The sequence below is a fragment of the Chionomys nivalis genome, chromosome 7 (assembly GCF_950005125.1).
Source record: "Chionomys nivalis chromosome 7, mChiNiv1.1, whole genome shotgun sequence".
Classification (NCBI taxonomy): Eukaryota; Metazoa; Chordata; class Mammalia; order Rodentia; family Cricetidae; genus Chionomys; species Chionomys nivalis.
Window position 1 is genome coordinate 75,807,715 of NC_080092.1, and position 60,948 is coordinate 75,868,662.

General features: G+C 50.7%; 3 protein-coding genes and 1 non-coding gene across 15 annotated transcripts; 2 read left to right on the forward strand and 2 right to left on the reverse strand.

Annotated features, from left to right (window-relative positions):
- The first annotated feature begins 22,599 nt into the window (after nt 1-22,599).
- Phospho1 (phosphoethanolamine/phosphocholine phosphatase 1) lies at nt 22,600-32,781 on the forward strand. Of its 3 annotated transcripts, none has more exons than XM_057774677.1 (3): nt 22,600-22,771; nt 29,074-29,185; nt 30,802-32,781. In XM_057774677.1, the coding sequence occupies exon 3, from the start codon at nt 30,809-30,811 to the stop codon at nt 31,676-31,678; it is 870 nt and encodes a 289-aa protein (XP_057630660.1). In that variant the 5' UTR covers nt 22,600-22,771; nt 29,074-29,185; nt 30,802-30,808; the 3' UTR covers nt 31,679-32,781. The 3 variants fall into 3 exon arrangements, with proteins under 3 accessions (XP_057630660.1, XP_057630659.1, XP_057630661.1); XM_057774676.1 differs by lacking the exon at nt 22,600-22,771 and adding an exon at nt 24,449-24,662; XM_057774678.1 differs by lacking the exon at nt 22,600-22,771 and adding an exon at nt 24,449-24,662 and having other exon boundaries at nt 30,920-32,781.
- Nucleotides 32,685-42,721, reverse strand: Abi3 (ABI family member 3). Of its 5 annotated transcripts, none has more exons than XM_057774674.1 (9): nt 42,661-42,721; nt 42,276-42,518; nt 37,265-37,432; nt 36,035-36,211; nt 34,640-34,725; nt 34,339-34,434; nt 34,005-34,156; nt 33,535-33,660; nt 32,685-33,245 (listed from the first exon to the last, which is right to left on the reverse strand). In XM_057774674.1, the coding sequence occupies exons 2-9, from the start codon at nt 42,390-42,392 to the stop codon at nt 33,082-33,084; spliced, it is 1,086 nt and encodes a 361-aa protein (XP_057630657.1). In that variant the 5' UTR covers nt 42,393-42,518; nt 42,661-42,721; the 3' UTR covers nt 32,685-33,081. The 5 variants fall into 5 exon arrangements, with proteins under 5 accessions (XP_057630657.1, XP_057630656.1, XP_057630654.1 ...); XM_057774673.1 differs by having other exon boundaries at nt 33,535-33,657; nt 34,005-34,159; XM_057774671.1 differs by having other exon boundaries at nt 34,005-34,159.
- Nucleotides 42,558-46,019, forward strand: Gngt2 (G protein subunit gamma transducin 2). 6 transcript variants are annotated; one of them, XM_057774681.1, is made up of 5 exons: nt 42,558-42,678; nt 44,093-44,174; nt 44,439-44,499; nt 45,308-45,397; nt 45,754-46,019. In XM_057774681.1, exons 3-5 carry the CDS (start codon nt 44,482-44,484, stop codon nt 45,877-45,879), a joined length of 234 nt encoding a protein of 77 aa, XP_057630664.1. In that variant the 5' UTR covers nt 42,558-42,678; nt 44,093-44,174; nt 44,439-44,481; the 3' UTR covers nt 45,880-46,019. The 6 variants fall into 6 exon arrangements, with proteins under 6 accessions (XP_057630664.1, XP_057630663.1, XP_057630666.1 ...); XM_057774680.1 differs by lacking the exon at nt 42,558-42,678 and adding an exon at nt 42,921-43,029; XM_057774682.1 differs by lacking the exon at nt 42,558-42,678 and adding an exon at nt 43,420-43,475.
- A 13,739-nt stretch (nt 46,020-59,758) lies between these two features.
- Trnaq-uug (transfer RNA glutamine (anticodon UUG)) lies at nt 59,759-59,830 on the reverse strand. The gene has a single exon. It is a non-coding gene; the product is annotated as a tRNA-Gln (tRNA).
- Nucleotides 59,831-60,948: the final 1,118 nt, after the last annotated feature.

Below are 60,948 nucleotides of genomic sequence, written 5' to 3' on the forward strand. Positions count from 1 at the left end.
TTTGATGTGGGCCACTGAATCAGAGGCTCCTTGTTGGTGTGGTTTGAAACCCTGCCACGGTGTGTTTGGATAACGGCTGAATGAGACCTCCATAAAGACTGGAAATGAAGCCGCGTCTAAATATAACCGGAGGACGCGTGCAATAGAGACAGGAGCAAGATGGCAATTCCAGGCAAGCAGGGTGGACTTATTTTGACAAAGAAAACAGAGCGGGCCCCACCCTGCTTTGCAAAAGCCGTCTGTGTTGAAGAATGGCTCCGGGAAGGACCCTGTCGGAGGCAGTGTCTGTGTCTTCAGCCTACACTACATACAATAGACACGCACTCAGAGAGAGAAATAACAAACCAGCCTATGGGCCAGAGTAAGAGCCATCAGAACGTAAATAAGGAAGTTCACCAGGTGGGAGATGTGGCTCAGTGGTGGAGAGCAGGTACTGCTCTTGCAGAGAGGACCTGAGTTCAGTTCCCAGCACCCACAGCAGGAGCCCCATAGTCACCCAGTGCCCCTGAGCTCCCCAGGCATTGGAGCATACCCATAACTTCTTCTTTTTTTTTTTCTGAGACAAGGTTTCTTTGTAGCTTTGGTGCCTGTCCCGGAACTCGCTCTTGTAGACCAGGCTGGTCTCGAACTCACAGAGATCCGCCTGCCTCTGCCTCCCGAGTGCTGGGATTAAAGGCGTGTGCCACCACCGCCCGGCTCCATAACTTCTTTTTAATCTTAAAACAAGAAAGAAGGGGCCGGGTGGAGGTGGCGCACGCCTTTAATCCCAGCACTCGGGAGGCAGAGGCAGGCGGATCTCTGTGAGTTCGAGGCCAGCCTGGTCTACAAGAGCGAGTTCCAGTCTCAAAAAAACCAAAAAAAAAAAAAAAAAAAAAAAAAAAAACAAGAAAGAAGGAATGAAAGGAAGTCACCTGCAACACAGTAGGGGGAAATCTCACTCATCACTCTCACCACCTTCCAGTTCTGGGCATTTCTAATTTAATTGGTTCAATGATGTTGTGTTTATGTGCAGGGATGGCGTGTGTGATACCTCATTCATGTGGAGGTCGGAGGACAACTTCCAGGAGTCGCTTCTCTCCTTCCATCGTATGGGAGCGCCTTTACATGCTAAGCCTCCTCACCAGACCCATTAGGCATTTTTTTAAGATAGAGGAAAAACACAGGCTGTAGTTCAGTTGGGAGGTAGGACTCTTGTAAACTTGTAAGTGATAGAGAGGTGTTTGGGCTTCGGCCTGTAAAGAGGTTAATGATCGGACTGAACAAAGCCTTGGGTTCAAACCCCAGCATTCCACAAATTGGGCATGGTGTCGCTTTTAATTCAAAAGTCAGCTTTGACTACATAGGAAGTTTGAAGTCAGCCCGGGCTATGGGAGACTCTGAAAAAAAAAAAAAAAAGCAGGAGCACAGTCAGTCAGTCACCTGCCTCGTAAACGTAGCACAGATGAATGATCTTTAAGACCGAGTCCTTTTAGAGACACTAAATCTGCATTAGGGAACATCACAGGAGCCTCCCAAGCCGGGACAGTACAGCAATTCTGAGGACAGGAAGAAGGGCCCTAGAAGAGTGGGGTCACCTCAGGTTCCTAGGCATTCCTGCCTCCAGATGCCACAGACGGTGCCGTTGTATGTCCGGAGCTGCCTGGCTGCAAATGCCAAGAAGGTGCCCAGGAAGATGGGTTTTATTAGAAACCTTTCAGTTTTCAGACATTTTTTTTTTTCTAATTTAGTCTTGGTAAAAGTCTGGATGTCCTTAGCCTCAGGGCAATTCTGATTTAATATGAGGTGGGCTGTGGAGTGCTGGAGAAAGGAGACAGCACAGCGAGACGAAAGCGAGGACTCCGGTTCAGCGTGTCGTTAACTACAATAGGGACTCTCTGGGCCTCAGTTTCCCCATCAGCAAGACAGGAGAATGACAGGCCAGCCTCCACGAACCCGCTGGAAACGCCCCAGTTCGGTGGATAGGGTTGTCACAGCCCTTTCACCCGCTGGGTTTTGGGATTCCCTTCGTTGCCAACTCTCAGTTGATCACGTGTCGGGAGTCTTAATGCAGGTCCAACAGCAAGTTCTCACAATCATACGCAGACCTCTGCGGTAGAGGACCCAGGGACTCAGGGGTCCTGGTCCCCGCCCCGGCCGGTCCCAAGCGGCAGGCGTCCTGGCAGCCGCGGTGGACCCCTGAGAGCGCTGGGCAGGGACGTGGCGCCTTCCGAGGCGTGGCCGGGGCTGGGCGGAGACGCTGTCCGAGGAACGAGGGTCCCCGCCACCGAGCTAGGGTCCTTCTGGGACAAGCCGAGCTCGGCTGTCGCCGGCTCACAGCGACCGCAGCGGGAACGCCCTGGGCGCCGCGGCGCTTGCAGAGAGGCCGGGGCCATGGCAACCCCAGCGCGCACCGCCCGGCCCCCGCGCCACCCCCGCGTCTGCCGCTGTCTCGGTGGAGTCCCAAGTCGAGGCGGCTGATTGTTCAGCGCCGAGACTGACTGGCTCTGCTCAACTTCCAGACGCCTCCGTGGTCCTGGGGGAGGAGAGGAGGAATCTGTGCTTTATTCTTTGGGTGCTCCAAAATTGCGCTGACCTGCAATGGTAGCAGGGGCAGCCCATTTCACAGACGGCAAAGTCGAGGGCTCGCAGCAGCTGGGCCCCGGGGAGGCTCTCCATCCTCAGACGGGTAGATTCCAATCGCTCCACCTGACTGCAGCCTCTGGGGAGGGGAGGCCAGGCTTCAAAGGTCTCTGACCCCTGTTGGAGTAGACTGAAGAGGCAGGGGAGCCCCTTCTGAGTTCCTGTCCTGCCTTAGGAAAGACTCCACGGCTCCTGCCCTGGCTTCTCCCCATCTCCTCAGAGCGCAGGGCTTCTCAGCATCCCTGGGCTCGTGGTGGTGCTGGTGGTGGTGGTGGGCGTCCATAACTTATAGTTAAGACCTGAATCTCAGTTTCCCCTTTTCACTCTGCCAGAAGTGAAAGCTAGGCACCAAATTTTCTGTGTTCTCCTTAATAAATTCAGTTAAGAACCATTTGAGAGCCGGGCGGTGGTGGCGCACGCCTTTAATCCCAGCACTCGGGAGGCAGAGGCCGGCGGATCTCTGTGAGTTCGAGACCAGCCTGGTCTACAAAGGGAGTTCCAGGACAGGCTCCAAAGCTACAGAGGAACCCTGTCTCGAAAAACCAAAAAAAAAAAAAAAAAAAAAAAAAAAGAGAGAGAGAGAGAGAGAGAAAGCAAGTGAGTCTTGGCGGCACACACCTTTAATCCCAGCATTTGGGAAGCAGAGGCAGGTGGATCTCTGTGAGTGAGTTTGAGGCCAGCTTGGCCTACATAGTTAGTCCCAGGTTAGCCGGGGCTACAAAGTGAGATCATACTCCACTCCCACTCCCACCGCCCAGAAAAAGAGTGGGTTTATCAGCCACATAAAAAACCCTGTGAGTCACAGGGGTGGGGACTTCTGTGAGTAACTTGTGTGTGTCTGGTGTCTGGGGGGGGCGGGGGGTGGGATGGATAGTAGAATCCTGCTTCCTGAAGCTGGTGGGCAGCAGACTCTCTCAGTTCCTCCTTCATTGCCTGGCCGCAGCCGGTTGAAATCCTGGTTCTTTCTTGTTCCTAATTTGTTAGAACAATGACCAGAAACAATGGCTTGGGTCTGTTAGATAACACAGTGTAAGGAAGAGCATGGCCAATTGGGTGACAGCCCCGGATTCTTCTCCTTGAGTAGTGGGGTAACTCTGCGTGGCTCAGGGCGAATCTTAGGCGCACGCTCACCGGCTCTCCTGTATTCCAACTTCTGTCTGTGTGCAGAGGTTAAAAATAAATAAGTAAATAAAGCGCTCGTCTGGGAGCCGAGCATTTGGACAGGGACAAAGCTGTATGTGTTTCAAATAAGGTCAGTGCCGGAGTGCACACCTATAATCCCTGCACTCTAGCGTTTGGGGCAGGAGGATTGCTATGAGTTTGAGGTCAGCCTGAGTTACATAATAAGCTTCAGGTCAGACTAGGCTAGATAGTAAGACCAACCAATTAACAAATTTTAACAACTGAGACAGAGGTGCTGGGCACAGTGATGCAGGCCTTAATCCCAGCACTTAGGAGGCAAGGATGCTGGATCTCTGTGTTTGAGGCCAACCTGGTCTACACAGCAAGCTCCAGGACAGCCAGAGCTACACAACGAGACTCTGAATCAAGAAATAAAAGTGAAATGTAAAATAAAATTAAAACTGAGGCCTAGCCGGGCGGTGGTGGCACACGCCTTTAATCCCAGCACTTGGGAGGCAGAGGCAGGCGGACCTCTGTGAGTTCGAGACCAGCCTGGTCTACAGAGTTAGTTCCAGGACAGGCTCCAAAACCACAGAGAAACCCTGTCTCGAAAAAACAAAACCAAAAAAATAAATAAAATAAAAAAAAATAAATAAAACTGAGGCCTGGAATGGAGCTTCACTGACAGAGCATTTGCTAACTTGTGTGAGGCTCTGGGTTCGATCTGTGTAAACCAGACATAAAGTTGTATACCCACAAATCCCAGAACTTGAGTAGTGGAGGTCCAAGGATCAAGAGTTTTTTTTTTTTTTTTTTTTTTTTGGTTTTTCGAGACAGGGTTTCTCTGTGGTTTTGGAGCCTGTCCTGGAACTAGCTCTTGTAGACCAGGCTGGTCTCGAACTCACAGAGATCCGCCTGCCTCTGCCTCCCAAGTGCTGGGATTAAAGGCGTGTGCCACCACCGCCCGGCCAAGAGTTCTCTATTACACAGCTAATCTGAGGCCAGTCAGGACTACTTGATACCCTATTTAAACAAACAAGAAGCTGTGCCTGCTAGCCGGGCGGTGGTGGCGCACGCCTTTAATCCCAGCACTCGGGAGGCAGAGGCAGGCGGATCTCTGTGAGTTCGAGACCAGCCTGGTCTACAAGAGCTAGTTCCAGGACAGGCTCCAAAGCTACAGAGAAACCTTGTCTCGAAAAAAAAACAACGAAGAAGAAGGAGAAGGAGGCGGAGGAGGAGGAGGGGAGGAGGAGGAGGAGAAGCTGTACCTGCTAAATAGCACGTGCCAGTGTGCACAAGGAGGTCAGAGGGCAATTTTCAGGAGTTAGTTCTCTCCTTCTACCGTACAAGTTCCTGGAATTGAACTTGGGTCACTGGGCTGGGTGACAAGTGCCCTTACCTGCTGAGCCATCCAGTCAGTCCAAAACTATCTATTTTAAAGTGTCAAATGTATTATTGACATAAATTTACACTTTTAAGAGTTTGCTTCTTTTCTGTGTTTATGCCTGTGTACCATGTTTGTGCATTACCTGAGGAGGCCAGAGGAGGGCGCCAGATCCCCTGGAGTCACAGGCATATGTGAACGGCCCAGTGTGGGTGCTGGGAACCAAACCAGGGTCCTGTGGAAGATGGCAGGGTTCTTAACTGTTCGTCTAGCTCCTCAGCCCTAAATTCCTATCTTTATTATTGGCAAAAATTGAGATACAAGAGAGAAAACCCTGACGGTTGAAAGGATAAATACACTGAAGTTAACCCCCTCACTTCAGCCTCTTGGTTGTGCCTCCCCACACCACCCTGTTCCTCTTGGTTCTAAAATGTCCTTGCTGAACTAAATGCTCTATTTTAGAGTTTTGGTTGTCTTTTTTTTTTTTTTAAACAGTATTCTGCTTTCCTTTTTCTTTAAGATTTATTTATTTATTATGTATAGAGTGTTCTGTCTGTCTGTATGCTTGCTGGCCAGAAGAGGGCACCAGACCTCATTACAGATGGTTGTGAGCCACCATGTGGTTGCTAGGAATTGAACTCAGGACCTTTGAAAGAGCAGGCAATGCTCTTAACCACTGAGCCATCTCTCCAGCCCCCAGTCAGTGCTCTTAACCTCTGAGCCATCTCTCCAGCCCTTGGTTGTTTTTTTGTTTTGTTTTGTTTTAAGTTTAAAAATTACATTTATGAGGGGCTGGAGAGATGGCTCAGGGGTTGAGAGCACTGGCTGCTCTTCCAGAGGTCCTGGGTTCAATTCCCAGCACCCACATGGTGTCTCACGACATCTACAACAGGATCTGATGCCTTCTTCCAGCACGCAGGTGCACATGCAGAGCACTCATTCATAAAATTAAATAAAGTTTTAAAAAATTACATTTATGAGTGGTGGTGGCACACACTTTTAATCCCAGGTCTCTGGAGGCAGAGGCAGGCAGATTTCTGTGAGTTCCAGGCCAGTCTGGTCTACAGAGAGAGTTCCAGGACAGGCTCCAAAGTTACAGAGAAACCCTGTCTTGGGGGGAGGGGAAAAATGCTTATTGGGCTGAAGAGAAATCTTTTTTTTAAATTGCATTTATGCCGGGTAGTGGTGGCACATGCCTTTAATCCCAGCACTTGGGAGGTGGAGGCAGGTGGATCTTTGAGTTTGAGGCCAGCCTGATCTATGGAGTGAGTTCCAGGACAGCCAGGGCTACAAAGAGAAACCCTGTCTCAAAAACACAAAACAAAAATTATTTCGTGTATGTGTGTGTGCGCGCGCGCGTGTACGCATATGCCACAGCATGCTTGTGTAGGTCATTTGTGTGTGTGTGTGTATGCACATATGCCACAGCATGCTTTGACAACTTCTGGAAATCTGTTCTCTTTCTTCCTGTGGGTCCTAGGGATTGCAGGTTTGATAAGTACCTTTATCTCTTGGGCCATCTCACTGGCCCTGTTTTTAGAGATTTCTTTTTTTCTTTCCTTTTTTTTTTTCTTCAGTTTTTGTTTTGATTTGTTTTTGAGACAGGGTTTCTCTGTGTAGCTCTGACTGTCCTGGAATTCACTCTGTAGAGCAGGCTGGCCTTAAACTCACAGAAATCCACCTGGCTCTGGTTCCCAAGTACTGGGATTAAAGGCATATACCACCACTGCCCTGCTAGAGATTTTTTGTTTTGTTTTGCTTTTGTTTTTTGAGACAGAGTTTCTCTGTAGCTATGGAGCCTGTCCTGGAATTTACTCTGTACACCAGGCCGGCCTTGAACTCACAGAGATCCACCTGCCTCTGCCTCCCGAGTGCTGGGATTAAAGGCATGCACCATCACTGCCCGGCTAGAGATTTCTTAAGCAATATTTTAAAGATTTGGTTCACAGAACTCCAGAGTCAAAAGCACCCATATCACAAACACTAGAGCGGAGACTTCTCTGAAGAATTAGAGAAATTCCTGGAGGTCCCTATTTGTACTTGAGGAGACTGAAGCCAACATAACCATGTGTGTTCTAGAACACAGTTGCTGACACAGGATTTCACCAGTTGTGCAGATCCCGCGTGTGTGAATGTGTTCCTGTGTCCTTATAATAAACCCTTCTTGCAAACCGATTTGACTTTGACGTGGTAACACACAACACATGTGTAAAATAAAGCACAGCGGAGTCTATTCCGTTGCAGTGAGCTGGGTGGATAAGGGTCCCCACTGCACCTCCCTTCCCCCACTCTTCACCGGGAAGAAGTGCCTGCAGGTCTCCCTGCCGGCCAGAAGAGGGCACCAGGAGAGAGACTGGGGGAGATGAGCAGAGTGGGCAGGGACGGTGTGACCCAGCCCCTCTAGCGTGAAGGCCAAAGGTCCTCTCAGACTGGAGTCTAAACCCTTACCCCAGTGAGGTTTGAGGGGCAAACTGGAAGAGTTCACAATGATCTCAGGCCAAAACTTTCCATCCGTCACCCATCAAATCTGTTTTCCTCTAAGTGACAACTCTCTCCTTCCAGTGGTCCCACGGCTGCCCGCACACTGTGGCTGGGTCCCCGTGGCTCCCTGCACGCTGTGGCGCTATCCCCGTGGCTCTTGGAACACCTAGGAAGGTTCCTGCCTTAGTCCTGGCAGTTTCTTTGGCAGGAAGCCACTTCCTTACAGGTGGCCTCCCACTTCTCCCCTAACTGAGCTCAACATCCAGTCGGCGTGGGCTCTTCTACTTCCCAATAGATAAGTGTCTCTCCCAGTGACCTGGGTGTCTGTGATCACACGGTATCTACGCACTTTGCTACTGCTAGTCCCTCCCATTGGACCGGAGCTCCCTGGCGTCTGACAGAACCAGACACAGCTGGTTCACGCCCTGCGAAAGAGCCTGAGTGACTTCCCTTAACAGCCCTCCAGTAACTTCCCGAGCACTCGCTATCTAGCGACTTGGTCGCCGGACCGGCGGCGATTCTGGTGTATTTTACTGGCCTCGGGCAATTACAACAGCACAACAAAATCCCAACAGGACGGTTTCAGGTGCCAGGTTGAAACAGCTCCTCACCTCACCTTGGGGCTGAGAGGGAGCCTGGGGGAAGGGAGGTCCTGCCGCAGAAAGGGAGTATGCCACAGGGCTCCTACGGAACAGGTAGAGGGGTGCTCCCTGCCCTCTGCTGACACCACCTCACTGTAGAAACCAAGCTGAGGATTAGAGAGAACCCAGCGGCTGTCGCTGTCGAAATCCAGTGTCTGTAAAGCCTGGTGTCCCCTCCCACTTCCAGGCTCCGTGCCCTTAACCTGCCCTTGGCTTCCCAGATGAATCAGCAAGTTCCAGCCCCTAGGGTTTCTTGTAGCACACCCCTAGGGGAAGCTGAGCGACTCATCTATGACATTAAGAAATAGGTGTGGGAGGCCTGGATGCGCTAAAGCCACCATCAGCCTGGATAAAGGGGCACCCGGGGCCCAGTCTGCGTCTGGGAGGCCTCCAGCCTAGGAAACAACCAAAGCAGGGAATGTGGGGCTCCCCAGCTGGGCTCCCCAGCTGGGCTCCCCAGGCTCAGCTGGAAGCCGGCAGCTTGGCTACACGCAATTGTAGAAAGTCGGTTTGAAAGCAGAAAAACCTAGAAGAGAATGAAAATAAGTGTGTACCCTGCTTTAAAAGGACCCCTTAGATGAAAACCAAGTATCTCCCAGAAACAATGGAAGGCTCAAGATGCTTTAGTGGTTAAAGGTGCTTGCTGCCAAACCGAGACAACCTGAGTTCAGTCCATGGGACCCACAAACTCCTGCACAGATACTGTGCACCATAGTCCATTCACACACACACACACACACTAAATATATTAACAAAATAATGAAAATGTTCCAAAGGATACACAAAGGCAAAAATTCCTCATTTTGAAGAAGATGCTGCTCGGGGGATGTAAGTGAGCTCCCCTGGTGAGGTTGGCATCACTATCCCTTTTAACATTCAACTTCCACGGACAGAGAGATGGCTGTACAGTTAAGAGCACTGACTGCTCTCCCAGAGGACCTGGGTTCGATTCCCAGCACCCATATAGCAGCTCACAACCATCTGTAACTCTAGTTCTGGGGGGGACATGATCCTCTTCTGATCGCCACAGGCATCAGGGGCACTGTGGTATGCAGTACAGACACATGCAGACAACACAAACAACACGTAAACCACTTAGCTTCCATGTAAATCGCATTGTGGAGATCTCTGGTGCATACACCACTTCCAAAGACTCCAGCTCTTTGGCTAAGGGTGTGACTCGGTTGGCACAGGGCTCACCCAGCAGGCATGAAGTCTTTGGATCAAGCCCCAGTACCGCACCAACACTCTGAGTACAGGCAGAAGGACTGAGAGTTTGAGGTTATCTTTGGCTATGTCATAAATGTGAGGCTAGCCTGAGCTATATGAGACCCTGTCTCAAACAAACAAGTTCACATGTGCATGACACCGTACTCCCAGAGGATCCTATGCAGACCCACAATTTCCCCAGTTTACAGTGAGGAAACAAGCTTGGACCGGATGAGACACGAGGCTTAGATTCCTGTTCAGACTTGGAGCCCTCCAGAACTTGCTACGTGGTGTGGCCACAGCTCTGGAGGGCCAATGGGTTAGTCATTGTTCTATTGCTGTGAAGAGACACCATGACCACAGCAACTCTTACAAAAGAAAGCATTTAATCGGGGGCTTGCTCGCTGGTTCAGAGGGTTAGTCCGTTATCATCGTGGCGGGAAGCGTGGCTACTCACACGGCAGTGGAGCAGTGGAACTACATCCTGACTCACCCACAGGCAGCAGGCAGGAAGACTCTGGGGCTGGCATGGGTTTATGAAACCACAAAGCCCACCCCCAGTGGCACACTTCCTTCACCAAGGCCACACCTCCTAATCCTTCTAATCCTCTCAAACCCTTCTCCCTGGTGACCAAGCATTCCACTAGATGAGCCCAAGGGGCCGTTCTCATTCCATCCACCACAGCCCCTGTGAGGGCGTGACCATGACCCTCTGGGATAGCTGAAAAACGGACTGGCAATGGCAAACTGCTGTCGTACCTGGGTTCAGGTCTGAGTTAGCAGCCCTAGGTCACCTGATTCATTTTGTGACTTCTAGAGCCTTGGTTTCTAGGTCTGTAAGCGAGGATAAGAATGCTTACATCAGCCGGGCGGTGGTGGCGCACGCCTTTAATCCCAGCACTTGGGAGGCAGAGACAGGCGGATCTCTGTGAGTTCGAGACCAGCCTGGTCTACAAGAGCTAGTTCCAGGACAGGCTCCAAAACCACAGCGAAACCCTGTCTCGAAAAACCAAAAAAAAAAAAAAAAAAAAGAATGCTTACATCAATCAGGATAATACTTCAGTTCACCGTGCAGGTGAACGAAAGCAATGCGTGTTACTGATTAGAATGACCTGGCACGCGGCTGCTATTAGTCTGTCATTCCTGTTATTTTTAGAGGATCTCACACTCATATGAAATATCCACAGGGACCTTTAAGGCAGAGTCTCCTCCTCTCCAGGGGTAGGCAAGATGTCATCCTGCGCTCATCCTAAACCGTCCATCTCCTGCCTCTCATCCCCCTCGTAGAAGCTCACATCCGGCAGGTCTCGCTACCCAGATGAGTCTCCCTGCGATGGCCTGGCTGGATAGAGTGGACAGTACACTTCAGATACCCCACAAGTCCATCATGTGGTCGCTGGACTAAGCCTCCAGCAGTGCCTGGAGCCTAGACAAGCTAGGCAAGCTGCCAGGGCTTCCTTGGTAGGAGGCCCCGCCACTCCCCGCGGGGCCCCTCTATTCTGGGAGCTGTAATTTACACACACTTCCCCACCCTATTTGCTATCTGTGGCAGCAGTCACAGCTCCCAAGGGCTCTGCCCATCCCCAGCTAACTGGCCTTTCATAAACAGCTCCTAAGTTGCCCTGTTATCTTGGACGCTTGGGTTCTGGGAGGAGGCCGAGCACCCTGGGAGGATCCCAGGGAGCGGACAGCAGTGAGAGGGAGCCCTTACCCACAAGAAACAGGGATAGTATCCTCAAAGTCTAACCCTGAAGTCTGCTGGGCTGGGTGGGGTGCAGAGCAACGGAGAGCCTGTTATTACCTACCCCCCCCCCAGCACACACGCACGCCCTAGGAACGGGGTCATTCATCCTGGCCATGTTCTAGAGATGCGATTTACTTAACCATGGAGTCACGAAAAGTGTGTGGTGTGTTCTCTGCCACCTCACGACCTTTCTCAAGCTCTTCCTCTCCTCAGCCCTCCTCCCACTTATTCTTTGGGTCACAGCTTCGAAGCTACTTCTCACGGAAGCCTTCCCAGGCATCACAGCGCATACACCCATCCATCCAGACCTGGGATGGGCATCCCTTCTAGGTGCCCCCCAGGCACAGTGGCCTTGTCTGGGCCCTGGTTGTCTAAGTGCCTCACAGAATGGTCCCTCCTTTGTGCTTAGTTTTGTTTCCATGGCACTTGGTACATCATAGGTGTTCGAAGAAATACCTTGAAAGAATATATATATATTCATTTATAAATATATTATTTATATATAATATAAGAATATATATGTATATGTGTATATATATGTGTATATATATGTGTATGTATGTATGTATGTATATATATATATATATATATATATATATATATATATATATGAATAAATGAATGGTTCCTCTGGCCACTCTGGGATGTGTGGGTCTCTTGGGAGGTTCTTAGGGATGGGAGCTTAGAGTGGTACTTGGTCACTTTGTACCTTCCGTTTTCTAGGAAAGCCTGAGCTTCAGTGTTTATATTCCGTTCTGGTTTTTTTCATGACATAAGGTCTCACTTTGTTCAGGCTAGCCTCCAATTTGCTTTACCATGAAAAGACGACATGAAACTTCTGGTCCTCCTGCATCCGCTTGAGTGCTGGGATTACAGGTGTGCAACACGATCCTCGGTTTATGTGGTGCTGATCATGACCCCAGGGCCCCGAACGTATGACTTACCAACGGGGCTACATCTCTAGGGTCCACCTCCAGCCTCCTCCATCTTCAGTGTTCTGCCCCTTTGTCCTTGAAGTGTTAACTGCAGGTTTGTCACACGCTTTGTCCATCTGCACCTGCCAAACAGAGCTACCCTGGCCGTGGGCTTGCTCAAGGGAACCCCGGGGTTTCTGGAGAGATGCTATAGAGAGGTAGGCATCCTCGGGGTGAGGCAGTCACCAGGTTATGGTTGGGCTGTTGTGCCTGTTATCCCTGTAGATTATTGGAGGGCTCTGACCTCTTAGATTTCCTAGCCCACACCGCATTTGCTTCATGTCCTACTGCAGCTGCTCCTGAATGGGTTCCAGACCTGCTGGGAAGACACGGTCCTGCAGCAGCTTGCATCTCTGGAGACCGTGAGGCCCACTCCTAGGGACAAAGTCAAGGAGCCGAAGAGTAGCCCCTCAGCCTTTTAGGGGGACATCACAAGAGCAACGAGACCTCCACACCCCACCTACTCCCACTTCTGGAGGTGACCAGAGCTAAGCCCAGCCAGGACAATAAACTTGGTGGCAAAATATATAAGGTCAGAAGAGTCATGTGACTCAGCCATGTCTGCACCTCGGGACCCAAGCACTTGCTGTTTCTAACACCAGCATGCTCTTCTCCTGACCCCTCCAGTCTTCCCTCCCTCCCCTCTTTCCCCCTTTTTTCTTGTTCTTTCCATCTGACAGGGTCTTTTATGTTGCCCCAAAACAGCTAGGCTTAGGGATCCCCAGCCTCAGTTTCTGAGGTGTCAGAAACAGCAAGCCAGGGCTTGGTTCCTTCTCCTGGGGCTTCTCTCAGGGCTGCTTCAACCCAGCAGCTGCTTGCCCTAGAGCCTTGTAACTCAGCCTTGGAGGTGAAGGCCCTTCACTTCATGGTAGAATGGACATCAGGAGGTGAGCATGTCAGGGTCAGGCCCCTTGGAGACTGGCACCATTGTCGCCGACATATCCCTGACACGTAGAGGGTTCCCAGGAAACAGCTGTAGAGAGAGAATGAAAAATGGGAGCTGTCACTGTAACTAACTCATATCTGTAACCCCAGGATTCAGAAGGCTGAGGCAGGAGAATGAGGAGGTCAAAGTCTGGGCAGCACAAAGAATTTGACGTCAGCTGGGGCTACTTAAGACTTTGTCTAATAAATAAATAAATAAATGAAATTTGAAAAAGTATAGACAGGCATTTTAGCATCATTGTGTGTAGTTTAGTCTTTAGTTCTCTTGGGGACTTAGGAGCCTTGACCATTAACTTATCCCAGAAGGACCTTAAACCACCGCCACCCCCAGCCAGCAAACTGTGATTGTGGGCACATTCCTAAACACACTGGTCTATTGTGCAGATGAAAATACATACAGATGTAATCAAGCCCACAGTGCAGGCTCCACCCACCTCTAGACGGAGCCCTGATACACAGTTGTGTTTTCATTCCCTGGGGATGCCCCACGCAGCTCCCTGATAGCAGAGTGTTTGCAAGGCTCTGACATGGAGTGACATTTAATTGGGGTTTGTTTACTGTTTCAGAGGGTGAGCCCATCTATGACAATTGTGGTGGAGAGCTTGGCAGCAGGCAGGCAGGCATGGTGCTGGACCAGTGGTTGAGAGCTTATATCTCGATCCACAAGTTCAGGGCAGACAAAGGAGAGAGGAGAGAGAGAGAGAGAGGAGAGAGAGAGAGAGAGAGAGAGAGAGAGAGAGAGAGAGAGAGAGAGAGAGAGAGAGAGAGAGAAACTGGTGGACTGGGCCTGGCATGGGGTTTTGAAACCTTTAAGTCCACCCCCACTTTCTCCAACAAGGCCACACCTCCTAATACTTACCAAACAGTTCCGCCAACTGTGACCAAGCGTTCAAATAGATGAGCCTATAGGGGCATTCACATTAAAACCAGCACACCCTCTGAACTTCACCTAGCTTGGAGAAAGAAGCAGGCAGGGCTTTTGTCCCTCCCAAGACTGTATCTCTGTGAAACAGTCCTGGCTGGCCTGGAACCTACTCTGTAGACCAGGCTGGCCTTGAACTCACAGAGTTCTACCTCTGCCACCCCCCCCCCCGTGCTGAAATTAAAGGTGTGCGCCACCACCATCAGGCTCCACCACACGTTCTTAACCACTGAACAATCTCCTCAGCCCCTGTATGACTTTTTCCCTTTGAAACATGGTCTCCTATGGCCAAGGCTGTTATTGAACTCCCGATTTTCCTGCTTCCAGCTCCAGTGTAAGAGGAATAATTATGTCACCACCACCACACCTGGCTTCAGCACTAAGGTTTTTGTTGGTGGTGGTTTGGTTTTGTTTTGTTTTGTTTTGTTTGTTTGTTTGTTTGTTTGAGACAGGGTTTCTCTGTAGCTTTGGAGTCTGTCCTGGAACTCACTTTTGTAGATCAGGCTAACTTCGAACTCACAGAGATCCGCCTGCCTCTGCCTCCTGAATGCTGGGGTTAAAGGCGTGCGCCACCACCACCCCGGCAACACTAAATATTTTGAAGTTATCTCTAACACCCTCAGCTCATTTCTAAGCCTTAGATTCAATGACAGTGCAGAGCTGTGATCTCCTTGAAAACAATGGCTGAAACCTGTGTCTCTTGAATGAATGAAATAATGAATGATGGGGCTGGAGAGGTGACTCAGTGGTTAAGAGCACTGGTTGCTCTTCCAGAGGATCCAGGTTCAATTCCCAGTACCCGTATGGCAGCTCACAACTGTCTGCAACTCCAGTTCCAGGGGATTTGACACCCTCACTGACATATATGTAGGCAAACCACCAATGCACATGGAATAAAAATAAATAAATCATTAAATCAAAGTACGATGTGAATATATGATCATGATGAAGTGTTTAAGAAAAAGAATGAATGAGCAAATGAATGGGTGAGAGCAAAGAAGAAAGTCATTACAAAGCCAGAATCTTTGCTGATTGGCATATCCCTTTTCTTGGGTAGCTTCTTCCAGAATATCAGCAGATTCCCTGACACCTTCATCCCCACTCTGTCTGTCTGCCTTCCTTACTGCCTGACCTTGGACTCAATACTTCACCTCTCAGCCTCATTTTCCCCATCGAGAAAACAAGGTATTCGGTAGCAACAAAGCCTCCTAAAATACAAAATACTCTTACTTTGTCTGGAATTAGGCCTGAAGGTTCCAAGCCACCAGTAAGGCTGGTTCCTAGTTACCATCGACATCTATTCTGCCTAGCCTTGGGGAGGGATGATTCCTGGAAGAGCCCCTGGCTCAGGGGAAGGTGTGACGATGGCTCAGCCAGCCCTTCCCTTGGTGAGCACAACCAGTCAGATGACTGGCTGCAACCTGACTGAGGCCAAAATATTTGCTTCCGTCTCATTTACCCTACACAGGTGCACTAGACGAATCTTTCAATTGTTCATCCAGTCCGCTTGTGTAGGGTAAATAGTTTTTTGGCAACTGTTTTTCGGTTTGGTTTGGTTTTTGGTTTCTCGAGACAGGGTTTCTCTGTAGCTTTGGAGCTTGTCCTGGAACTAGCTCTTGTAGACCAGGCTGGCCTTGAACTCACAGAGATCTGCCTGTCTCTGCCTCCTGAGTGCTGGGATTAAACACGTGCACCACCACCACCCAGTCCAAGCAATAGCTTAATTTTCTTTTTATTGATTTTGTTATTTTGACAATTTCTTATGTGTTTATTATTTATTTTACTTTATTGTTGTTTTGAAACAATGTCTCACTGTGTAGCCTTGGCTGGCCTGGAACTCACTTTGTAGATCAAGCTGGGTTTGAACTCACAGAAACCCACCTATCTCTATCCCCCCAAGTGCTGGAACTTAAGGCTTGTACCACCTTACCTGACCCTGTTTGAATTGCTTAATTGTGTCTACTTTCGGGTGCACAGTGCTTGTGCACGCACCAATGTGCACATGTGGAGGTCAGAGAACTTGTGGGAGGCAGTTCCCTCCTTCAGCTGTGGCTTCAGGGGTCTAATGCAGGAGGCCAGACTTGCTCAGTGGGCACTTTTACCACTGAGTCACCTTACCGGCCCAACATTTATTGAGCGGCTATTATAGATCAAAGCCTCTGTTAGGCCTGTCAGATACCCCGAGAGTAGGACCGTGAAGGGCCTTGCATGCTGCGGGGTTGACCGTCTAGGGGCAGTTTGGTATCGCTCACCAGGAAAACACAGGGGCTGTAGGGATACATACGAGGTGCTGATCTTGGAAGTGAGTGGGATGAGAGCTTCCTCATAGATGTTACAAGAGCTAAAGCCTGAACCCAGTGAGGGGTCCTAACCTCAGACAGAGGCTATAGCACATGCAAAGGCCTGGCAGCCACCACCACCCAGCCAAAGGACAAAAAAAAAAAAAAAAAAAAAAAAAACTTTAATTAAAAAAATAAAATAAAGCTGGTCAGTGGTGGTGCACAGGAGGCAGAGGCAAGCAGATCTCTGTGAGTTCAAGGCCAGCCTGGTCTACAAGAACGAGTTCCAGGCCAGGCTCCAAAGCTACAGAGAAAGCCTGTCTCGAAAAACCAAATAAATAAATAAATAAGAATCAAAGTTTCCCCTGCGTATCTCTAGCCCTTGCCTGTAGTCAGCACAGGAGAGGCAACCCTTGAACAATAACGTCCACTTTGAATAGTGGAGAATGTATGAACAAGCAGAGTCCCTTTGCGCAACCTCTCCAGAGAAATGTGGCACTGTTGGTGTTAGTTACCCTTCCGCACCAGTTCTCTCAGTTCTTACAGCCTGCCTGTCAAGTGAGCAGGGTAGCAGCAGACCCGGTTCACAGTGGTGCTTCCATTTCCATCTGAAGCCCAGAACGGGGAAAGACAGTGAAGGTTGCACAGCCTGGGAGGAGTGCCCCTGCCTGGATCTGCCTTCCCTGGATGATCTGCCTGCCTCCCACCCCTCCAATCCTTTTCTCCCACCACTGCAGCTCCCTGAGGACAGATCCATGAGCCTGAAGATGGGATAAGGGGCTGAAGAAGCTGGGACAGAGAAGGCAGACAGGGAGGGAGACACACAAACGGGCATAGGCAGAAGGTTCTCCTAGGGTGAGTCTGGGCTGCCCAGTGGGAAAAAGCAGCAAAGTCGAGTTCAAAAGGAACAGAAGCGAACAGTCAGGGTGGAACTTCTCAGAGGACCCACTGATGGATGGATCGTCTGTTTCTCCTAGAGGGCCCCTGGGGTGCCAGTTGTTGGACCTGCTGAAACACAGATGACAGAAGTCCCCTGGGAGGCAACAGCAGCTCAGCTAGCTATTCTATTCTGAGACCTGTTTTTCCCCCAATACAAGGGGTTGACCATAGGTCCTCACACATGCTAAGTACTTTACCTTTGAGCTATTCCCCAGCCCATCCTTCCTCCCACTGTTTGACACAGTCTCATAATAACCCAGGCTAACCTCAGACTCACTAAGTAGCTGACAATGACCTTGAACTTCTATCTATCTATCTATCTATCTCTATCTATCTATCTATCTATCTATCTATCTATCTATCTATCTATCTATCCATCTATTATCTATCATCTTACAACATTATAAGCTAGGCATGTCTTTTTTTTTTTTTTCCCCGAGACAGGGTTTCTCTGTAGCTTTGGTGCTCGTCTCGGAACTAGCTCTTGTAGACCAGGCTGGCCTCGAACTCCCAGAGATCCGCCTGCCTCTGCCTCCCGAGTGCTGGGATTAAAGGCGTGCGCCACCACCGCCCGGCTTAGGCATGTCTTTATATATTATTCTTGCACAGGAATGTTGAGACAGGGTTTTTTTTGTGAATCCTTAGCTGTCCTGGAACTCACTCTGTAACCAGACTGGCCTCAAATTCAGATCTATGTGCCTCTGACTCCCTAGTGCCAGACACAAAGACATTAACCACCACCAGCCTGTCTTTAACCTGGGCACTCAGCAAACTGAGGCAAGGGGATCTCTGTGAGTTCAAGGCAATCTTGATCTATGTAGTGAGGCCTTGTCTCAAACAAAAGAAAAAAGATAGTTTTGCAAAATGACCTTGACTTCTAACCCTTCACTGCAGTGATATTTCATTTGTATTTTAATAAATAAAGCTCGTCTGAGGGTCAGAGAGTAAAACAGCCACACTGATCAGCCATACAGACCAGGCAGTGGTGACACACACACCTTTAATCCCAAATCACAAGCCGGGCGGTGGTGGCGCACGCCTTTAATCCCAGCACTTGGGAGGCAGAGGCAGGCGGATCTCTGTGAGTTCGAGACCAGCCTGGTCTACAAGAGCTAGTTCCAGCCGGGCGGTGGTGGCGCACGCCTTTAATCCCAGCACTCGGGAGGCAGAGGCAGGCGGATCTCTGTGAGTTCGAGACCAGCCTGGTCTACAAGAGCTAGTTCCAGGACAGGCTCCAAAACCACAGAGAAACCCTGTCTCGAAAAACCAAAAAAAAAAAAGAGCTAGTTCCAGGAAAGGCTCCAAAACCACCTAGAAACCTTGTCTCGAAAAAAACAAACAAACAAACAAAAAAAAAATCACACTAGTTTGCCATAGAAATGGGATGGTATTAGTACACACCTTTAATCCCAGCACTAGAGAGGAATATACAGCTCTCAGGCTCAGTCTCATTCTGAGCATTCACCTGTGCAGGATCACCATTTTCAGACTGAGATAAAGGTAAAAGAGCCAGTGGCTGGCTGCTTTAATTTTCTGGTTAAACCCCAATATCTGTCCCTGGGTTTTTTATTAATTGTGCCTCAGCTGTTTTCTGTAGTGTGGTGGTTATCACATTCGCCTCACGCATGAAAGGTCCCCGGTTTTAAATCAGGCAGAAACAGTGATGCTAATTCCTAGTCTGGTGGCGGTGCTGCTGCCTTTAATCCCAACACTTAGGAGGCAGAGACAGGCAGATCTGTGAGTCAGAGGCCAGCCTGGTCTACAAAGTGAGTTCCAAGACGGACAGGGGTGTTACGCAGAGAAATCGTCTTAAAAGACATTCCAGCCACATCCAGAGGGCTGGGATTAGACACAAGCTACCACATCCAGCTTCCTAGAAATTTCAAATTTATTTATTGCTAATTTACCCAGACTAGTCTTAAGTTTACTGTTCAGCCAAGCTGGGCCTTGAACTTGCCACCATCCTGCCTCAGCCTTACAGGTTTGTGCCACTACGCTTAGCTTTCCCTGACGCTCCTTTGGAAGGCCTGTTTTTTTGTCCCGTCTCCTTCAGACTGCAGGACAGGGTTGCATCCTATTGAAAACCTCTTCCCGAGCACCCTACACAGTAAATATGTGTTTATTTTTATTATGAGCATGGATGTTTTGTCTACATGTGTGTCTGTGTGCCATGGAAAGCCTGGTGCCTGCGAAGACCAGAACTGGTGTGACAGATGATTATGTGGATGCTGGGAATCAAACCCAGGCCTTCTGAAAGAACATGCAAGGCTCTTAAGAGTTTTCGTTTTTAAAAAAATTAGACCACAAACAAACGAGCATAACTTGGCTATGATGCACAGATAGCAGAAGAATACACACTGTTCCCAGCTTCTGAAGTGTCTGGCTCTGAAGATCAGAGCCCTGACCTGTGCTACGCTGTTGTCCCGTTCATCTGTGGATCAGTGGCGTGGGACAGCCTCTTTGGATCCATAGATGGGCCATTCAAAATCAGACAGGTTCACCAAGTTAGTGAGAAGCACACAGTGTAGAAGCCTGCACAAGCCATGATCAGAGGATGAAAATTCAGCGTTGTCTCCGTGGGGGTAGAGGTAGAGGGTAGACTCACGGAATGCCCCAAGTGCCCTGGGGCAGCAGACAGGCTTCTACGTGTTTGAGTGAGCCCAGGGACTCAGGCCAGAATATTGCAGAAATGCTCCTTGCCATGCCCTCTTGGGGCTGTGGACCTAGGTGACTAGGCAGGCCGGTGCCTGTGCCCAGGAGGGTGCCCCACCCACCCCTGCTCTGCTCCTACCCATATGCCCTCTGGACTTGACTGGGATCTGAGGGTTCCAGGGAACTATATAGTCTCCAGGCAGCTAGAGGAGGTCTCCATTAAATAACAGCTAATCCTTAAAACCTGTAAGATCTCGATAATCCTCCCTAGTTGGAAAAAGAAGGGCCAGCCGGGCGGTAGTGGCGCATGCCTTTAATCCCAGCACTTGGGAGGCAGAGGCAGGCGGATCTCTGTGAGTTCGAGACCAGCCTGGTCTACAAGAGCTAGTTCCAGGACAGGCTCCAAAACCACAGAGAAACCCTGTCTCGAAAAAGCAAAAAAAAAAAAAAAAGAAGGGCCAAAGAGATTCACATACCTGACATCACACAAATTCGAAAGCAGACGTCCTCATTCTGCCAGGCTGCTTCTAGAAGCCAGAATTTAAGGATGTACAACCGCACAGTGTTCAACCTAATAACGAATAGGAGCCAGGCATGGTGGCACATGCCTTTAATCCCAGCACTCCAGAGATAAAAACAGGGTTATCTCTAGGAGTTCCAGGCCAGCCTGGTCTACATAGTGCATTCCAGGACAGCCAGGCCTCTGTAGAGACATTTTGTCTCAAAACAAAAACAAAACTAATTGGGCATGGTGGCGCACGCCTTTAACCCCAGCACTTGGGAGGCAGAGGCAGGTGGATCTCTGTGAGTTCAAAGCCAGCCTGATCTACAGAGAGTTACAGGACAGTCCGATACACAGAGAGTTTGAGACCAGCCTGGTCTACAGAGAGTTCCAAGACAGCCAGCCAGGGCTATATAAAAAAAGGTCTGCCGAAAAAAAAAAAAAAAAAAAAAAAAGCAAACAAACAACCAAACTAGCAGGTCCAGTGTGCTTAGAAAAGGAAGTGTTTTATTCAAGAACATGAGCCTCCTGCCAGACTTAGTGCTGTTGTTCCCGCACGAGACCTAAGTCAGTCTCAACTGAACAGTGAGCTGAAGTCTGGCTTAGCCTACAAGAGACCCTGGTCTCTACACATACAGAGAGGGAGAGGGAGGGAAAGAGAGAAAGACAAAAAGAATGTAGGGCTGGGTTCCAGCCCAGCCAGGGTTACATAGTAAGACCCTGCCTCAGAAAAACAACAAAAAGAAAAAACACAATGAGCCTCCCTTCATCTCCCTATCTCTAGGGCTGGTATGTTTTTTCTTGTGCCAGAAGCGAGCACTTCCTTCTGACTAAGAATGCAGCTGGTGATGGGGCTGGAGAAATGGCTCAGCAGTTAAGAGCACTGGGTGCTCCTCCAGAGGACCAGAGTTCAATTTCAGGAACCCACACACAGCTCACAACTGTCTATAACTCCAGTACGGGAGGATACATGTAGACAAAACACCAATGTACATAAAATAAAAACAAATCAAAAATTGAGAGCAGGGCTAGGCATGAGGCTCAGCTGGAAGAGGGGTTGGTTATTTAACATACACAAAGCCCTGGCCTCCACCCCCACCACTACATAGCCCAGTGTGGCAGATCACAGAGCCACCCTAGCACTCAGGTGGGGGAGGCAGGGAGAGGGAGGTCATACTCAGCTACATAGTATGTTTAAGGCTAGCCTAAGGCCGGGCGATGGTGGCGCACGCCTTTAATCCCAGCACTCGGGAGGCAGAGTGCGGGGGGGGGGGGGGGGGGGGGGAGTGGTGGTGGTGGCTTGGCTTCCAGCTGGACTTGGTAAGGACTGGGAATTCCAGGCCACCTTGACTACATAGTGAGAATCACCTGAATGAAAACATACATAAATGTGTAAAAAAAACCATCAGGTTTCAAGTCTTGTCTTTGGCCACTTCCTAGCTCTGTGACTTGGGGCAAGTGACATATTTTGCCATGTGTGAATTGGGAGCAGCTAGTGGCACGGAGGGACTGCTGTGGGAAGGAAGAGCAGAGAATTTCGGAAAGAGCCACATTGTCCCGACTTGACTATGGGGGCTAGGAAGGGAGGCTTTCGGTCCTGGTCACAACTGCTTTACTGTTGAAATGCCTGAATGGGACACACTTGGTCACACCTCCCACCTAAGCCCACTATCACCTGCCCCCAGGTCCCTGAGGGTCCCATCCATCTTTTTCCTCTTTGGGTTCACCGGCAATGCAGAATTACATGAGCACATAGTGCCCTCAGGCGAGGCACTTTCTTAATGTCCCCAGGTTTCTGCCTCTGTAAAACTGGAAACACTAACACCAACACCCAGCCGGTTCCTGGAAAGATTAGTGGTCCTCTTCTCCCAGGTGGGCCCTGGGAGCTAAACTGTTACCTTTGCCCCTCCTGCGAGGTCACCTGAAGAACAGGTTGTGACCTTGGAGTCCCACTGGAACCTTGGGCCAGTGACTCAACCTCTGCTTGAGGACCTGTTTGGAGACTCTAGCCACCCGAGTCAAGGGTCACCAGAGACTTGAGCAAGCTCTGTCACCTCAGATGACTCTCCACCCCACAAGCTCGCTGCCAGGTCAGGTGACTCAAGTCCCACAGTGAAACCGATACAGAGCGAGAACTTAAAAGAGAGGAAGGGTGACTGACACCAGGAGAGAGGAACAGTATGAGGTCATGGCTAAGGCAGCTTGGGACCCTAGCACTATCATCTCTCAACAGCATGGCCCTGGGCAAGCTCAGTTACTCCATCACGCCTTGATTTCCTCATAGGCCTGACTGGCACCATCTTGGATTGGATTGTGGCTCAACACGTTCAGATCTTTCCAGCACCTACCTACTGATCTGTGAGTACCCGTGGGACTGGTATAGTACCACATGCCTTTAAGTCCCAACACTCACGAAGTGGGGGAAGGAGAACAGGAGTTGAAGGTCACTCTGGACTCTATAGCAAAGTTCCAGACTAGCCTGGGCTCCAAGAAAGTGTCAAAGGGCAGGGGTACTGCCGTGCAGAGAACGCATGCTGAACGCTGTGTGAGCCGGTCTTGGGCAGAGTGTGAGGCTGAAACTGCTCTGCAAGGTGTGGTGATACAGGCCTTTAATCCAGCAAAGAAGTAGAGGCAGGAGGATTGGGAGTTCGGGGCCAGGCCTAGAATAAGTAGGTGAGGTCAGCACAAGTTATAAGAGATCCTGACTCAAAATAAAAAAGCCAAAAACCGGGTGGGGTGGCACACCCTTGGAAGGCAGAAGCAGGTGGATCTCTGTGAGTTCAAGACCAGCCTGGTCTACAGATTAGTTCCAGGATAGCCAAAACTACAGATAAACCCTGTCTCAAATCCAGCCAACCATACAAAAAACAAACAAACAAAAAAAAAAGCCAAACAAAGACTGGCAAGGTAAGGTGGAAGGAATACAGTGGTACCTGCTAGTTGTCCTCTGACTTCAGCAAGCATCAGGGATAGAGAAGGTGAGGGGGTGCTGGCGGTTTAGGGAGCAGGGACAATGGAGAAGTCATCATCGGGGTTTGGAGGTAGGGGGTGGTAGATCAGGTTGGCAACTTTTCTGCCTATCTGCTGTTGTACCGGTGGACGCAAGGAGCGCTGGTGTTCGGGTATCCAGCCTATCCTGCAGAGTTCACCGAAATTTGTTGACTGGCTTTGCTGCAGGAGCAGGGGGAATTAGGAAGGGCTGCCTAGACCCAGGTCTGGGTGCATCTACTTCTCACCCACAGAGCCTGTTTTATGGCTTAAGTGAGGTGTTCTTGTGTTTGAATTCTTGGACTAATCGTTTCTCGTGGGTCAATTGCTGGGGTTCACATAGCACGGGCTCGGGAAATTCAGGTTTCACCTCTTCTCTCTGGATCGCTGTCACTTGAGGGTAGGGAAGGATGGGAAAGCTCCCCAGAGGGCAATAGCGGGATGGGGACGGGAACGCACTCTCAGGGCTTAGGAGTAAGCGGGACGCGCGCGCGCGCGGGGGGGGGTATCTGCACCGCTATGCAGTGTTGGCTCTCCAACTCCGTGTTTACGCGGGGCTGGGTGGTAGAACCCCTCCGCCGGCAAGCACGAGTACCCGGTAATCTGGGGACAGGGTACCGAGGACTCGGCGGGATGCCGTGGTTCCTCCCGGAAGGGCAAAGGACACCGAGCTCGGCGCACGTGGACGGCGTGGTGCTCTGCGGTTCCGGCCACCAAGCTTGTCCCGCGGAGCTCCGCGACCGGGCAGACCGGCGGCCGGTGGAGGGAGGGAGGGACTGCGTGCAGATTCCCCACGCCGAGCCCGGCAGGAGGCGGGCAGTGTGACAGCGACTCACGCACGTGCCACGCGCACGCAGAGGGTGCCCCGCACCCACTCTCCTCGGACGGGACGCGCCACGCTCCACCCGTCCAGCCCACCCAGTCCCACCGCCGCTCGCGCGGCCACGGGGGACAGCCGGGAGGCGTGGCCTGCTGGGAGCCCGCCCCTTTGATGTGCGCCGGCGCCGCGGTGATTGGCTGGGCGCTTGTGACGTGCGGGGACTGCGGTGGGCCCGGGTGTTGCGGCTGCCGCAGCGCCCGGCGCGGCTCGAGCTCCGGCTCCCCGGCATTTAAAGGGGACGCGGCGGCGGCCCCGGGAATGGGGGGCAGGTGGAAGGGACGGAACAGAAGCAGATCATCCACGGTCCCTCGGGACAGGAGGGACGCGTGAGCCGGAGCTCGGAAATCCGGGGGTAGATAAGACCGCGTCCCCCCAATTCCCGTAAGCACCCCTTGCTCCATCTTGCCCCCAAATCCCTTAACTAGCCCCCTTCCCACTACTTTCACTCCGAACTCATCCGGGACGGACAGTGCAGTCGCCGCTGTCCCGCTTGAGTCCTGGGCTTCGGGAGGACCGCGATCTCAATGTTGGGGTGGGGGCCGTGTAGAGTTTGAGGATGTTTCATGCGCTTGGTGGTGGGGCAATCCCTGGGGCAGAGAACTGAGCCCCCTTCTCTTCCAGGTTCATGGTGCCCAGTGTCCCTTCATCTCCGGGGACTATCATTGCTCCCCGCCACCCACAAGTCCTCCTTTCTCCCCGAGCTGCGCACCCCCCGCCCGCATTAGAGCGAAGTGCCCGCCAGCTGGGGGTGTGCCAGAGTGCCTGCTTTCCAGTCACCTCTAAAAATATCTCTCCTGCTACCCCACCGGCAGCTGCCATCTCCCTGCCCCTACCCAGTGAAGATCAAACTCTACTTGTCTACCCAGGCAGGGGACCCCAGAGGCGATACCTAGTCCCAGATTCCTCACTGGCACCAGGGCATAGATCAGTACTCCCTAGCTAGTTAGGACAGGGACCATTACAGAGTCTCTGGAGCAAACGGGGAGGTTCAGATAGTTTCTCCACGAGGCAGTAGAGACCCCTGAGTTCTAGTCCTGTTTTTGATGCTGTGTAATGCCCATAATGTTAGCCGAACTTCTCTGGGCCTCTTTTTATCCCCCTGTAAAGGGTTAATGAACAAGAAAGAGGTTTGTGAAGTTGGGAGTATTGGGGGCAGAAATCCCAGCTTAGTTGTCGGATCTGATTCCTAGTGATAGATCTTTATTCTTCAAGCAGAGGGGGGTTGTTAACGTGATATTTCTGAAATCCTCACCCCCATTCTCAGCCTGCATGTTTCTTGTGGAAAACTCCCCAAACTTTCCTATGGGCTCTATCCTCTCCCCAGTTAGGAGAATTTTAAGCTTAGAGATTAAGCCAACACACAAACACACACACACACCTGTCCCACCTTCCCCCAGATTTAATTTAAGAGTATTTGTGTCAGCAGAGGGAGGGTGCAGGCTGGGAGCCCGTGATCTGTGGAATCAGGGCCACAAACGTTGATCTTAGATGGGACTAGAAAAGAACTACCTTCCGCCCCAGAAAATCTGCCTCCTCTCCCTGCCCTAGCATGCTGAAGAAACTTGGATTCTGTCCCCTTTCTCCACAAGGGACCCTGATGGCCACACTGGTTTTGAGTTTTGTTTGTTTGTTTTTAGGTTTTGTTTTTGTTTTTTTGAAATAGGGTTTCTCCTTGGAGTCCTGGCTGTCCTGGAACTCGCTGTGTAGACCAGGCTGGCCTCGAGCTCAGAGATCCTCCTGTCTTTGCCTCCTGAGTGCTGGGATTAAAGGTGAACAGCACCACTGTCTGGCACCTATCAGGATTTTTTTTTTTTTTTTTTTTTTGGTTTTTCGAGGCAGGGTTTCTCTGTAGCTTTGGTGCCTGTCCCGGAACTAGCTCTTGTAGACCAGGCTGGCCTCGAACTCCCAGAGATCCTCCTGCCTCTGCCTCCCGAGTGCTGGGATTAAAGGCGTGCACCACCACCGCCTGGCAGGATTTTTTTTTTTTTTTGAGACAAAGTTTCTCTGTAGCTTTGGAGCCTGTCCTACAACTCGCTCTGTAGACCATGCTAGCTTTGAACTCACAGAGATCTGCCTGCTTCTGCCTCCTGAGTGCTGGGATTAAAGACGTGTGCCACCACCGCCCGGCTCGCCACACAGGATTTTATCATCATACAAACCTGTCAGAAGTGAGTGACTTTTGGGTGTGGTTGTTTTGAAACAGCAACTTTTTGTGCAGTTCAGGCTGGTCTTTAACTCAGATTCTCCTGCATCACCAGGCCAGGCAACTGCCCGTGGCCTTTTCAAACATCATGAAGCCAAATAATAACTAGATATATGTACTTCCCCTGCCATAGGGCAGGGATGGGCTGTCACTGTGAGGCTGCCTTAGTTTCTGGGGAGAAACCCAGGATGCCTGGCTGTCTGCGCTGCAGATAGAAAAAGAAACAAGATTACCAGGAGAGGCAGTGCTGGATTCTAATCCCAGCTCTTGGGAAGCAGAGGCAGGCAGATCTGAATTTGAGGCCAGTCTGGTCTACATAGAAAGTTGCAGACCTGCCAAGGGTTAGGTAGTGAGATCCTGTCCCAAAAACAAAATTGAAGATTTCCATAAATGCTCACTAGTATTAGGTAAAAACATAACTGTGTCTTCTATTATGAGACATGAGAGGTTTGGAGCATATGATTACTATAGTGTTTTAAGAGGAAGACGGGCAAGTAATTGACCATCCCCCCTCCCCCAAGAGATGAAAATTTATCTTAGCAGGGCAGGGTGTTTATTACATGCCTACAGTCCCTGTACTCAGGAGCCTGAGTTCAAGTCCATATTGGACGACCCTGTCTCAAAATTAAAAAACAAAAACAAAACACTGGATTAAGGGCATGCTGTAAAGATCAATGGTCAATCCTGACTGTGGAAAGGAGGGAGGGAAAGGAGAAATGGAATGAGAAAGAAGAAAGCTGGTCTATGTGGCTGCTGGCACGCGGTTTGTATCTTTCTTTGTATCTGCCCCTTGCTCCTCTCCATGCCTGATGCTGTCCCTCTCTTTGAGACTTCTTTTTACAATGGGTGTGGCGCCCCTGACCTTTCTCCTCTACTTCTTGTCCTGGGACAAAGGTTGTATCAGCCAGGATTCCTCTGTGACAGGCACCGTGACAGTTCCCCTAATATCCTTTGCATGCCATTCCCTTATCCCATCCCCTTCTTCCACTATCTCAGCAGGATTTGAATTTGAATTCCCCAGGACACTGCCCCCCCCCCTTTTTTTTTCTTTTTCGAGACAGGGTTTGTCTGTGGTTTTGGAGCCTGTCCTGGAACTAGCTCTTGTAGACCAGGCTGGTCTCGAACTCACAGAGATCCGCCTGCCTCTGCCTCCCAAGTGCTGGGATTAAAGGCGTGCGCCACCACCGCCCGGCTACACTGCCACTTTTGCTAGTGATCTTTAGCCCCCTTCCAATTACCAGCTATAGGTGGGGGTTGGGGGCACTGAAAGTTACTTCCCATCTCTGCTGAAAATCTTTGCTGTGAGAAAGCGAGGGTAGTCAGTGGCTCATCTCTATAAAGACGGTTCCAGAACCTGTGTCTCCCTGGTCCTTCCCTAGTTTATTCTGGAGGCATTTGCCTCTCTGCTGCACTTGGATGGTCAGGGAGCGTCACCTTGACAGTCGGGGTTAACCGTGCTACCCGTTGTAGCCACTAGAGGGCAGCAACCAGCCAGATCTTTGCTATTTTTTCTCTGGTATTCTTTTTTTTTTTTTTTTTTTTTTTTTTTTTTGTGGTTTTTCGAGACAGGGTTTCTCTGTGGTTTTGGAGCCTGTCCTGGAACTAGCTCTTGTAGATCAGGCTGGTCTTGAACTCACAGAGATCCGCCTGCCTCTGCCTCCCGAGTGCTGGGATTAAAGGCGTGCGCCACCACCGCCCGGCTTCTCTGGTATTCTTTCCAATTCCAAGCTATATCTAAGTTTAAGGGGCTGACCTCTCTCTAGTCTCTCAGTCTGGGGGTGGAGAGGTAGGGGAGTAGGGAGGCACCGGAAGCCATAGATGGTTTCTTGTGTAGCTGCACTGATGAAGGCCCCAATCAAAAGATCAGACCCGGCCACCTAAACTCTGCTAGAGAGTTCAGCCTGTCCGGTTGCTGAGACTCCTGAGCAAGGTGGTCCCAGAAGTAAGTCTCATATCTCATGTAGAGCCTAAGGCCCTCAGCCTCTAGAAAGTGGTGAAAGCATTTGTGAGGCAAGGGCCACATTGCTTAAACAATACAGCCTCTAGGAAGTGAGTTAATCCCTGTTCTCTGCCTTCGTGGGTCCCGTGAACCGTGAGTGTAATTGGGAATAAAGGTGATTGGTAAACTATGGCATGCCCTGCTCGTGTGTGGGCAAAGGTCATACTGGAGAAAGAAGGCCTGGACCAGCCTCTGAGTCTGGTTTTGAAAAGTCTCAGCTACTTTTTGAGCAAGTCCCTTAGCCTGTCTGGATCTGCAGGAATGCTCTTGCCACCTCTCTGACGAGTGAGTCTGGGAACTGGCCAGGGGTGTTAAAAGCAAGGAGCATGGCCTGAGTGTGCTTTTAAGATCTTGCTCTTGCTGAGAACGTGGGAATGACTCGTGTGCTTGATGGAACAGAGTCAGGGTCTCTCTACATATCCCTGGCTGTCCTGGAACCACGGTGTAGATCAGGCTGACCTCTCACTCAAGAGATGCGCCTGCTTCTGCCTCCCCTCCCAAATGCTGAGACGGAAGATAAGACAACCCGCTCCAAAAGGGCAGCTGCGGACTTTGGTGGGGTTTACTGGGGTTTCTGTTTGTTTTCCCAGGAGTTCTGGATGACGGCTTGAGATCAACCAAGGTTCTAGACGGGGAGCCCAGGGTAATTTACTGACAATGAGCGGGTGTTTTCCAGCTGTTGGCCTGCGATGCCTGTCTAGGGTAAGTGGGGTCCTTCAGGATGAGGCCTCAAGCCCCAACTTTTCCACCCTGAGATAGGAGGAGCCCCTTCCAGTCCCTTTTAGATGTGCTCTCTCTCCACTGGTGAATCCTGGACACTTCCCTGGTGTGGGACCTGGTGCCACTGACACCCCCCACAGGTTGATGGTAAACTCCAAGCAACTACTGGGGGGGGGGAATAAATTGGAAGGGACAGTTCCCGTAGGGAGTCAGGGAGCGTGTTCCAGTCCCAGCTCTGAAATGACTTAAACCGTGGTTGTCTTACAAAGTCATGGGAAGGAATAGTGGGGGAGGGCTTGGTCTGTAGCTGTTCTCTCCGCACTGGGAGGATCATGAGTTCAAGTTCATCCTCAGCTACACAGCAAGTTTGAAGTCAGCCTGAGCTACGTGAGGCCCTTTCTTTAAAAAGAAAGAAGTGGCTGCCAGTGTGTGACAGCAAACCAGGTTCCATGCGGGCGAGTTGGGACAGGAAGCCCAGGCAGAGAGGCAGGCAGGATGGTGGATACCCGTCACTCTACTGGTCACTTTGCCGGTCACTCTACCGGTCAGGGCTGTGTAGATGGGGGCTCCTGCTGTGTCTGTGTGGTGTGCTTGCCTTTCTTTGTGCCCCAATACTCCCGTTGTACCCCCATCCTCTCTCATGCTGTTCCCCCTTTGCCCAAAGTCTCGCTTCCTAGAACTCTTACTCCAGCGGTCTACCCTCCCCTGCCTGACTTTCTCCCAAATAATCCCCTCCAGCTAGCTGCCAGTCCTTTCCTCCCTCTGCCTTTTTAGCTCTCTTTCCTTTCCCCTACCTGTCTCCCAGGTATGCCGTGGCCTGGCGAGGGGGGCTTCCACCTCCCTAAGCCCCATTGCTTCTCCTGCTGCCTGCTTGCTTCGGACTCTGGCAGAAACCCCACCCGCTGATACGTTCTTCCCAGGGAATTGGCAAGTGATTAGTGATGAGCCCTCCAACTCCTTGGAGGAGCTATGTCTCATCCCTAGCCCCCTGCCCAGTGCCATCTGGCTGGAAGCTCCCAAAGAGCCTCCCTGGGTCTTGTGTGGTCTGCATACTTACCTGGTAATTTCAAGGGTTAAAATCTAGTTCTCTGGCCAGGACCTAGGAAGGTCCAGAACCTGGCCTCCCAAGCACTTATAGCTGACATCCAGGCCCTGGGGAAGACTTGACAGTCATTGCCCACCTGCCTTCGTGATGCCAATGGCTTTTCCTGGAGCCTAGCTGCTCCATTAGACCTCGATGCCACAAAGGGAAGGGAGGCTGCTCCCCCAGGCACGTGAATGATTCTCTCTGCTTCTACTCTGCTGAGTTAGAGCAGCGATTGCCTGCACCCACCACACAGGCCACCAGAAATCTCCAACCTAGTTAAGGAATGACTCCTCCCTCCTCCTAAGCCGATTTGCTAAGCCCCAGGGACCCCATGAGAGCAACAGAAATGGAAACCAAGCAAGTCTTTGGCTTCACGACTAGTATGTTTCCCCCAACCCCGCGTCAGCCCCCCTCCCCCTCGCACGATTAAGTGAGAGACAGGCAAGGGACGGCGGGTGTGGGCCACGCATTGGTTCCGTCTCCAACTTAACCAGCCTTGGGTCCTCCTCAGGTCTTGGATGTGCCAGCGACCCTGGCTGTGGCCCGCTAACCAGGCTCTTCCCGGCCGGCTCCCGCCGCGCCGCCTCTCGTTTGCCCCCTCCTCCTGCTCCTCTTCCCCCTGCTCCCAGGACGGCAGGATGGCTGCGCCCGGCGCGCCTCGCTTCCTCCTGACCTTCGACTTCGATGAGACCATCGTGGATGAAAACAGCGACGACTCGATCGTGCGCGCTGCGCCAGGTCAGCAGCTACCTGAGAGCCTGCGTGCCACCTACCGCGAAGGCTACTACAATGAGTACATGCAACGTGTCTTCAAGTACCTGGGTGAGCAGGGTGTGCGGCCCCGGGACCTGCGCGCTGTCTACGAGAGCATCCCCCTGTCGCCTGGCATGGGTGATTTGCTGCAGTTCGTAGCCAAACAGGGCTCCTGCTTCGAGGTTATTCTCATTTCGGATGCCAACACCTTCGGCGTGGAGAGTGCCCTGCGTGCCGCTGGCCACCACAGCTTATTCCGCCGCATCCTCAGCAACCCTTCCGGGCCGGACGCACGGGGACTGCTGACGCTGCGGCCCTTCCACACGCACAGCTGCTCCCGCTGCCCCGCCAACATGTGCAAGCACAAGGTGCTCAGTGAATACCTGCGTGAGCGGGCCCGCGATGGCGTGCACTTCGAGCGCCTCTTCTACGTGGGTGACGGTGCAAATGACTTCTGCCCCATGGGGCTGCTGGCGGGTGGGGACGTGGCCTTCCCGCGCCGCGGCTACCCCATGCACCGCCTCATCCAAGAGGCACAGAAGGCCGAGCCCAGCTCCTTCCGAGCTCACGTGGTGCCCTGGGAAACAGCCGCCGATGTGCGGCAACATCTACAACAGGTGCTGAAGATGTGTTGAAAACCATCGCCTGCAAGAGGTCCCCGGGGAGAACCGGCAGAGCGGGGACAGGACTGGGAATTGGTTAAGACCACCTGGTTTTACTTCTTCCCCCTCGCTTTCCTATGCTCCTCTGGGCAGTTTGGGCTGGGTGCGGAGGTTAAGAGCCGTCCCTATCTATGCAGTTTTCCTAGCTCAGCTGCCTCCCCTCCAGGGACTGGTGAGCACCCCTTGGAAGGCAGGCAGTGTCCCTCGAACTGAGAAGAAGGGGCTCCTGGCAGTTGGGAGAAGGAGCATCTCCCACTACTTTAGCTGCTGCTTCGGCTGCGTAACCTCCCCTACTCAGTCTTCTCTCTGAAGGACTCAGGATCCCCCAATTCGCATGCCAGCACCGGGTTCCTCGCTGACCCGTGATGCTCTAGGAAGACAGCTCCTAGGCATCCTTGATCTTGCTTCAGCCACCGCAATCCTACACTACCGCTGCGCTGGCTGCGCCTGGCTTCCTTCTCCCCCCTATTCCCCTCGCCCCGCCCATGCCAGTTACCCCCAAAGGAAGAAAAAGCCAGAGGAAGCAGCCGCCTCCTGCTGGTGGAAAGAGGTAGAACCAACCAATGACCTCGGAGAGTATGACAGATCCTCTCACTCCGTCCTCAACTACCGCAGCAAGAGACTAGGGACTTCACCAAAGTTGTCCTCCGCATCCCCCCTCCGCCCTTATGGAACAGAAAGCCATGTTTTTAAGCAGAGTCAGGGAAACCCAAGCCTCTCCCCTTCTGGTGTTTCAGACCTATAAAGGAGGTGAAGGGGGTCCAAGTGACTCATCTCTTGCGAACGAGGGGCGAGAGTGGTGCCCTTTGCTCTCAGCCGCATTTAAGTGGGGGAGGCTTGAGGAGCCCAGACTGAACGCAGGCAAGAGGGGAAAGAGGCCGCGAATGGTTGCCTGGGACGTCGGGGTCTAGTGGAAACAGTAAAAGGGGCTGAGATGGAGGAGAGCGGTCCTTCTGGGTCCTTCCGTAGGACGCTACTGTGTTCTAGAGCTTGCTCCCTTTCCATCACGGCCCCCTGGCCCTCCAGCCCCGCGGGGCAAGTATCAGGAGGTCAGCAGTTTTATTCAGAGCTGGCAATTTGCTCTTCATGAGCTAGGGGGTATCCTCTGGGCAAGATGCCTGAAATCCGTGGCTTTTAGTTTCTTGGTTTTTTGGTAGGTTCCCCCTCCCCCATCTGCTGCAGTCTCCTGGGTACCACCTCTCTCTAGCCCCCCTACACACACATACACACACACACACACACACACACTGCTGTGTGGATCAGGGACTGAACTCAGTTCACAGCCCAAGAGGTAGACAGGTCCTTAGTCAGCCTTGACTGTGGCGCTGGCTTCTTGGGGCTCAGGAGGTCCACTGAGGCAGGGACAGATCTGGCTGTCAGGAGCTGGGCTCCACATAGTTCCCAGGGAAGAATCCAGTGCCCTCTGAGCTGACCCCCTCACACCAGCCATCCGAGTAGCGGCGTGTGACACAGATGACGGTGCCTTCAGAGAAGGAGAGCTCATTGTCCTTCTGTCGGGTGTATGGGTATAGCGACACCACTGCAGGGGCAGGAAAGGAAATCTTGTGAGATGCGCCCTCTGTTCCCCCCATCACAGGGGGAGCTTCTGGGCCTTCACAGTCCCCCTCCCCCAACTCAGGCCAGGTGCTCTTTTCCTAGCAGGCTTCAGACCCAGGTTCATCAGAAATGAAGGGGATAAGAGACAAAAATAGGGTCACACCTTGGCAGGGAGAGCGAATGCCTCTGGGATGAAGAGTGGAGGTCAGAGCCACAGAGGCCAGAAACCTGGCAATAGTTTCTGGTGCTTCTCAGTCCCAAGAGGACAGTACCTTTTTCCAGGTAGGCAGCAGGGACCCAGCTGGGTTCTTCTGGTCCAAAACCCGGTGGCGGAGGAGGCAGTAGTCCCAGGTCATCCCCTTCTAGAGCTGGAGGTGGGGGCAGGGGCAACTCTGCTGCTGGGAAGAAGAAAAGATCCGTGTGTGTGTGTGTGTGTGTGTGTGTGTGTGTGTGTGTAGATCCTTAGGATCTGAGTGTCATCACTCACAATGCCTCCAGCCCGTTGGTGAGGCTTGGAAGTACTCAGCACAGTAGGCAGACACTGCTGGGCAACCCTTAGGCAGGTTGGTTAAACCGGTAAAGGTCCTGTCAAAGTTAACTTTGAATGAGACGCTTCAAACACAGGGCTAGTGTAAAATAAGCTCAGATCACTGGTTCCCCTGAAGTTCCTGAGGAGCACAGGGCTGGCTTTCAAAAGAATCTCAAGGTGGGGATGGAGGAGGTGTAAGTGGGCACTTCTTACCTGCAGGGGCCTGGGAGACCTCCAGCGGGGGAGGCGGCAAGAAGACCTCAGCAGAGACTGGGGGAGGCGGGGTTGTAGGTGCTGGAGGTGGAGGCGGGGTTACAGATGCTACCTGTCCCTTGGACTGGGGGATCCCACTGGCACCTTCGGCGCTGCTAAAGACCAGAGCACGGCACAGATGACGGAAGCCTTCCCACTCAGAGTCCCAAAATCTGGCCTCAAATTATTTTCCTTATCTAGTGGTCCTTAGTTTTCTCAGCCCCAGAGGTGTGGCAGGAGGCCCCTTCTAAAAATCCACCTACGGTCTACCCACCCATTAGACTCAAGGGCTTACCCCGCCGAGGTCAAGGAAGAGACAGAGGAGGCAGCCGAGAGCTTGCCGTCGGGCACGACTGGGAGCTGCACGGGCTCGGGGATCCGGGGTGGTCTCCTGGGGTGAAGTAGGGTGGCATGAGGTGTGGGGGGGGGGGAACTCTGCTGAGCAGAAGTGAGGTTGAGAAAGGGTCGTGGAAGGGAAAGCTGGGCGCCAGGTTCAGGATCACCAAGGCGCCAGGTGCTGCGGGCAAGGGGTAGGGGAGCAGTTGAGAACCACAAGGGGCTGAGCAGGCCTGGTAGGAGTGGCCTTGAGGTCTCACCCCAGCGTGGCGGAGGCAGGTGTAGCAGGCGCCTTGATGCTCTTGCGAGACAGGGTCCCGGTACGAGACAGCTGCGTGCTCAAGTCCTAGAGGGGGGTAGGGTTGACGTCTGAGGCAAGGGGAACAATCCTCACCCTCATCCCTAAGAAGAATTGGGGGAGGGCGAACGAGAACTGGGAGGACTAGCCAGACTCAGCAAGTTCCTACTTCCACTTCCCAGCCCTCCTCCCGCCCAACCCCACCCCCCACCCCAGACACGGGTGTCATTGCCTCAGCCACAGGACCTTTAAGTCTGCAGCAGGTCCCACAAAGCCGCCCCACAGAAAGAAACCCGAAGCACAGACTCTCGTCTGAGCGCCACTTCCTCTGCATCGCCACAGTGACTGAATGGACCCTTGCACCCCTACACTGTCTCAGACCCGCAAGGATCTGTGTCGCTTGGTGGTCCTTAACTGATATGACGTCTGCTCCAGCAAAAGCAGAGGAGACGCCTGGTGCGGGGAGACACATCACGCAGAACCGTCCCACTCAACTCTTCCATAAACATAAGGAACTGACTCTCCCAAATTCAAGGCAGAGGGAGGGCGGAACCCAAGACACTTAGGAGAGTCGACGATAGGAGGCAACTCCCAACGCAAGAGAAACCTCTAACTTTGGGACTTCCCCCAGGATGAGCATCTGGGGCCCATGTTCTCTCACCCTGCCCCACTAGAGACAAGATAAAGGGAACTTGAGGCATAAAGGATAGGGTTGAGGCTGGGCATATAGTTCAGGGGTGGAGCTTATGCTGGGCTTATAGAAGACCTGGGTTCCATCCACAGTACCATCGAAAGAAAAAAAGAAAAAGAAGGATGTTGGACAGCAGAAAGAATTCACGGGAACTGAAGGAACGTATTCTTTATTCTTCCTTCCGGGGGCTGCCATCATATCAAGAGGTTAAGACCCAGGAAAGTTTCTAATCTAATCTGATAGGTGGCAGTGGTGACAATGAGATATGTCCCCTCTGCCAAGCCGGCTTTCTGTTGCTGCCTCCTCCCCCTACACCAGCATTCTGGGGTGACTTCTTAGAGTCGTGACCTCAAACCCCCAGACAGAGGAAGTTACTGTTCTCATGTGGCTGAGAAGTGGTTCTCATGCATGTCCTGACACCCTCCCTTCCCCCTCTTCCCCTTCTCACACACACCCAGTACCCTCTGGTGGGGGGCAGGGACAGCTCGTGATCTTTGCAAGCTAAGTGAGTACAGGGCGGAGGGCAGCTAGGGACCTTGGGAGGGTGAGGCTGGAGAAAGGAAGGGGTTGTGAGATAACACAGGTGCCAAGAGCTCAGAAAGAAGCCAGGAGGGAGTCCCATGGCAGGAAAGGGTGGGCAGTGGGGAAGAGCAAAGTTCCCCTTACCTTGACGCCATGGCCAATGTCATCCAAGCAGCTGAAGTTGAGGGGTTTTCTGTAGTAGGGGGTGAGGGGCGGCAGGCTCTCAGGAGGGATGACCTTCTGGCTAGGGGGCAGCCGCATGACAGTGGCTAAGGTGCCAATCTCCCTTCTGGCCACCTTTTCCATATGCATGTTCACCATCTGCATGACAGGGTTGGGAGGCGACAATGAGGGACAGCCTGTCCGCACCACTCCCTTTGAGAGAAGGAGACACCTTGCACGCAGGAGGCAGAGGCAGATAGAACTCTGTGAGTTCAAGATCAGCTCGGTCTATATGATGAGTTTTAGGCCGGCCGGGACTACATAGCTGAGACCCTGTCTCAAAATAAAGAAGGGAGGAGGAAAGAATGGGGACCAGGGGAAGTAGGGAAATCTAGAGAAAGCCAGTTTTGTCCCTGTGGCCATACAGCAATTGGTAAAGTGTGGCAGAGGAGCGACTTCCTGGTAGAAGAGAATGAGGGTTATTATTAGCTGTGCAGGAAACAGAAGAAAAGGGAAAAACAACATCCCTGGGGATGCTGGGAAGGGATTGAAGGACAGGGCAGCCTTTGGAGCAGGAGGGCATAGCGGAGGTGGCAGAGACCTGTAACTAAATCAGCTCTCCCCTTTAGGGGACAAATGTGCGAATTAGCTTCCTCTCGGAATGTCCCCTCAGGTCTTGAGGGGTGGGACCTTGGGTCTTCAGGAGGAAGAGGAAGACACACCCCATACACTTGCCCCTTGGGGACCTGTGGTCAGACCAAAAACATAACTTGGCTAATACATGTGCCTTGTGGGGTCAAGAATCCAGGAAGGAAGGCTGAGAGTATTTATGAGCCAAAGGCAGGGACTCCCTGGGACTGAAGATGGGCTTGCCTAGCCTGAGTGTAGGACACTTATTAATCACTGCCTATGTTTCAATGAAAACAGGATGATGGCCTTTAGCCTCTCCTGCTCCCTGCAGGTATTGTGAGCAGCAGATAAAGCTTTTAGATATCAAGGGCAATGCAGAGAGAGAGGGAGAGAGAGAAAGAGAGAGAGACCCCACTAAGAGACAGCCAAGACGGAGGTCTCCAAAGTTCAGACACTGCCAACACATTCTATAGTCAAGTTGTGTGTGGCTCTGGAAAAAAGCACGAGACTTTTGTTGTAGAGAATATTTGAGTGGGACTGAAGAGCTGGGGCTGAAAGGGGGATCCCTTCCCAGACCCTTACCTGGCTCAGTGTGCTGATCTTGGCCTCTACCTGCCGCAGGGAAGCACCCTGAAGGTCCAGCATTCGCAGAGTGTGCCCAGCCAGGTTACCCACTTGGTAGGCCACACTGGCCAGGGCCTGGGTGGTGAAAGCCATGGTCTCTTCTAGTGCCTTCCGTTTGTCTGTGGCCTGAAATACACACAGCCTTGGCCTGAGGCCAGCACATTCCACTGCTTCCGAGGCAAGGTCTGGTGGGACCAGAAGAGAGTCTAAGGTGAGAGCTCAGCTTGGAGAATAGCTGTGGTTCTCAGACGCTTGAGGTAGCTTCCGGAAGGATGATGTTGCGGTAAGGGACATCAGGAAAAGAAGTCTGGAGCCTGAGAGAACTGCCTGTAGGGATGTGGGAGGAGTCCTCTCCTCCAAGAGTTGAGGTGAGGCCTGAGTTGAGAGGCCCGGGACCTTACTGCCTACCTCAGCAAGTGCTTCTTTGCAGGCTGGATGGTGAGGAGCAGAGAGGAGACATCACACCCTTACCCTAAACCTGAAAACCAGTCTCCTTGGAGTGAGGCTAGGAGTCTAGCAGCCCCTAACTGACCCTGAACTTTTCAGCCCCAATCCGCAGGCAGATGTGTGGGAACTTAGTCAAGGACTCCAGAACCAAATGACTGCATTCTCTCCTTCCCTCCGACAGCTTTCTAATATGCTTCTTTTCTTTTCTTTCTTTCTTTCTTTCTTTCTTTCTTTCTTTCTTTCTTTCTTTCTTTCTTTCTTTTTTTTGTGACAGGGTTTCATGTAGTTAGTATAGGCCTCAAACTCTCTGTGCAACCAAGATTGGCTTTAAACTCCTGATTCTCCTGTCTCTGTCTCCAAAATGCTAGAATTATTGCTCCTACCTCAGGGGCCTTTGTTTGTTTGCTTGTTTTGTACTTTTTTGTTGTTGTTGTTGTTTGAGACAGGGTTTCTCTGTAGCTTTGGAGCCTGTCCTGGAACTAGCTTTTGTAGACCAGGCTGGTCTCGAACTCACAGAGATCCGCCTGCCTCTGCCTCCCGAGTGCTGGGATTAAAGGCGTGCGCCACCACCGCCCAGCGATGCTTGTACTTCTCAGTGTTCTTTTCACTAGATGATTCCAGCTTCTCCACTCTTCTCGCCACCCTAAACTTGTACCCCGCTCATCTTTCTTATCATACTTGCCCCGTTCTTTTTTTTCCTCCCTTCACCACGCCCCCAGGCAGATAGCACCCTGAAAACCAAAGAGCTGGCTCATTCCATCCTGCGGTCTCTGCTGACACAGCCCCCAGCACACAGGAGATAGTAAATGAACACGCTACACGTTTGTTGACTGGCAGGTGGAAGGGGAAGCCAATGCTAGCTGAGCGGTTTCTTATTATACGCCAGACACTGGCTGGTGTCCACTACCAGCCGGTGGGAAAGAGGTGGCCAGAGAGTGGCTAAAGACAAGACCTTTTTTTGGTTACAGACCAGACTTGGTGGGCTGGGTAAACCTTCTTGGATCTCTTGGTTCCCCAAACAGCTTCCTCCTTCCCCATTGATCATGAGCTTGCTGTCGTAAAGCCTGTCCCTCTCAGGGGTGGGGGCGGGCAGAGATGAGGTAAATTAGAAGAAGCAGTGTACCGACAGGGACAGGCAAGGAGGTACACCCTATGGCCTCCTGGCTTGGAACTTTGTGTATGCCACAGACCCTGTCACCGGAACTACCAGAGCTGTGTCCTCAGTGAGCTCTGGAGTCTTCTCCTGTAGCCTGAACTAGAACCTTCTGGAAAACCCATGCCATGGTCCTCCTCCCCACTTTTCTGTTCTGACAGCAGGAAACCGATGTTCATTTGTGTGCCAATTTGCATGTCATCTGCATATGCAATAACATTTACATTTCATCAGCATATGTCACCCAAAGCCTTGAACAGGCAAAGAAGCTAGAAAGGATTACAGGCTTTGTTCTAGACCTTTGTTTAAAGGGTGAGAAGAAAGGGCTCCTCTGCTCCTGGACAGTTCCCTCCCCAGCACAGCACAAGGACTTAGCGACCCAAACAAGAAGTGTCTGTCTGGGTCCAGCTCTGGGTACCTCCAGCCCAGATGTTTCTAACCTCTCTAGCTTTGATCTTGGCCCACAGTTAGGTCTGGAGGAGCAAGGATCTGGGATCCTTCATCTAAACTGAGCGTTTGTTATGCAAACGACCCTGTTAAACACTCAGTCAACCCTGACTGAGAACCCTACACTCATCTGCCTGCTGCTATTCCCCACGGGCTTCTGACATCTGGTTAGTGGGGGAAGGACGGGATGGAGACCTTATTAAAGACATCACCCAAAGCTTTCTTCTGTAGACAGGCAGGGATGGTCATTGATTGTGTGGTCTGGGAGCCAACGCTCTGCACAAAGGAATCCAGGGATTCCAACCCAGGTCAGGGTTTCTGATACGCTGAGTGTGTTTGCAAAGGCTGTCACTCCATAGAGTGGGTTCCAGCACTACTGAAATGGTAATAGCAGCAATAATCGCTGCATTCATCCCACCCTTCTTACAGGGTGATGGGCTCTCGGCAAATGCTTCAGGACCTCGTTCCAGGTGATACTTGTAACCCACCCTGGAGAAGCAACTCCACCCACCCCCAAATGGTGGCACAGGCCTGTAATCCCAGTCTTCTGGGGCTGCAGCAGACGTCATGAATTCAAGGCCAGCCTGAGCTATGGAGTGACAACAGCAAGACAGGAAGGAAGGAGGGAGGGACGGAAGGAGGGAGGGAGGGAAGGAAGGAGGGAGGGAAGGAAGGAAGGAAGGAAGGAAGGAAGGAGGGAGGGAGGGAGGGAGGGAGGGAGGGAGGGAAGGAAGGAAGGAGGGAGGGAAGGAGGGAGGGAAGGAAGGAGGGAGGGAGGGAAGGAGGAAGGAGGGAGGGAGGGAAGGAAGGAGGGAGGGAAGGAGGGAGGGAGGGAAGGAAGGAGGGAGGGACGGAAAAAAGAAGGAGGGAAGGAAGGAGGGAGGGAGGGAAGGAAAAAAGGAGGGAAGGAAGGAAGGAAGGAGGGAGGGAAGGATGGAAAGGAGGAAAAAAGAAGGGAGAAAGGAAGGAAAGAAAAAAGAAAGAGAGAGAAAGAAAGAAGGGAGGGAGAGAAGGAAGGAAGGCGAGAAAGAAAGGGAAAAGAGAGAGAGAGACTTACGGGGAACTCATCATAGATTCCTAAGTTAATAGGTGGAAGACCAAGGACTCAGCCTTGTGGCTTCAGATCCTATGTACACACCAATTGTGCACCTGGGACTGGACCCACCAGAAGCATCATCCCTGCCAGGGGGAGCGTGCCTGAGTGCTGGGGGGCGGGGGGGGGGCAGAGCTGGTTTAGAAACCACATGTCACTCAGCATCACACACACCAGAATGACACAGTAGCACTGTGATAAAGGGTTAGCAACTGGACTCTGAGTTAGAATTCTGGCTGCTTTTTTGTTTGGGGTTCTGATTTGTTGATTTGATCTCCTTGAGGTAGTGTCTTGCTCTGTCATCCTGATCAGCTTGGACTCACTTATGTAGAGATTATAAGGCAGGTCTTTTACGCTTTGGAGATCCCCCTGCCGTAGCGGCCCAAGTGCTGAGATCATAGGTAGGGCACCTCAGCCAACTACAATTCTGAGTTTGAATCCTGTCCCATTGACTATCTTGAAGGCTTCTGGAAATACAGTTTAACCCTTTCCAAACCTCAGCTTCCTCGTTGTGAAGTGGAACTGGTGCTCACAGGACTGGGGTAGGGACAGAAAGAGGCTGTGGGAGGTATGGAGAAAACAGTTACCATTGCTTCTTCTCGGTCTGCCATTTCCCACAGGCGCTTGCTCCCTTTTTCTTCCCAGCCTCTCTACTGTAGGATGAGGCCCCTCGTGTTGTCTCACAGTTTGGCCAGCGGTAAGAGGTCACAGACTTACCCTGCCACTCTTACTAGAGCAGAGGAAACCAAGGACAAAGAGTGCAGATAAACTGTCCCAAGTCATACACTATATCAGATAGGCAGAAGGATGGAGAGAAAGGAATTCAGGTGAGCAGGCAGGGAGGCCATGCTTGGCTCTGCTAGTCTCCAACCAGGTGCCCTAGACAAGTCACTTCCCTTCGCGAGAGCTCTTTTCACATTTCTAAACCCAGAATTCTAGCCGTTGTCTCACAAGGTGGCTCTGAGGATGGACAAAAAACAGGTGGGCAGCTACTCGGTCCCCTGCCCCTGTTCCTTCCCCAGGAACCAATGCAATGGAACCAGCAGGAGATCAGCAAGGCTACTCCAGGGTGGACTGGGGCTTAGCTCAGCAGAAAAGCACTTCCCAGACAGCCCTGGGCGCCCTTCGCAGTGCAACCAGAACAAAATGACAAGACACAAACAACAGCCAGGTGGGGTGGTGGGAGCCTGTAAACTCAGCACAGAGGGAAGACTGAGAGGGCTAGCCTGAGCTACAGAGAACTGAAGAACAGCCTGGGCCATGCAGTGAAACCCTGACTCAAAAACCCCAGCTAAATAAAAATTTTAGACTGCTCTGTAGTTGCCTCCCTCCATCCTCACTTCTCAGCAGCCAGGCTGTAAGTCCCCTGCCTCTGCACCAGATCTCTTCCCTCATCCTGACCTGCTCTGACTCTCCTCTGTTCCCCCTCAAACATCAAGGAACAAACTCGTGTGTGTGTGTGTGTGTGTGTGTGTGTGTGTGTGTGTGTGTGTATGTATGTGTGTGAAGTAAGTTTCCTGATGACTCCACTAAAGCCAGCCTGCAGATGGTACCGGCACCTGTGAGAGGAAAGGGTCTTGTAGGTCTTTGTAAGAGTCGAGGAGCAAGATGGGAGAGCAGAGTGTGTATGTACCGTGAAGTGTCTTCTACCGCGGAGGTTATGTCAGAGAGACCAAGTGCGGTGACGGCGCTTGGGACACGGGGATGAAGCTGACGCCTGAAGACTGCTCAGCCAAGGCAAGGACAGACACCTGTCAGATGACCCTGCCAGCGGGCCTGGGCGGCAAGTCCCCTCCAGGGGCGCATTAGCGTGTGCTCCCTCCCCTTACCTGCTCGTAGTTGTCTTCGCAGTAGTTGGCCACCCGCAGCAGGGCGCTGTGGTTGCCCCGAAGAGCCTCCCGGCCCGTGGGGATATCAAACTCCTGCAGCTGCTGCAGCTCCGCCATGGCTCGGGCCTCGGTGGGGTTCCCTGGGGAGCCTGCTGGTTTTGAGCCTCACCCTGCCCCTGATTGGCCGCTCTGCCTTCCCTCCCTCTCACTGCTTTTGGTTTCCTCTGCGTGAGAGACCCAAACCTGCCAGCAAAGGGTAGGCATGCTCATTCCGGGACTAGAGGAAGTCAGACCCTGGGTCCCGGGCCTGGGCCTCTCTGTCCCCCTGCTCGGGAGAAGGGGGAAGCCACGGGTCTGTTTTGGGGGCTCAGCCTCCCAATCTCACCAGGCAAAGGAAGCCAAGGTCAGGGCGTCTGTGATTGCTCCCTGGTCCTGGAGAGGAAGCTAGCCGATGGGGGGATGGGGTAATAGAGACAGGAGGAAGGGGCTGGCCTGCTATGGGGGGTGGATTTTCCACTCATGGAAGAGGGGAGGAAAGAGCAGAGGGTGGGGGCTTCCTTGGGAAGCTTAGGGATGAGTCACCAAGGGATGGGGGAGTGGAGGGTGGATGGGATATGGAGATAAGTCACACACGGGACAGGCGGCCGGGCTGGCAGTGCAGCAACAATGGAAAACAGCCCATGCAGCAGCAAGAAGTATCAGGGTTAGACACCAGGAAGACATGTCTAGAGTTCCTGGAGAACTGAAGGGCCAAGTAGGAAGTCCTATGACCCATGTTTTGTGCCTGATGTGGGTATGAGAAGATGAAATGGACCCAATGAGAAGTATGAGGGACTCAGATGAGCGACAGGGAGGGCCTGGAAGTGGGATAACACCATCTAGATGGATGTGTAGGATTTGAGGCATCATTGGTGGACAGAGTGCTGAGTGGGGCTCATTGTATTAACGAGGTGTTGGATGGGTTGATGTTCTGTCCTAAACTTGAATTCTTGGGGCGCCCAGCTGTGAGTGGGACTTGATCCTGAGACAAAGATGGCCTCCTACAGCCCCTCCCGCTCCCAGTTTGTCATCCTCTGGGCAGAAGAGGAACCCTCACACTGACCACATTGGTTCCTTAACATTCCCTCAAGAGATCCCTTGCTATTGGACAAATGTCAGACAGAACAGGAGCTTGGCTCTGATAAACATCACAGTTGTCAGGTAGCCCAGGGAGAGGCACAGGGGAAGAGCAGGTTGTGGGTGAGTGTTGGGAGCTGAAGACAAGGGAGTCCCACACGCACGCCAGGGAGGGCTAGAGGCCAAGAAGACAGGACATGGCATCAGGGTGATACAGGCCCTGGAGTCAAACAGTGAGCATTGGAGGTGAAGGTATGTTTTTACGGAGTGAATGAAGACTGAGCCCACAGACCCTTGTAAGGTGAAATTATGGAACCCCCTAATGGAAGACACAGAGCTTCTGGATTCATTTGGGGAGAAACAGGCTTGGAGCAGGCTCTGTGATGGAGAAAGGCAGGCAAGGGGAGCATGTGGGCTGGAGGGAGGCTGTGAGGCAGGCATGGAGAAACACAGGCAAGGGGAGCATGTGGGCTGGAGGGAGGCTGTGAGGCGGGCATGGCGTGGCGGGAGTCACCAAAGGAGAGTCTCTGATGCGGTCCAGGGCCTACAACCAAGTGGCCTGTTTTTCACTTTGTGGGTGGAATGCCAGTGTCTGTGGTGGAAGAGTGAAGAACTGGGCGGATCAGGACTTACCCCCCTGAGCCCATGATCAGCTTAGGCATTAGCGATTAGGCTTGGCTGACCATCTGCTTTATCTGAAGATTTTCAGCTGATGAGGCACTAGGAGGTTCCAACACCATCGTGTCTGGTCCTGGACTTGTGATTTGGAGAGAGTGCTAACAGGTAAGGAGGCTTTGCGGGGGCACCGGTCTGGGATCTAGTCTTAGTAAACTAAGGTTAAGCACCAGGCTGGTTCTCCTGGTTACCATGGCGTGATGATGGCAATGATACCATTGTCAGAAATAAAAATAGGAAATGTGCCCTGGCCGGTATGTACCAGACAGTGTGACAATGTTTCCCGTACATTATTTTCTCATTTACTTCATGTGTATGAGTGTTTTGCCTGCATGTATATATGTGTGTCACATGCATGCCTGGTTCTTACAGAGGTCAGAAGCCGGCATTGGATCCCCTGGAACTAGGGCTATGAATGATTGTGAGCCACCAGGTGGGTCCTGGGAATTGAATCCTCATCCTCTGCAATGGTAATAAGTGCTCCAACATGGCGAGCCATCTCTCCAGCAACTGCCATGCATTGTCTTCTTAGTTCTCACAGTAATAGTGGGGCTAGGGGTGTAGATCGGCTGATAGGATGATTCTTGCCTAGCACGCTCGAAGCCAGGGTCCATTCTCAGCAGCACTCCAGGTGCTGTGGTGCTTGCTGAAATCCCAGAACTCGGGAGGCCGAGGCAGAAGGATCAGGAGTTCAAAGTCATCCTCAGCTACATAGAGAGTTTGAGGCCAGCCTGGGCTACATGAGACGCTGTCTCAAAAGAATAAAAGCAACATTACTATTATGTACTCATTTGTTGATGGGGAAACTAAGATTCAGAAACGCCAAGTGACTTGTCTTAGGTCGTACAAGGAGGGAGCAGCAGAGCTGGGGGTCACAGCTGGCCTCTGGCTGACCCATAGTGTTAATATCAGGCATGCTGACTGTCCCTTGTCAGAACCTAGAGACTAAGCATCACCTGTTCACTCTTCGTCCCAAATTTCCCCACTTAAACTCCATTTTCCCCTTCCTTTTCTGTTTCCTCCTTAGAAAAGTTCTTTTCCAAGGGCAAAGACTGAGCCATCCCTATCTGACTGGTCACTTCTTCTAAGCCTTTGTTTAGACAGAACAAAGGGTGGAGGGAAATGTTAGCCAATGAGGGGCCTTGATTGGGGGGTGTGGTCAGGAAGAGTGTGGAACTGGAAGCCTGGAGGGGAAGTGCTGTTGACAGCCGGATCCCGTCAGGGCACAGCTCTCCCTCTAGGGCAGGATGGCCCAGGATCTCAGTGAGAAAGAGCTGCTGAGGATGGAGGTGGAGCAACTGAAGAAGGAAGTGAAGAACCCTCGCGATCCGGTGAGCCTCCAGTCACGCCTCCTCTCCGCTTATCTTTCTGTTGGGAATGTAGAGGAGACACTAGGTCCAGGACTTATCTCTGGACTGGGGTGGGATCTAGAAGACAGCTGGGGTCCCCACTCACATTCCTGGGCACAGAGGAGAGACTGAGAGCTCTGGGGAGTTCAGTGTGTCCAGCCCTGTCTCCAGGCTGTGCTGGCCACGCATCCCGTCAAGGGACTCGCCCTCCTGCCCACCTCTCTCTGCCACCTTCTTCCTCTTTGACTTCAGCCCTACCCTACCATTTTTCTAAGATCGCTAAGTCGTAGATTATGAGACATAAACAAGAGCTGTGACCATGTTTTGTCATCTTACAGATTTCCAAGACAGGAGAGGAAATCAAGGATTATGTTCAGGCCCAAGCAGGGGCTGACCCTCTTCTCCAAGGCGTCCCAGAAGACAAGAATCCCTTCAAAGAGAGAGGCACTTGTGTGATAAGCTGATGGAGAGAGGCACTTGTGTGATAAGCTGACGGTCCAGAACCCCGCCCCTTTTCTTCCTGTCCCTCCTCAGCCAGGCCCTAGTGTGATGGGATACCCAGGCGACCAACGTTTACCTCCTCTTAGACTTAAAATGAGTAAAGATGCTGAAGAAAAAACACACCGAGTCCATTCTCAATCCTGCTTCCCACCCTGTCCTCCAACTGCCTTCTCCACCTTCCTGCCTTTGCTTATGGTAGGGCAAGGGGTAGAGGGACACCGGGAGGGGCTGCCACTGGGCCATGTGGCCAGGAAGAATGTAGAGTTGGAGGTACAGAGGATGGCACCACCTGGAGAAATTTTTACAGCTGAACAGGTAGCCTGCAATGCCCTGAGACCCCAGAAGGCATTCGCTCCTTCTAGAAGGGCCCCACCCCTGATCTTTCTTCTCTTCCTCCATGTAGTTTGGGCTAAAGATCTGGATGAGGGCTCCCCTGCCCCATGCCAATATCTTTTTCCTAGTTATTTAGACCACAGCATGGAGTAGAAGCTCAGATGGCAGAGTGCTTGCCTGGCATGCAGGAGACCCAGGGTTCTATCCCCAGCACCACGTAAACCAGGCCTGGCGCCTTGTCTGGTGTCAGCACTAGGGAGTTAGAGGCAGGAAGATCAGAAATTCAAGGTCATACTTACAACATCAGAAGTTTGAGGCCATTCTAGGCTAGATAGGACCCTGTCTCAAAAAAGGAAACAAAATAAGAAGCAAAACAAAACAAACAAACAAAAAACTGCATTAGCTGGGTGGTCTGAAGACAGAGAGAGGTTTTGGAGGGTCTTGATTACATGGTTTATTTAATGTATTGAGTGTTTGTTATGTGTTAGTGTGTTAGGTAGTACAGCCAGAAGCATGAGCAAGACTAGCTGGCTCTTCTTTTCATGGAATTTGGCAGAGAAAACCTGAAGAATTTGCAGAGACAAGGGCCATGCAGAAACACACAGCAGATGCAGGTTCGGGGCAGTGGAGAAGGTCAAGGTGACCACCAACAAAAGGGCGCAGCATAAAGGGGGTGAAGCAAAGAGAGATTGTGGTAGAGACTTGAAAGGTCTTTCTGTGTGTGTGTGTGTGTGTGTGTGTGTGAGAGAGAGAGAGAGAGAGAGAGAGAGAGAGAGAGAGAGAGAGAACTCAGTGGTTAAAAGTGAGTGCTCTTCTTGACAAGGACTGATGCTTCCGGCCTCCTGGGATGAGTACACACACATGAACACACACACAATATTAAAAATAACACATATACACAATTAAAAATGGATAGTAAGTAAAGTATAAAGAAAAAGTTTAGAAGAATTGCTTCCATGATTTAGGCATAGTGGCACATGCCTATAGTCTCAAGAACAGGGAAGCAGAGGGAAAAATCACAAATTCAAGTCCAGCATGGGCTACATAGTACACTCCAGGCTAGCCTGAGCTACTCAGGGAAACCCTGTCTAAAACGAAAGGAACTTTCTTCTTTCCCTTGGGGGTAAACAGAAGCTGAGGAAGGTATTTAAGCATCCAAGGGACTGGCTCAGTTAACACAAGATCAGCCAGGTCCTGCTCAGGCCTGAGAATACAATTATGGCACAACTCTGACGCCTTGTTAGCCAAGAGCTCTTGTTTGAAAGAATCGTAGAAGCCGGGCGGTGGTGGCGCACGCCTTCAATCCCAGCACTCGGGAGGCAGAGGCAGGCGGATCTCTGTGAGTTCGAGACCAGCCTGGTCTACAAGAGCTAGTTCCAGAACAGGCTCCAAAACCACAGAGAAACCCTGTCTCGAAAAACCAAAAAAAAAAAAAAAAAAAAGAAAGAATCATAGACCAACATTCATGGTACTCCTTGAAATATAAGAGAGGTTTGTGGGATGCTACAGGAACCCCAAGAAGGACTCCCTAATCCAGCTGAATGGGCACACTGAGTCCTGGGAGAGAGGATGGAAAAGGTCCCCAGATGGAAGTAATTCCTAGGAGAACTGAGTGCAGAAGGCTTATGCTATGAGTAGATGAAGGTGACACTCCTGGGGAAAAGGATATTGAAACAGAGGTACAGAGAGAGAAAAGAACCCCGGTTTGGTGCCTAGCATGGTGGCATGCGATTCCAACACTGGGGAAGTTGATGTAGCTTGGTTTTAGGCCAGCTTGTGACACCTAGTGAGACTCTGACTCAAAAAATGTGTGTGTGTGTATTGCATTAGTCATTGATCTATTGCTGTGAAGAGACACCATGACCAAGGCAACTCTTATAAAAAAAAAAAAAATAAGCCTTTAATTGGGGCCTTGCTTAGAGTTTCAGAGGTTAGTCCATTATTATCATGGTGGGGAGCAGCAGCTAAGGACTTTGTATTATGATACATGGGCAGTAGGCCGAGAGAGACTGGGACTGGTGTGGACTTTCGAAACCTCAAACCCTACCCCAAGTGGCACACTTCCTCCAATAAGGCTACACTTATTCTAACAAGGCCACACCTCTTAATCCTTCTAATCCTTTCAAACAGTTCCACTCCTTGGTGACTAAGCATTCAAATATGGGAGCCTATGGGCTATTCTCATTCGAATTTTTTTTTTGGTGTTATGGTCTGCTTTCTTTCTTTTTTTTTTTTTTTTTTGGTCTGCTTTCTTTTGAGACAGGATCTCACTATGTAGCTCTAGCTGGCCTGGAACTTGCTATTTAGACCAAGTTGGCCTCAAACTTAGAGAGATCTATCTGTTTGTTTCTGTTACCTGAGTGCTGAGACTAAAGGCATGCACACCCATGCCCAGCTGGAACTGTGTTTTTAAAGTTTAGATGTATTTGTTTTATGTATATGAGGTTTTTTTGTTTTTTTTTTTTTTTTGATTTTTGAGACAGGCTTTCTCCGTAGCTTTTTGGTTCCTGTCCTGGAACTAGCTCTTGTAGACCAGGCTGGCCTCGAACTCCCAGAGATCCGCCTGCCTCTGCCTCGCGAGTGCTGGGATTAAAGGCGTGCGCCACCACCGCCTGGCTTTGTATATGAGTATTTTGCTTGCATGTATGTGTATGTACCATGTAAATATCTATTGCCTGCTGAGGTCAGAAGAGGGCATCAGATTCTCTGGTACCAGGATTATAGACTCTTGTGAGCCACCATGTTGGTCCTGGGCACCAGCATGTGTCCTCTGCAAGAGCAGCAAGTGCTTTTAACTGCTGTACCATCTCTTTAGCCCCAAGAACTATATTTTAAATAGACCAGCAGTTAGGTGTGAGCTGAATGCCAAGAGGAAGTCCCAGGTCCTTAGGATCCCCACTAGAAGTGGATTGCATGGTCAGGAGGGTCTGATTTGTTGGTCTACACAACTTTATCTGCTGAGAGTGACTTAATGACTTTTTTTTTCTTGTTTGTTTGTTTACTTATTGGTGTCAGAATCTTGCACAGTACCCCAGGCTGACCTTGAACTCACAGCCTCCACCTCCCAGTGCTTCGTGACAGGGGAGAACCACCACACCTAGTAGAAGTTTGTTCTTGCTAAGATCGAAAGTGGAAAGAGAAGGTTGGAGAGGAAACTAAGAGGTGATTGTTCCTTCAAGGAGAGGTGAAATAAACAACAGTGACCATAAGTAGGAGGGGGGTGGCTTGGAGAGTTTCTTTGGGAAATAACGTTTATAGATCTTGACATCTGATTGGTGGGAAGGAAAGCATGTATTCGTGAATGACAGCTGCATTAGTCCAGGTGAGCTAAAGGAATGGAACCAATAGACCATGTATACACATTATAAGGGGATTGGCAAGATTGGCTTACAGGATAAGGGTTGGGCATTCCAACAGTGTCCATCTGTATGTTAGAGAGGCTGAGAACTTTGTAGCTACTTGGTCCACAAAAGTTGGATGCCTTACTGTTGGAAGACCCGGAAGCTGTCTGGAGAGTCACTAGTATTCATTTAGTCCATGCTGGAAGGCGGAAGAAGCTGGCGTTCAATGTCAGCAGAGGATGGCGGTGGTGGTAGACAATCCTCAGAAGGAAGAAGCCAAGGCAGGCAACACCGTTTTTTCCTTAGACATCTTTATATTTGGGTCACTGTTTAGAAGGTGTTAGTTGCTCTGAGGGCAAATCATTCATCCAGTTAATACTGAACACTCTGCCAGAAACACCTCAAGGTGAGTCTCCAAAGAGATTCTACACCCCGCCAAGCTAAGAGGCGAAACCAAACATCAGAGACTGGGCAGAGGGTTCTGTGATTTTTAAGACCACATGCTACCGAGAGTGGTGGCACATGCCTTTAACCCCACCACTCAACGTCTCAGCGGCAGTGGCAAACGGATCCAGGACCATTCCAGGACAGCCAGGACTATTATGCAGAGAAATCCTGTCTCAAAAAACAAACAGCAAAACAAGCGTGTATACAAATACTCTTACTGAGAACCCAAGTTCAGATCCCAGCACCTACATGAGGCAGTTAGCTCATAACCACCAGGAGCTCTGAGATTCTCAATCTCTCTCCTCTCTCTCCAGATTAACATAGCTCTAGCTGTTCTAGAACTCACTAAGTAAACCAAGCTGGCCTTGAACTCACAGAGATACCCCTGAGATTAAAGATGTGCCACCATGCCTGACTGATACTTATTTTAAAGAATAGGGAAGGGCTGGATAGATGGCTTTCTGGTTAGAGCACTTACTGCCCATGCAGTTCCAGTACCCACATGCTGGCTCACAACTGCTTGTAACTCAGATTCCAGGAGATCTGACATTATTAGGCTAGGGTTTTTTTGTTTGTTTTTTTTTAAATGATTTATTTATCTTTATTTTGTGTACATTGGTGTTTTGCCTGCAAGTCTGTCTGTCTGTATGATAGTGTTGTATCCCCTGCAACTGGAGTTAGACAGTTGTGAGTCACCAAGTGGGTGCTGGGAATTGAATCCAGTAGCTAGGGGTTTGATCCCAGCAATAACTCTAACCCTTTTTGGCTGAGATCCCAGATGAAGGAATCATTTCTTTAGCTCACCTTCATTCAGACCCTCATGCCCCACATGCCCTCAGGAGGCTATACTTACCTAACCACTCCAAGGTACATTAACAGTTACAGGATCCCCTGAACCCCAAGCTCTGTCCTTGGCCCACTCTTTCTTTTCTATCTGGGGTTTGTCTGCTTGCTCTTTCTTTTCTTTCTCCTCCTCCTCCTCCTCCTCCTCCTCCTCCTCCTCCTCCTCCTCCTCCTCCTCCTCCTCTTGTTTGTTTTGTTTTGTTTTTTGTTTGTTTGTTTCAAGACAATGTTTCTCTGTGTAACCCTGGTTGTCCTGGAACTAGCTCTGTTGACCAGACTCTACTTGCCTCTGCCTCCTGAGTGCTGGGATTAAAGGTGTGTGCCACCACTGGCCTGGCTTCTTTGCTTTGTTTTACTGAGATAGTCTCACTAGGTAGCCCAGGTTATGCTTAAACACAAGATCCTCCTGCCCCAGCTTCTTGATTACAAGTGTACACACGATAGCCAACTTCTGCTTCCATAATACCGTAATGAATATCAGCTGTCTGAGCACAAAACACAGCTTCCACTCAAAGGAAGTATGTTGCTGGGTCCTGGCAACAGCACTCCTTCCTCTTGAGCCCAAGCCTCATGTGAGCAGGTTCAGAGGACAAGAACAGGCCGGGCGGTGGTGGCGCACACCTTTGATCCCAGCACTTGGGAGACAGAAACAGGTAGATATCTGTAGTTCGAGGCCAGCCTGGTCTACAGAGCTAGTTCCAGGACAGGCTCCAAAGCTATAGAGGAAATCCTGTCTCAAAAAAAAAAAAAAGGAGAGGGGAGATGGCTCATCAGTAAGGCACTCACTCTACAAGTCCAAAGCCATGTTTTTAAGAAGGCAGGCAGGAGAAAGCAAGGCATGAGGTGGCATGGTGGCCCACGCCTTTAGTTCCAGCAACCAGGAGGCAGGAGGCCAGCCTGGTCCACATAGTGAATTCCAGGACAGCCAGGGCTTGATAGTGAGACCCTGTCTCAGAGAGGGAGGAGGGTTGGGGAGGCAGAGACAAGTGGACGCCTAGGGCTCACTGGACAGTGTACTGACTTGCTGACTGCTGAATTCTAAACCAGTGTGAGACCCTGTCTCAAAAAAGAAAAGAAAAAGATGAAAGGCATTTGGCTTGCACACAGAAAGAGAATGAGCATGATCTTTTTTGTTTGTTTGTTTGTTTGTTTTTGTTTGTTTGTTTTGTTTTTCGAGACAGGGTTTCTCTGTAGTTTTGGAGCCTGTCCTGGAACTTTTACTCACAGAGATCTGCCTGCCTCTGCCTCCCAAGTGCTGGGATTAAAGGCGGGTGCCCACTACCCAGCTGAGCATGACCATTTTGTGAGTGAGTCTCTGATGACATTCACACCACCCTTTCCATCTCGAGCTCATAGATCTCCAAGGGTTGGACTCCTGAAATGAGAGCCCCGAGAGGTACCATTGGTTCTTCAGAGTGCACCAGGCAGTTTTCCCAATGGAACCTAGGTTAGGTTTGGTTTGGTTTTGATTTTCGAAACAGCCCTGGCTATTCTGGAACTCACTCTGTAGACCAGGCTGGCCTCGAACTCACAGAAATTCGCCTGCCTCTGCTTCCCAAGTGCTGGGATTAAAGGCGTGCGCCACCACCGCCACACTTTCCCCCCCTCTACTCCTTTCAGTTCCCCCCCACCTCGATGTTTTTATTTTGAAATATCATTGGATTTTCATAAAAGTTGCAGAATTGCGAAAACAGAATTCCCCTCTGACCTCACCCAAGTTGCCCAATGGTAATCTCTTATATGACCTTGGCATTTATTAAAATGAAGAAATTAAGAAATGGGTGTGGTGGTACAAGCCTGTAACCCCAGCATTCGTGAGAAAGAGGCAGGAGAATTACCAACAAATTCCAGGCCAGCACATTCTATACACAGGGAGTCTCAGGCAAGCCAGGGCTACACAGCGAGACACTGTCTCAAACAAGCAAACAATAGGGGGCTGAGAAAAGACTTTAATGGGTAAAGATACCAGCTGCCAAGCTTAACAACCTCAGTTAGATCCCCAGGAGCTGGAAGAAGAGAATCAACACTTGAGAACTTTGCTCTGACATCCACAGAAAGGCCTTGAAACGAGTGCACACACACAAACAAACAAACAATCAAAAACTAAGAAAGCATTAGTACAATGAGATTAAGTAAACTCAAGACCTTGGATTTCTCCAGGGTTTTCAATAACGGCTGCTCCAGGATTCATCTTAAGTTTATTGCCTTTCTTTTTTACTGGGAAGAGTTTTTTGGTTAAAGACAGCATGGTCTAAGACATCATGGCTGTCTAGAAGTCTCTCCATGATCCACAGATATTGGAAAATACAACCCAACCCCTAAGTCACTGCCTATTTTAGGGGGACAAGCCACTAGAGACCTGCCTAATGTCTTCAATCTCTGGGCTCACCGCAAAAGGTCTAACTTCAATATCTTATTAGATCTGTTCATCTTCAGCTGCTATGCTCCATGACCTTGACCACCTGACCAAAACCTTAATCAAGTCCCATGCCACCCTGAGAATGGCGGCCCGGAGAAAGGAAAAGCAGTGTGATGTAGCCAGCCTCTGGGCAGTGTGTTAGGAGATGCGCGTGTGTGCACACATGCACACGCACGTGCGTGCACACACACACACTTTCTCTGAGAGTCCCCTTGGCATCTATTCCCACCCTCTGTACCCTACTCATGTCATTAAGGCTGGTAGCTATCTTCCTGACTGGAGGAGATTGCTCAAGAGGGCTGTGTATGTTTGAAAGAAGAAGGCCAGAAATAGAGTTTGAAGGCACCAAGACAACTCGCCCAGGCCAGAGGAGGAGGAGCAGTGAAGGGGTCAGAGAAGCGAGAGTGCTGAGACCAAGTGATTGCAATTCAGAGGCTCCTGGGCTGGAGAGAAGGTATACTCTTGTTTTCTTTTTGAGACAGGATCTAGTATATTCTGAGTTGGTCTCTAAGTCACTAAGTAGCAGAGAATGGCCTTTAATTTCTGATCCTGTTGATCGTTGATCCTCCTTCCTCAGCCCCTCAAGTGTTGAGATTATAGGTTCCCAGCTACACTAACTCACCACGACTGTAAAACTCTCAAGCACTCCTCTGCAAAGGTTTTGTTCCCTCCCTCTGCCACACCCTAAGTTAAAGACCCTTTGCCTTAGGCTAGCCACCTAAGACTCGAGCTTCCCGGGGAGCTCTCTCCTGCCCAAGGCCTTCCCTGTCTCTAGAGCAATCTCTATATTGATTCCTTCTCTTAAAGCCCTTCATCTTTGCTCTGGTGATTTTTTGTTTTTTTCTAAACAAGGTTTCTGCATAGCCCTGGTTGCTCTGGAACTTGCTTTATAGGGCAGGATACCCAGGAATGCAACTCGGAGATCTGCCTGCCTCTGCCTCCCAAGTGCTGGGATTAAAGGTGTGTGCGCCCACCATGCCTGTCTTGTTTAGAATTTGAGCCAGCTTTGTCAGTACTTATCTCAAGTCGTTCTGAAACTTGTTATATAGTCTAGACTGGTCTCCAGCTCACTGTCCTCCTGCCTCAGCCTTCCAGGGTCAGGATTAGGGTTTCAATTTTAATATTTCCAACAAAATTTCAGTCCCGACCTGTGAGATGATTCAGCAGGTTAAAGTGCTTGCTGCACAGGCCTGATTACCCAAGTTCAATCCCCAAAACTCACAGTGGAAGGAGAGAAGTGACACCGGAAAGCTGTCCTCTAACCTATGCCAGCGCTCCTCCTTGCGCATGCCCGCACACGGCATGTCCCCACATAATACAGTGAGGTTTTTGTTTTTTTACTTTTAATTTTACATGTGTAAATGTCTTGCTTACATGCACTGTGTTCGATGTCTGTCGACTGTGGAGGCCAGAAGAGGGTATTGAATTCTCTGGAACTGAAGTTACAATAGAGGGTTGTTAGTTTCTTTGGGGGTGCTGGGAATAGAATCGGTCCTCTGCAAGAACAGCAAACCCTCTTAACCGATGTTTCTCCAGCTCCAATTAAATGGTTCTCTCTCTCTCTTTCTCTCTCTCTCTCTCTCTCTCTCTCTCTCTCTCTCTCTCGGCTCGCTTTATCTCATTGACCTCAGAGGATGCTGGCACACAGTGTGAAAGGAGTCTGTGTTCTGCAGTTCACAGGTTTACTGTGTGCCAGACAATGTGGTAAGAGTTGCACACACATTATCTTATCTGCAAATGGAAACCAAGACAGGTAAGGGACTGCCTAGGGAAGGTAGGCTCCAAAAGCAACTTTGCTGGTGCCAGGGTGCTGCCCTCTGCTGGTGACTCAAGGGGACGACATGCCCAGAAGGTAGTCCATCTCTCTCTAATTGGGAAGAAAATCTTGAGGTTTCCCCCAAAGAGAGGGGGTCAGAGAACGGAGAAAAAGAACAGAAAAAGACAAATGGGGAACGCTAGTCGAAACCAATGTTTTAAAAACAACATACATTGGGATAGGAGAGTTTGCTCCGTGGTTTAAGAATACGTACTACTGTTGTCGAGGATCTAAGTTCAATTCCCAGCACCTGTATCAGGTGGCTCATAACCACCGTAATTCCAGTTCCAGGGAGCTGATGCCCTCTGGTCCCTAAAGGGCATTTGCATACAAGTACACATAAACTCATATAGGTATCACACGTAAATGAAATAAATGATTAAATCTTAAACATAAAACACCTAGAAAAATGTCAGAATGTATGCATACATGTTGGCTTGCTTGTTTTTTCCTGAGACAGGTAGGGCCAGTCTGACCTTGAGTTCACTACAGAATCTCCACCCCCACCCCTAACCCAGGGCTGGAATAGCAATCAGTCAGCACCACCCCTGGGTCATCTCTAGCTCTAAATTAGATTTACTCATTTTATCTTATGTATAAATACTTTGCTTGCATGCATGCCTGTGCACCTCATGAATGCTTGGTGCACCTAGGTGGTCAGAATGTGGGTGCTGGGAATCGAACCCAGATCCCCTGATAGAGGAATGGGTCCTCTTAACCACTGAGCCATCTTTCCAGTCCAGGTACCAAATAACCACACATAGAATTCTTTTTGTTTGTTTGTTTTGTTTTTTCGAGACAGGGTTTCTCTGTGTAGCTTTGGAACCTGTCCTGGCACTAACTCTGTAGATCAGGCTGGCCTCGAACTCACAAAGAGATCCACCTGTCTCTGCCTCCCGAGTGCTGAGATTAAAGGTGTGCGCCACCACTGCCCTGCACATGTAGACTTCTTATTAGTTATGAAAGCCTGGCCTACAGCTTGGGTTTGTTTCTAACGAGCTCTTATAGCTTAAATTAACCCATTTCTATTAATCTCTCTGCTGCCATAAGGATCATGGCTGTTACCTCTCCTCCTGCATGCCTTGCTTGTTCTGGACCTGGTTGACAACTCCTCGTAACTCCTCCCTTCTTCCCAGGGTCCTCTCTGCTCCCCAAATCCTGCCTAACTACTGGCCGTTTTTTATTATTTTATTATTATTGTTCAGTTTTTTATTAAGCTGATCACAATGACAATCCTTACGTAGTGTAATCAAATACCTCACAACATTTCTTTTTCTTTCTTTTTTGGTTTTTTGAGACAGGGTTTCCCTGCATAAACCAGGCTAGCCTTGAAGTCACAGAGATCCTCCTGCTTCTGCCTCCCAAGTGCTGGGATTAAAGGCGTGTGTCACCACCACTTAGCTCAGACTATGTTTTTTAAACTTATCTTTTGGTGGTGTACGCACACTGTATGTGTGTATACTAGTGTGTGAGGCAAAAGATGTTTTCTGAATGACAGTCTTAGTACCAATGAAAAAACAAACAAGCAAAAAAGCAGGATGGGGGTGGGGGAACCCCTGGAAACCCAGATTTGAAAGCTCCTGGCCAGCAAAGCTCTGAGCTGGAAGTGAGGATTCACTGCGGATGGAAGCCGAGAAAGCCTGACTCTGTGCACAGCTCCAGCTCCTCTTGAGACCACAGCAGGCAAGGTCTCTAAGTACCCTGGACCATCTCCAGGCACCAGAAATCCCGTTGATGGACAGCACCAATTGCTAGATGTTTTTCCTAATTGCTCCCTCCCGATTTCCACCCATAAATTCTCATTCTCTGCCTCTGTCACAAGCCAGACTAGAAAGGCATAGGCCAACACACTAAATAGCTGTCTGTGCTCTAAGTGTTCCTTCCTTGCACTAGTGTTCCTTCTTTCTAGTACTTGAGCTTCTAGAACTTTGCTATCCTTGGTTGTCTTTTTAGAAGTTAGCATTATTGCACATAGCAGAGGAGCAGGCAGAGACGAGCTGCTTCTCTCCCTCCCCTCGCTCTCACACATCCGTGTGTTCCTGATGAGTTGGGTGGAGGTGAATGTGTGTCAAAGTGTGTGTGTGGAGGTCAGAGGTCAACCTCTGGGAGTCAGTTCTCCTTCCTCTGTATGCCAGTTCCAGGGTAGAACTCAGGTCACCAGGCCCGTATGGTAAATGACTCCACTCACGAGCCATCCCACCGGCCTCTTTCTTTCTCTGACAGAATCTCATGAAGTCCGGGCAGACCTTGAGGCATAGCTTGGGATGACCTTGAACTTCTGATCCTGCTGTTCCTACCTTTCCAGTACTGGGATTACAGGCATGTGACAGTACACCTCGCTAGGGTTTTCCTGTTTGTTTTATGAATTCTCAAAACACTGATAGACAAAAGGCACCACTGTTATTCTTTTACCAAAGAGGCTTAGAATATTCAAATTGATCACCCAGATATATCTAGCCAAATCAATGCGTTTATCCAAGTCTTTGAATGACAACCAGATGTAAACCGGTCTTGTAAATGCAGCCTCATGTCTAGTAAAAGCAAAACCAGATTGCTGGATAGGTTTTTGTTTTAGACAAAGTCTTTTTAAAATTATTTACTTTTTCGTTTGTTATTATTTATTTATTTAGTTAGTTATTCTGAGACAGGGTGTTTCTATATATCCCTGCTGTCCTGGAACTCACCACACAGACCAGCATTGTCTTCAGGTGGTTGTGTGGTATCCAATTGAGTTCTTTAATGATCTGCCACATCTTTTGATACGTAATGGCTGTTTGGGGTTTCCGAAGCGAGGACCCTCTCAACTCTTAGGCAATTTTCCTCTTGATTTTGTGGTTTAAAAATGTGTGTGGGTGTGGATGTGAATGTGGAAGCCATTCATATGAGGTCAGTCTCAGGGGCAGTTCCTCAGGCATCTTTCACGGGTTCTCTTATTGGCTGACCAGCGAGCCCCAGAGACCCTCCTGTCTCTGTGTCCCCAGCATGGGGACTATAAACAAGTGCCACTGGGTCCATCTTGTGACGTGGATTCCGGGGAGGAACTCAGGTCCTCACTGTTGCATACAAACCCTTTTCTGGCTGGGCCATCTCCCTAGCCCATGGTTTTGCTGCTTTTCTGCAGGCAGTTTTCTTACAGGTTTTTATAATTTATACTTAGTTATTTAGATTTATCATTTACGCATTACACATACAAATCCCCATTCTGTGGCTACCTTTTTTCTCTCATTATGCCAGGCCATTGAGTGCCTTGCATACTTTACCCCTGAGCGAAACACCCGGCATGTCCTTTTCCTTACTGGTATCTTCTGATAAGGGCAGAGAGTAGCACGCTCATCTTGGGAAGTATAACACTCTTGTGTCTTTAATTAAGGCTTTGTTTGAACTGAGAGATGTACGAATTCCCCTATGTTGTCACCCAAGGCTTCACTGCCTTCTTCGCTTTCAGGTCAACAATTCACGTGAGATTTACGGCTGTGTACATTAGAGAGGAATCCGACTTCATATTTTTCCATAGAAACACAATGGCCAATGTCAAGTAGGTCCTTTTCCCTACTCTGCTGTACCAATTATTATCATTATTTACATTTTCTTTTGGTAACACCTTTGTTATATGTATTTCTTCAGTGTACAGGTGACAAGCAGGTTTATTCTCTGATGGCACAAGTCCTCCCTCCTCTCGCGCCTAGATATTTTTTGAGGCTGGGATGGCTCATTCAAGCTGATCCATTCAGGCGTCTTAAAGAGTGCGTGGGTCGGGTCGGGAAAAGGCGTACTGAGAATTAATAGGAAAGCCAAACGAGGCTCCTTTTTGTTTCTATGGCATCCTCCCAAGTGTGGGAACTTATAGCCACCGTGCCAATCACTCTGTAGGGAGACCATAATGCGTCAGCAGGCTCCCTCGTCACTTACCCTACAGGGAAAAACATCTCGAAATCCAGGTACGAATCCAAAGAAGATAACAACCCATGCACGTATCTTCCACCCTGTTGGAGAGGTACGCCTTTTCCCGCAGGTCCCACGCACACGCGTGCGCTGCTGCAGAATTCCTATCCTGCGCTTGGAAAAACACCCCGTGGACGGTGAGAAACGGTTCTGACGAATTGTCTAATTGAGAAACGAACCTCGCTAAGGGAGCAGCGCTAAACCAAGAACAAAACACGGTCTCTGACCCCAAAAACACAAACCTCCGGGTACCACTCGCTTGTGGCCAATCAGAGGTCCCCTGGAATCATTTGCCCGCCCCCTAGCCCTGTCCGGCCACTTCATTGGCAGCTCACAAAGCAATCCCGCCGCGCGTTCTGCACAGAAGCCAATAAGAGAATGGGGGCGGGGCCTCCGGGCGCACCGAGTAGGCGGTACCCCGCCAGGAGCGCCTCGGGAGCCTTCGGATTCTTTCGGTTTTCCCTTCAGGGTAAAGTTCTGTTCAGTCTTCCATCAACACATTTACTTTTCCGCCTGACTCGGCGCGCGTGCGCAGTGCCACCTGGCCCAGGCTGCTCCTGAAATGTAAGCGTGTTGAACCCGGGGAGGGAAGCTGGACGGCCGCCCTGCAGGTCAGTGCATCCCCCGTCCAGCCTCGAGCAGGTCGCTATTTCCTGCAGGCCCCAAAACAGGGATTTTAAGGCCAAAAATGATGGCCAGTGAGGTCCCACCGAGATTTGAACTCGGATCGCTGGATTCAAAGTCCAGAGTGCTAACCATTACACCATGGGACCCGCTGGCGGCTTTAGGCGCCCGGCAGCCTTCTCAAGCCACATGACGTTGGGCAACCTTTCCTAAGCTTCGCTACAGTTGATTTGGGCCCTTGGCCCAGGGCCACCATGGCGGGCAGACGCGGAACCACCGAGATTCCCGTGTCCCTGCGAGTTCCAAACGTTCCTGGGCCCTGAGGCGTCACTGCTTCCGGTGCTCCTCCAGGGGTCCCGGCCCTAGCCCGGCGAGTTGTCGGTCGGATCGAGTCTGGAGAAAGCAGGCGCCCCGGACTCCGGGCAGGAGGCTCGGCTCACGCAGCCTGTGTTGTTTAATGTGTTTCTATTAGGAGGCGTGTGGCGAGGACGCTTTGGCCCAGCGGGGAAGGACGCGGACTGGCACGTGGTGGCACGGCCGTTCAAACCCCGGACGCACCTGGGAGGCTGAACCGGGGCTACCGGAGAGGGTCCCCAAGCTGGGGGCCGCAGCCGGCGCTCGGCGCGCCGCAAGTTATCATCTGTAGGGTTGCCGGGGCGCTTCCAGTCCTGCACTTCCGCGTGCGCCTCTAAAGCCCGGGCTGCCGAACCTTCCAGCATTTGGATCCTTCGAAAGACCCAGTCGGCTCTTTAACAACAGACATACCCCAAAAAAGACACTTCTCCGGGCTGTCTCGCGTTTCACTGACTCGAAATGTGTTTCTGCAGGTCGAGCAGTAGTTTACGCATAATTTGACTCAGCAATTTCACCATCCGGACGTTATCCTACCGGGCATCCATCAGTACTAGGAGGCGCGTTTAAGGAGATTCTTGACTATATATTGTTTATTATAATACAGTGAGAATTGACAAAATAAACAATGGAGATTTCGTAAGTGCTCCACAAGAGTTTAAGAAATAACTGTGTGCCGGGCACAGGAGTCCGTGTTCTCACTGATAAGCACTAAGGAACCAGCAATGTTAAAAACACAGGGTTGTTTATCTCTTCAATGACAGTGATGTATAACCTATTTCCACCTAGAAGACTGGGAATGGACGAAATTAACAGCCTGGTGACCTTTATCATTAGTGTGTTTTTTTTTTTTTTTTTTTTTTTTTTTTTTTGGTTTTTCGAGACAGGGTTTCTCTGTGGTTTTGGAGCCTGTCCT

What these genes read in the sequence shown, in the direction of transcription:
- Phospho1 (XM_057774677.1), top strand. Translation starts at nt 30,809, where the DNA reads ATGTGCCAGCGACCCTGGCTGTGGCCCGCTAACCAGGCTCTTCCCGGC.
- Abi3 (XM_057774671.1), bottom strand. Translation starts at nt 42,392, where the DNA reads ATGGCGGAGCTGCAGCAGCTGCAGGAGTTTGATATCCCCACGGGCCGG. An exon ending in AGATCAGCACACTGAGCCAG is followed by an intron (nt 36,212 to 37,264) that starts GTAAGGGTCTGG and finishes CCTGTCATGCAG; the next exon opens with ATGGTGAACATGCATATGGA. An exon ending in CCTGCCTCCGCCACGCTGGG is followed by an intron (nt 34,435 to 34,639) that starts GTGAGACCTCAA and finishes ACTTCACCCCAG; the next exon opens with GAGACCACCCCGGATCCCCG.
- Gngt2 (XM_057774681.1), top strand. An exon ending in TGAAGAACCCTCGCGATCCG is followed by an intron (nt 45,398 to 45,753) that starts GTGAGCCTCCAG and finishes GTCATCTTACAG; the next exon opens with ATTTCCAAGACAGGAGAGGA.